Source organism: Eublepharis macularius, chromosome 7, assembly GCF_028583425.1.
Source record: "Eublepharis macularius isolate TG4126 chromosome 7, MPM_Emac_v1.0, whole genome shotgun sequence".
In the NCBI taxonomy this organism is placed as follows: Eukaryota; Metazoa; Chordata; class Lepidosauria; order Squamata; family Eublepharidae; genus Eublepharis; species Eublepharis macularius.
Window position 1 is genome coordinate 108,802,754 of NC_072796.1, and position 72,089 is coordinate 108,874,842.

A 72,089-nucleotide genomic window follows, 5' to 3' on the forward strand; every position below is an offset into this window, starting at 1 on the left:
AAAAAGCACTTGGGTTCTGAGGGGCCTTACACTCTCTACCCAGTCACTTCTGTCTGTTCGAATAAACCAGTAAGTTTTACCCTTGTCACTAGACTGCTGTCTGCTTCTGTTCTGACAACCAAAACACACAAGAAGAAATACCTAGATTCAGCAAATGTTCTCTTACCTCAAGGTTTGCCGGGATCTGTAGGCGTCCTGGAAGCTTAAAGTTTAGCATTTACAGAGCAGCAGGAAGGGAAATACAAGCGCCTGTATTTCCCTTCCCCTTCCTGCTGCTCTGTAAATGCTAAACTTTAAGCTGCCAAGACACCTACACTTCCCAACAAACCTTGAGGTAAGAGAACAAGTTTAGCATTTACAGTCTCGCCTAGAAGCAGTTCAGGACACCTGTTTGTGTTTAACAATATTCATAGTTGCTTTTCTCACTGATACTCAAGGTGGATTAGGCAGCAGTATGGTCAATTTCAAAGACATTTCAATAAACAAGGTAATAAGAGCTATAAACGTAAATTTGCAAAGATTTAAAGCCAGCAGAAATCCAATACACAGCTGAAGAAATGCTGAAACACAGAATAAACTGTTCTGAGACGAATACATTAAAACAATAGCAACAGCAATTGAGTCTGAAGTATAGAAATAGGACACATCCCCAGCTTCTCTTCCAATTCTCCTGAGAGAGAGCAAAAACAAAAATGGATCTGCCCGAGGATTTTAATCCCTCCGGCTTCCCGTAGGTAGAGGTTTTAGGCCTTCCTTTCAAAGGGTGAGACGGCTGCGCTCCTGCGGAGGGGGCGGGCCGGTGGCTTTCGTAGCCATGGCGACCGCGAGGCGCTTGCTGACCATGGCGTTGGCTTGGGCGGCCTTCGGCGCAAGGTTTTCGGACGCCCAGAGTTTCTCCCTTCCGTTGCGGAAGCCCCAGAGTTGTGAAGGGAGCCGATACTTCGATATCGCCAGCTTGGCTTGCGGCCAGTGTGGGCCCTCCCAGAGGAAAAGCAGGCAGGGTGAGGCGCTCTCGGCGGCGACTGCCCCTTCTGCAGAGCGGTGGCATCCGTGGCGTCGCGGTCGCCCGCTCAGTAGCTGTCCTGGGAAAGGGTTGGGACGGTTGTTCTTGAAGAGGCCCCAAGAGCCGGTGTCTTCTAGGGCTCTCGCCTGATTGAATAGGTCGTTCGTGACAAATGTTTTAATCAGTGATTGACTGTGTTTATATGATGCAGAAAAGAGGTCGAAAGAAAAACAGGATCGTTTGTAACTGCTGCATATAGTTAGGGGTGAAGTGCCTGGTAGTGCGTCCCCACCTCTTCTCCGTTACCCGCAATACGCGATGGTCTCTTTATTAATATATAAATGAGGGATTTTATATTACAAATGCCTCAGGTGCATATCTGTGTGCAGTGTTCTTTTAAAAGGATGCATCATCTAAAAACATTCTGCTTTTCCCTTGAACATTTTTCTGATATAAATGTAATAAGCGATTGACTGAAAACTGCTAGTCGGTCAATTGATTAAATTTCATTTGGGAATAAAGATATGAGAATTAGCATAGTTCTGTTTTGTTTTTATATGCCCCATGGCCCCCGCAGTATTAAAAGCCCTCATTCAGTTACATGTATGGATAGTCAAGACTTGTAGACAATGCCCCCAACTTGGCATGAATGCAAAATGTTTAAAGTTTTACCTATGCTGAATTCCCCTAAAAATAAGTTATCAAATATTATTTAGAAACATTATAGCTCATTCTTTTTCTCCTTTTCTTTTTTTTGACAATGGAAATGAGGGAGAGGAATAAAAGTATTTTATATATTTTCATTATATCTTGCATGCAGTCCAGATTTATTATTATATATTATACATACTCACTGTGAAGTAGTCCAATATACTTTGTATAAAGTTCTATGTACTTTCAACTGTTATTTCTGTCTTTTTAAAATAAAATTTATTAAAAAAAATTAAAAGACTTGTACGCAACTATCTTGTAAGAAGGTACATCACCTAAAAACAACTTGTGTGTATACACTCACATCTTTCCCGTTAGTATGATCATAATTTTGATCATTACTAATTTAAATTTTTTAGTCAATGGGAACAGAATAGGATGAATGCATCAGTCTCGATTCCTTTGTATTTTGTGATTGAGAAAAGATAGTAATCACTTCCAGTTCTTTAAAGGGCTTGAACTACTTGACCTCAATCAGTCACAGCTTAAAAGGACTTTTGATACTGCAAAATAGCATTTACATTTTCTGTCAACCCTTGAGGGAAGCAAAATTTAGCCAAATTTAATCATTGTTAATTTAAGTCTCATTTCAATTATAATTATTTATTACGTGCTTAGGCTCCATATTCCATAGATATTTAAGGGACGTGAAAGTATTTGCTGCATCACTTCATTTATATGTTGCATATTGCAGAACGGCAAAGATTAAATATGTTCATATTTTATATATGTTACACAAAGATAAGTGCTGCTAAATATATTCTTAAGTATATTTCTTATGGAGTTGTTCTGTTAGTTTTAATGGAGATTACTTTCATGTATGCTCAACTAAGACTATAGCATAGCTCAGTTTTTAATTATCTAGAAATAAGTTGTTTCTAAAGCAGTTCATTGACTTAATAAATTACTTGTAAGTTTACTATTTTACTTATAATTTGTAACAGCTGAGAGAACAACTTATTGTATATTTACAGGTACTTCGTGCTCCTGTCTACCAGGATTCAAGTTGGTTTCTGATAATGGTGGCACTTCCATTACCTGTGAAAAATGTCCAGAAAGTAAGGTAATATTGTGCCTGTAGAAAGCAAGCTTTTGTTATATGCTATGGAAAGCCTTTTTCATATATGGTAATTCCAGAGCAGTAGCCATGTTAATCTGTTCCAGAAAAACTAAACAGGAGTCTTGTGTTTCCTTAAAGATTAATAATATTAGTTAGAATTTTTTTCCAGTTTATATTTGTGTGGATTAGAGCTCACTTCTTAATGTGCAATATGTAGATCCTCCCTGTGCTGTCATTTTTATGTAAGAAATATGAAAAAAGCTAGTGAGCAGCTGGGTTCAAAGCACCATGAAGTGCTGGAAGATTTAAAATGTTTTAATATTTTGTTTAGAATGGAGTTACTCAAGATGGATGGAACTGCATTGCTTGTCCTAAAGGTGTAACTGCTGAAGGGAAATGTGAATGTGCTGTTAATGAAATTTTAGGTAAGAACAGTCTGCAGTTATTCTTTTTCATATCTAATTTTCCTAACAGATAAAGTCATATCAAAGATTTCATGCAACAAAAATAATACTAATCTTTTGGAATCCATGTTTTATCACAGCTTTACTGATACTACACAGGTTGCTCTGTTGAAGGAACAGAGATATTTTGCTGTTTTTGAAGAATCTTGTCTCTATAGTCATACTGTTTCAGCTAAAACATTTCATCTTGTTCAAAAAGTCAATAATGGAATAATTACAGGGATAAAAAATCTTGAGCTGCCTTGCCAAATCTGACTATTGGTCCCTATATTTACTAGGTAGCATAGTGTAGTGGTTAGAGTGTTGGACCAGGATCTGGGAAACCCAAGTTCAAATTCCCACTCTGCCAAGGAAGCTTTCTGCGTATTCTTGGGCCAGTCACACACTCTCAACCTAACCTACCTCACAGGGTTGTTGCAAGGATAGATTTGAGAAGAGCTGAACAACGTAAGCCACTTTGGGTTCCGCATTGTAGTATAAATAAATTAAATAATAAATGAATTCTGCATTTAGTAGAGACTCATCAAGATTTTAGGCACAGGTCTTACCCTGTCTGCTAATATCTTATTTAAGGAAATGGATGGGACTTTCTGCTTCCAAAGCATTGCTTTATCTCTAAGCTATAGCTCCTCACATGACAATTGTTCTGTGACATAATTTTGGTGCCCATTAATGACAGTGACGGTTTAGCACAGTGCTGAGGAAAGCTTATACTGTGGTTGATGTTACACTATCAAAATATGCTTTTAATTTTTTAAAAGTTTTGCAATTAATTTATAGGGTAACAGTTGGGTTTCAGAGAAACTTGTGAACATGCACAAAGGGTTTTCATGAATGTTTTAAGAATGCAGACGATTTTCAAAATTTTTAAGGAGTGGTGTTTGCTGCCTGTCAGAAGTTTTGAGAGAAAAGGCAAGCCTGGAAAGCTCCCGTGTACATATAGAATGACATGATAATTCTTTGGATCCAAACTAAGATTTCAGAACTGCCCTGCATGGATTTTAGGCAATGCAAAATAAATGTGTAGATCTTTTCTCCCCCCGCTAAAGTCCTAGCTTTTACATGGCCCTTCAAGTGATATTGCATGTGTATGTTACTAACATGTCTGTATTTTTTTTAACTTAGTGGAAAGAACCACTAATGGTGCACTGTTGAATGCTGCACTATGTGTTCATTGTGATGGAAAAGAGTCATCATTTGCTGCATCAGATGTGCAAGGAAACATGTAAGTATTTTTGCTGTTCTGAATTGGTACCTTTGTGTACAGTGTTGAGTTTGGAAACAAGATTGATAAATCTCTTATTTAGCACAGAGAATAAGAGGAAAGGGTCCAAAAGTAAATTCTAGAGGAATAGCTATATTTCTTTATTATAGCAAAACCAATTAAGAGTTCTATGGCACTTGAGAGGTTAACAAATAATGGCATAGTTTGCACATAACATCATGGCTGGCTTTTAACAGGAATGAGTCCAGAGTGTTACACGCAAACACATGTCCTGAACTGCTTCTAGGCCAGATTCAGAAAAGAAGCAGACAGCAGAGTCCAGTGACAAGGGTAAACTTACTGGTTTATTCGAATAGACGGAAGAGAGTGGGTAGAGAGTGTAAGGCCCCTCAGACCCCAAGTGCCCTTTTATCACCTTTGGTTCATTAGCAGAAATTATACATTCAATAAGTTACTGGTCAAGTTAGTTACATGTACATATGACCTAACGTCATTCCTTTGGTTTGGCATAATTAGGGGTTGTCCCCTTATTCAATTAACACTTGCAAAAGTTGTTTATCATTTCAAAGAACAAACAGTCCTTTTCTGGCACCTGTAGTGTCAATAAAGTAACTACCCTGCGGATGCGTGCCATTCCAAGGCCGGCAGTTTGCCTGTTCCCATCTCTTAACGCGACAAGAATCCATTGTTGTTTCCGTCTGTTACCATCAGCATAAACAAGTACCCCAATATGTAGCATGTGCTTGGCTATTCATCTTTCCCAAGAAGGCAATGAAGACAGTTTAGGTAGAGCTAGTACTCTGTTATCAAGGTTTGAACCTGTCTCTTGTGACTTGGCAGAGACCAGGCAGGATGGGCAAGTTGTTTTGTATCTCTAGAATGCACTTTTGGTTTTACAGCCAACCCAGGCTGAAATGCAAGGCTAGAGAGATGAATACAAAGGGCCTCTTTCTTGTGTCTGTTACAGAGAGTTAGGCCAATACACAGGTCTATTAAAGCTAAATTCTTCTACAGTTATGTTCCTTCTATTCTATGGCAATGCTATATCTAGTGTTTCGTATATGTCACTCAGTTGTTCTGAGAGCTTTCGCTTACTACTTTTGGGGGCAGGTTTGAGTATATCCTGAATTCTGTATTCTGAATAAATATGTGCCACAACCTGCCAACAGTGCACCAATCATACACATTCAGACACATTGCACAAATGAAAAGCAAACATGCACACTTTGGAGATGTGTGGGACCACTGATAGCAGAGGCTCAGATTATCTCCAAAATCTGGTTTGGAATCTCACTGATACCTTTATTGTATTTAAAAGCAGCACTGCTGTTGGGGGATCTTTAATGTGCCACAACATTGTGTTGTTTGTTCTGCAACACAGTAGCAGCTCTTCTTTCTGGAACTAATTTCCTCAAATAATGCATGGTCTTCTTTAGCACTGGACTACAAATTAATGTAAGAAGGTCAAAAGGGCATGCTAATAAATTATAATGGTGCCTTCAAGAATTCTGATGTTCTAAAATTAAATGGCCTGCTGTTGGAAATTGATCATTTATGTTTTTTTCAGAAAATCATAATTTGCTATTGCACATAAAACATAATTAGTTTGATTTTTCCCAAGATCCCTGTTTAGTAAGAAATATTTTTCCCATAGAGATTATTGTAAATAATAATATTCATTTATTTAAAACCTTGAACCGAAAACACACAACTTGGTTCATGTGTTTGTATTTTAAATAGTAATCAGATGACCGGTCTAAATACATTTCATGAGCAATCATCTTCCCATTGCTTATTCTGGGCTTTCCCATTGGTTTGATCACTACTAATGAAGAAAAAATAGAAGATTGTTTTGTGTAATTATATAGTTTTTAAAAAATGTGCACAACTAATTTTTCTTGTAGCATGATCCTGTTTCAGTGAAATATTTTCAAAGGAAAGGCTAGATGTGAGAATTATCAAAACCCCTAATAATTTTGCTACGATTTGTTTTTATCTTACTTTATAGAACCTAATGTTGCAATACTGGTTTTGGTAGCAGCATCATGTCTTCTGTATTTTGCCCTCACAAATACACAGGAAATCATCGCAACCATTAGACAGGGATTACCTTGTTCTTTACAGATCTGTCCTGCTGTGCTGCCTGAGAGATACAATTCCATTATAAACTTTTGGAAGGCTGCTTTAAAGTGTCTCATGTGTCCCTGAGATTCCTGTCTAGTTCGGCTAGTTTTTTTCTTAGACTTCTGTGCTGTTTTAAAAAAAAAAAACTTTTAAAGTATGCAACAGCAAGTGAATCAGTATCCTTTGTATGGCATTTATGATTAATGCCACACTGATTCATGCTGTTGCAGACTAGATTCGCCACATGCCAGTGTATTATTTATAATAATAATAATAACAACAACCGACATCACAATTCCTGGGGATGCCAAAGTCGAAGAAAAAGAACAAGAAAAAATGATTAAATATAGAGATCTGTCAATAGAAACCACTCGACTATGGATGAAGCATACAGCAGTAGTCCCCACTCCCCATTGTCATCAGGACACTTGGAACCATCTTGAAAAACTTTGCAATTCATATGAAAAGACTGCAGCTTTCTGACATAACACCTACAGAACTGCAAAAGACGCTGCTACTTGGAACAGCGTACATATTATGCCGATACCTGGTTGATACTTAGGTCTCTGGCGGAAACTTGTATCAGCTTAGCAAGACCAATCAATAATAACATATGACCTCTGCTTATTGTTGATTGTGTTTTGGGTAATTCAAATAATAATAACAACATTCGGTTTATATACCGCCCTTCAGGACAACTTAATGCCCATTCAGAGCGGTTTACAAACTATGTTATTATTATCCTCATGACAATCACCTTGTGAGGTGGGTGGGGCTGAGAGAGCTCCTAGAAGCTGTGAGTGACACAAGGTCACCCAGCTGGCTTCAAGTGGAGGAGTGGGGAATCAAACCCAGTTCAACAAATTAGAGTCCTGCACTCTTAACCTCTACACCAAACTGGCTCTCATTTATAACTCATTTAAATAGTAAGTTGGCATTAGCAGCCATTCCATCCTGTTCTAAAGGCTTGTTTGACTTTGGATCATTCCCATAATTAACCTTCTGCAGTGGTTTCCTTACATTCGTCATGTTTATCTTGTCATTTGTAGGTGCATCAGGTGTGAACCAACTTTTATCAGCATAAACAGATCCTGTAGTTGTTCTGAACCGAATATTTTAGTAAGTACAACAAAACACACATAAGAGAAATAGTATTTGAAAGCAGATGTTGCCTCAAATTATTTATATTTAATTTTGTCTTTTCAGACAGGAGGTTTATGTTTTAGTGCCAGTGGTAATCTTCCCCCAAAGGGAATTGCGACCGTACGTTTTGGAAAGCTAGTAAGTGTGTTTCTTCTCAAATTCTTGAGATGTCTTATCACAAGTGTTCTTCAGAAGATGCTGTCATGAGCTGCCCTTAGACATAAAGGACAAAAAGGCAGGCGGTTCAGTTGGCATTGCTCTTTAAAGAAGATCTCATGATCAATCATGAAGGTTCTCTCTGGCTTATTATAAAGGAAAGAGAGTTCTTTGGATTTAAGGACTGTGTAGAATTACAAATCACTACAGGTTGGGTTCATATAAAAACAAATACATTATGTTTCTTTGTTGTTATATTTGGATATGCATATGCTTTGTGGTAGCACAACATTAGAATAGCTTCAGTCAAGATTTTGTTTCTATTTACAGGGAATTACCTTGATATCGGCATGGTTCCTGAAAAACATGCAGGCATCAGCAACAGCTTGTTTGGTAAGTGTGAGTATGTGTGTGAGAGAGACTGATTTATGGTGACCCTATGAACAAATGCCTTCAAATTGTTGTATCATGGACAGCCTTGCTCAGGTCCTGCAAGCTGGCCATGGCTTTCCGTACATGGGTCATCATAGAATGTATAGTTCCTTTGTTTAAGATATTCTTTGTTGTTTTTTCATCTACAGACAGCTAACAATAAGTTAACAACGGGTTTTTAAACGATACATTAAGCAATATTGAAGAGCAATGAACTGAACAAAATTAAAATAAGCAATCTGAAGTAGACAGCGAACAAAAAAAAGTCTAGTAGGAGTGCTTTTAATAAGAATTGGTCCTAATTAACTGTATCACTTAAACTCAAAAACTTGATTTAGCCGAAAGCCTTAAAATGCAAAATTGTCTTAACCACCATCAGTAATCTTAGTCCTACATGATCAGCATTGGGAGAACGTTGAGCAGGGCCTCTTCTTCAGTACCTCCTAAGCCTATTGACTTCAGTAGACTTAGGAGGGTACTGTTCTGCTTTAATGGCACTGATAATGATCTAAGTAGGTTCATTTGGAGAAAATAGTCCTTCATTCCAGGCTTGTTGTTTTGTGCACATTGTAAAACCTGCCACTAATCTGAATGTAGCCATTGTGAGCTTCAGTGATATCAATGCCCCTTAACAGTTCCCTTATCTGTCCCACCTTTTATGTCCTGCTTGGGCTTGCAGAGTCTCAAAACTAGAGAGAAGGTTTGCAGCACCAGTTTCCTCCTCTTCTCCACTGGGTCCCTCCTATGCAGCCTGAAGGGAAAGAGAGAACCCCACTATCTCCTCATTGGCCAGCTTCTAAGCCCCTTATATGGCCAGTGTAGGAGGCTGCATATGCTCAGTCAGTTCCCCTGAAGTCTCATGAGAACTAACAGCCTCCTGAGACCTCAAGGGAATCATGGGCTGAACCTGCAGGCTCTTCCTCCTCCCCCCGCCCCCCCCCCGCCCCACATTGCCCTGGCTGGTCTAAACTGCTAGCAGTTGTTGGCAATGATTGAAGTGGGACCTTAAAAGGCCCAAACTCCATTACTGTTGATGCAGCACTCTTCCTTCTTGCTACTGTTATCCTGGCTGCCTTGGTGGCTGTTGGCTGTGGTTAAGTTGGGATCTTAAATGGCCCATACTGCGCTGATGTTGTTCCAGCCTTTTTACATGTTGCCACTGTCCCAGTGGTCTTTCCTGTTGCTGGCACCTCAGGCTCCCAAGTGGACATTGTATGATTCCTGGGTAGCTGCCCCTGGGATTCCAGGGGCAGCTCTGGCAATGGGGGTGGGCCTGCTTCCAGACAGTCATTTGATGGAGCATGTATGAAGTAAATGTGCTTGGCAACTTACTCAGCATCACACCACAAAGAAACTCGCTTGGAAAAAACTCTAGTTCATAATTAATGCAGTAGTTCAGAGTCCATATTCTTAAACCTTGATGCTGTAACAAACATACATATCAATGATCTTAGTAATTTTAATAGGTGGAGTAGACAGGAGTAAGAGGGTAGGTCATTGGATGTTTGGGCAATTGATTAAATCCACCACCCCACCCATTATCGGGACTCCAAAATTCTTATCTAGGCTGGATTGTGTCTCTATTGTGTCTCAAGTAACTTTGCTCTCTTATGACTTTGAATTTGAAAAAATTATATTTAACCTTAAAGATTTAGGAATTTTTTTCTTTTCCACTGTTACTTCTAAGTAGTCTATAACAAGTCAGAAGTCTAAAATGCAATATGTGGTCATTAATATACCATGCACATATTCATTAAGTGGATGACTATAGTGACGTAAGATGACAAAACAGATAAGAGTGCTGCAAATAGATTTCTAAAATTGCACATTTATTCCATTTTTAAATCATTTAACAATGTACTGATCAGTAATGATCTTTGTCTTGCCTCCCTGTAGCTGTACTCCAACCTGACAGCTTGCCAAGCACTTGGAAATATGTGTGTAATGAACATGAATTACTTGAGCTCTGCCAGCACCGACGCATGTGGCCTATTTCAGTATGTCTTTGCGAATACTGCTGGACTCGGCACTGTTCATTCAATATCCTTTTGGTATGCAACGCCCACTTTAAATGTTTTTGACTCTTATATATATTTCATACCATCAAATGATGTGTAGTGATTACAGTATCATGCTAGAATCTGGGAGACTTAAGTTTAAATCCTCACACTATTGGTAATTTACAGATTTACCTTGAGCAAGTTGCACACCCATCCTAACCTACTGTAACGAGTTGTTGTTAGGGTAAAATTAGGAAGTAAAACAATGTTCATAGCTCTGAGCGCTTTGGAGAAAGGACAGGATAAAAATTTATTAGATTCTGGTTAGACCTCACTTGGAGTACTGTGTTCAGTTTTGCCTCCACAGTTTAAGAAGGCATTGACAAGCTGGAACATGTCCAAAAGAGGGCAGCAAAGATGCTGAGGGGTCTGGAGACCAAGTCCTGTAAGGAAAGGTTGAAGGAGCTGGATATGTTTAGCCTGGAGAGGAGGTTACTGAGAGGTGATATGATAGCCCCCTTCAAGTATTTGAAGGGCTATCACAGAGGATGGAGCAGAGTTGTTTTCTCTTGCCCCAGAGGGACAGACCAGAAACAACAGGTTAAAATTAAAGCAAAGGAGTTTTCAGCTAAACATTAGGAAGAACTTTCTGACAGTTACAGCTGTTCCTCATTGGAATAGGCTTCCTTGGGAGGGGCTGTGCTCTCCTTCCTTGGAAGTGTTTAAGAAGAGACTAGATGGCCAGGTGATAGCAATGATGCTTCTGTGACTCAATATGAATGTATGTAGACTGGAAGAGGGAGGCCATGAAGGGATGAGCCAGTGCTGGGCTCTCGTGGCTCTTTCTAACATGCCCAGGGTAATGCAATTGCCATTTGGGTGTCAGGAAGGAATTTTCCTCCAGGCCTGATTGGCCAAGTATCCCAGAAATGTTTTGCCTCCTTCTGGGAATAGATCACAGGGTGTGGTGAAGGGAGAGATAGCTGTGAATTTTCTGTATTGTGTAGGGGTAGACTAGATGATCCTTGAGGTATCTTCCAGCTCCATGTTTCTATAACATAAGTAAACTGATAACAAAAATGTAGGCTGCAATAAACATTATCTTAACTGTTCACAGGAGACAGAACCTTCCATGGCTTTATTACGGTGACCAGCCAGGTTTAGCATCACAAATTCTTGAAACAGCTGCATTTCCTTCAAGTTTCACTTTTAAAGGAACAAATAAGGTAGGATCTGTAAGATACAAAGGAAACTTTCTTTGACTCCAAGATTATTAGCATGATTCAGCTATTAATGAAATTGCACTGGGGATAGCTCAAACATATTAATGCCTTTTTATTGTATTCTCTTGGGGACGTGTAACTTATTGTAGTAAAAAATATCACATTGTTTGAATATAATGAAAGTACTAAAATAGAAAACTGTCTTGGACTGTACTTGGAGGGCTTTGCATGTGTCAGAGATGTAATGACCAGCACTTTTATGTTTTCAAGTTTAGTTTCAATTAGTATTTTGAAATGTATTTGTTCCTGTGAGATGCTGTACTAGTACAGGACAGCTGCTGGGCCCTGTTTTGATATAGCATCCTTGGCTACTTTCTCAGCCAAACTGCTGTTTCACTTCTCTAACAGAAGGTGAACACTCTTGCTGAATTTCTGTAAAGCTTTTCACAACATCATAGTACCCTACCAGTAACTGTCATGGGAGAGGAAGGGCAGGACTTACAAACAGGCAGATTATATACAGGTGTTCACTTTTCATAAGCTACCAAATAGTTTCCAGATCTTGACCAAAAGAGTAGTAGGACTTTGATGTTTTCAGTAAACATGTTATCCCTGCAATCTCCAGTTAAAGGCTGTAAGTTACTAGATGTTGGAAAAGACTTTTCTCTGCCCGAGATCTTGGAGAACCGTTGCCAGTAAGTGAAAATGATACTGAGTTCTAGGAACTCATGATCTGACTCAGTATAAGGGCATCTTCTATTGTAGCAGTTACCTGGCAGTCATTTTCAGGGCCGCGTAGGGTCCTGATCAGTTTAACGGGATTCCTCGTCCATGTCATTGATAAATTTGATGTTAAAATGTGGTTATTGTTTCCAGCCACATTGTGGTAATAGCACATTTACCTTTGTACATCTTCATTATGTTATTTGTGTATTATACAGATAGTAAATAGAGGGATTTGTACTTTGTTCTTCGTGTTCTTTTAGTACGTTTTGTTTTACAAAACTGTAATGGAGCACTGATCCCAGTTCTTAAAAGCTCTTTAATCTTTTGTTGACAGAACATCAAATTGCAGTTTGTTGCCGCTTCATATGATGCAGGGGGGAATTTTCTTAAATGGCAGTATTTAGAAGGTGGTTTTTTACAGGTAAGCTTGTGTTTGTTTGTAATGCAACATGCAAGCAATAACATTGAATTTATGTATAGGCTGGTATGGTGAATGAAGAAAGGGATGAACTTGGTACCTTGGTGTTAATAGTAGGAATGTTGCCTTTTGTGTCCCAACAAACACTTTTTCAAAGAATATGTGCCTGAACTTCCAAGCACTTCATTTCTTTTGTCCCTTTCAGAGCTTCATGGTATTCTTCTCTATTTCTTACTAGTCTCAGAGTGTTTTCAAATAATTTCTTTCCCTCTTTAAAGCCCTGTAGCCTGTTACTAAACATAAATATTCCATATCTTTCAACAAGTCAAATCAATCCACTTGTTCCTCACAATCCCATTCCTACTGTTCTTAAATCATGTAGTGTCCAAATCTCTTGTTTTGGCTAGGGATATGCCTTGATTAAGTTCCTGAATTCTGTACTTTATATGGGAGGGGAGGTCGGTGTTGTCATCAGTGATGGCTTTATTCGTTTAAGAATGGAGATGTAGTTGGATGTTTGAAAGCAGGCCTATGGCAGCATATAAGTTATGCTGGCTTTTATTTTCGGTTGTCCTCCAGTAAGTAATCATTATCATCCTTACTTCTGGATTTCTGTTCATTTTTGGAAAGCGTGTGTGTTCAGTTTTTTTCCTACTTCTGTATGTAAGTGTTGTATTTTAGAAAATTTTATGCTGACTCTCCAGGAACCTGTCCAAAGCAACTTGCAAAATAATTAAAACAAAACATTAGACAATATTAATTAAAATTAAGCATTAAAATCCAGCCCAACATAAAAACTTTGATCCAGACAGCTTAAAATAACAGTTTCCAGATTAAAATTGTATTAAAATATCAACCCCTTAATTAAAAGTCTGGGTGAACAGAAAAGTTTTGTTCTGGTGCCCAAAAGAGAGCAACATAGGCATCAGAAAATCCACGAGGGAAAGAGCATTCTATAAATGGAGTACCACTGTTGAAAAGTCCTGGCTCTGGTTGCCACCTGCATCACCTTTGATGTGAGGGCACAGAGCAAGCTTATGAGGCAGATCTTCTTGTGAGCTGTACAATATGGGAAAGGGCAGCCCTTCAAGTATCCAGACTGCAAGCTTTACAGAACCAGCACTTAGAATTGTGCCCTGAAAAAATCGGCAGCCATTGCAGATCTTCCAGCACTGGGGTGATGTGATCCCTGTGTCCTGGCCTTGAGAGTAGCCCAGCTGCTGCATTTTGGATCTGACATTTCCAGATCATTTCAAAAGCAGCCTCATATAAAGCACATTACAGTAATCTAATCTGGGTGTAATCAGAACATAGTCACCATGGTCAAACCATGCTTTTTGAGGAATGGGCCATAGCTGGTGTATCATCCGAAGCTTACAAAAGGTATTTACATGCTACAGAGGGGACTTGGGCTTCCAACTGTAGGCCAAGATCCAGCATAACCCACAAGGTTGCTTCTTCTTTCTATAGCCTCACAGTTTGCAATACTTAAAGGGTCAGCAAAAGAGGGAGGAAAGCTCAGTCCAGTGCTTTGAATAGAAATCTACTTAAGCAGGTCTGCTCTGTTTTCTGTAGCATCTAGGACATTATTCAGACATCTCAAACAAATCTCTGTTCATGGTAGACATGAACAAGATTAACAGTCATGCTTGCTTTTTTCCCTTGTGTCTGCATAGGTGACCTCCATGAACAAACTGGAGTTTGTTTTCTCCCCTTGCAAATAGAGTTTTTCCAGAAACAAATACACCCACCCTTGGTGGTTAAGAATTCCAGTTTCTGGGGAAGAAACAAACTCCAAGTTTGTCCAGGTATGCGTTCAGATGAGATGACAAATTGCAGTTAGATTGAAGATTCTCAAAATCTTTAGTCATACTCTGCTCATGAGGGGAGGAGGAAAAGTACACATGAGCATACCTATTAAGATTTGTTCACAAACAAATGACGATTTTGTATGTGCCATCTGATTGCAGCCCAGGAAATTTTTGTAGACGTAGCACTTTCCCTGACACTGAAATAAATGGGCAGTCTTTGTTGGGCTGAGACTGAATTAGAGTCTTTGGCATAGATCAGCTTGTGATCATTTTGTTTTGATGATCTGATTCTCTGCTTTGTTCATGTACTTATATCAATCAGTTCCCTTTCAAAGGACTAGCTACTGCAATTTTTTATTCTGGTTTTTTTTATATGTCAGCACTTGTTTAAAATTATGCAAGTGTTTCTTATTCTGAAATCAGAAGACTGCACTGAAGAATTCCAAATGTGTCATTATCTTTCTTTAATGCAGCTTTGTCCTGACACGCTGGCAAAACTGAATGCTGCTTACACTTTTGGAACAACTTACCAACAAAAGGTGACCGTAACTTTATATATCGGTTAGATGAGACATGAAATAAGCAATATAATATGACTTGGATCATAGGAATCTGAACCAAGCTCAAACCTGAATGATAGATACATCCAAAACTCATTTCCGATAGTGTCAGAGAAAAGAGGACACAGCAGTATTTAAGCTAAGTACCAGCCTTGTTTGTATGAAATTATTTTCCATGCTCTGTTATTTTATTTAATATTTTACTTCATTTATACCTCTATGGCTTACATCATTCTCATCTCCTCCATTTTATATTTACAACAGCCCTTGGAGATAGGTTAGGCTGATGTATGACTAGCCCAAGGTCACCCAGCAAGCTTCTATGGCAGAGTGGGGATTCAAATCTGGGTCTCTCAAATCCTGGTCCATCACTCTAGCCACTACATCACACTGGCTCATGGCTGTGTACAGTGAGATAGCTAAGACTCTAATGGTGAGGGGACATGAAATCACAGAACAGTGCAACACTTGCTACAAGCTAGAAGGTCTGTTCTTTTCTGAACAAAAATACATACTTTAAAATTTATTTTTTTTAAATACCTGTTAACATGTGGGCTCTGAATCTACAAAATGCAAGAAACCAGTATTGCTGCATTTAAAAAATACCTCTACCAATACATAGGACAATTTCTTTGTTGAATGTTGACAGTAGCTGTTGTAGATCCACTTTAACTTTGTTAAACATTTCTCATATTTGGGATTATGATTTATTCAGGGGTTTGCACACAGATGTGAACTGCAGATCAAGAGCCGCATTATGAAGATTGTTTGAAAATTGCCCACCATAGAAGAGGACACATAGTTCAGACCGCTTTCCAAGTCTGATGTTATGCTCATTAGCATTATTTTTGAAGCAGCTTGTTTCTCCATTCTGTAATGTTGATTGCTTGAAAGTGATTCTACGCCTTTCTGTTTTTTGAAAGGGAAACATTTATTGATAATTTCACGGGGGGGGGGGATATAATCTCCAAGCATTTAAGTAATTTTATTGGACTATTCAAGTTACATTTTGTGTTCACATTTTACTTTTTTTGTACAGTGTACAATGTCTATTTCAAGAATTTTAAAGGATTATTCTGATCCAGTATTTTATGATGTATTCCTTGAATATATTGATGAAGAAGATGGACAGCAGTACCTTTGGGCAGTGCCGGTTTTAAACTTAAACCTTCAATATAATGAAATGTTTGTGAACCAAGGTGAGAATATTGTGCTGCATTCATATTTTCCATGAACTATTATCTCCATGCCTTCAGCTGGAAAAATATAATACATGTAAGCCTTCTTATTTTTCACTCCTAATGTTCTATATGAAAGGGTTTCTTTTAAAATTATAGTTTCACACTTTCTTTTTCAAAGGCAGTAATATGAATAGCTGGTTCTTAACACATCGAATGTTTTTGGTGGATACTTTAAGTGGGCGTGAAAATGACTTGGGAAATCAGCCAAAAGTAATCCGAATTGCTAGTGAAATAACTATAAGGTGAGTCTGCATGAAAGTAATTCCACGCAAATGTAAAAATCCAGCAGTCTTGAGTAAATTGCCCCAATTACCATAAAAGAAATGTTGGCTATCCTTAGGCAAGCCTAATTGCTAAGAGAATAAATGGCATGACATCAGATACCCAATTTACTTCTGGATTCTTACATTAGAGTTAAGCATGCTTAAGCTTGTCATCAATAATGGACTTAAAGACACTTATATTTGTATTGAGTTTTGGCCACAACTTGGTGTCTCGAGCATAAAATGGTCTCTCTACCTAAAATGAGCATTTGACACACATTTCTGTTATACAAAGAAGATCAGAAGCCAGTAGCATTGACATTGTCATGGTATCTCAGTATCTGGTGTGAGAGAACCATTGCGGTGAGATTTCCACATTGGCCCTTGGTAACAACCTGGAATTACCTTAATCTTACAGCTGTAAAGATGGTCACGCTGCTACAAGTGATCATCATCCTTATTCTTATCCAGCTGAATGCATTTGTGCGGACCTTGCACAAATTAGTAATTGGTAGCATGTGCAATTCTTGTTCTGATGCCATCCTCTCAAATGTGAAAAAATTGCATTAGCAAGTTTTTCATTGTTTGGACATGGAAATCATGAGAGTTGAAAGACATAATGCTCACCATCCTAGGAGGTTTGCACAATGCTTTTTTACTTTTTCCTGAACAGAGAATTTCCTGAAGGTAATTGCTAGTTTTTATATAGAGTAAAGTTCAAAGACACAGTGGCCAAAGTCTAGTGTACAGTTTGGTGTAGTGGTTAAGAGCGCGGGACTCTAATCTGGAGAGACAGGTTTAATTCCCCACTCCTCCGCTTGAAGCCAGCTGAGTGACCTTGGGTCAGTCACAGAGTTCTTACAACTCTCTCAGCCTCACCCACTTCACAGGATGCTTGTTTGGGGGATAATAATGAAATACTTGGTAAACCATTCTTAGTGGGCATTAAGTTGTCCTGAAGGGCAGTATATAAAACGAATGTTGTTGTCGTTACAGTTGTACTTGAGTGCCACTGCAGTCAGTGGCACATAAGTATACTTAATTCTCCCTAGAATTGTGGCTTTTGCAATTCAGAGGCTCTTGGACTTCAGTATGAAAAACAATGGATCTAATCCCTGCTCAAGGGTCTATTTATTTAGTGATGTTTAGGCAAGGCATGATTTCAGTCCTAATTTCTCAGCTATAAATTTGAATTTTTTGTTCTCTACTGCACTAGCTTGTTTTGAGGAAAGACTAGTTTGCTTTGAGTAAAAATTTGCAAGGTACTTTATACCAAAAATGCTGTATAAATGATAGCCACAACCCCAAAAAGTAATTAACGCTTAAATATTGACACCTCCATGTTCAGCTGAAATTTCTTAGGAAGTTTGGTCTGCTGCAGTCGTCATTTCTGAAGAGGTAAACTGCTTTTAAAAGTGAGCAATAGCTTGCCTTTTTGGCAGTGGGAGATAGTTTCAAAGAAATTCTCACTGTTTGAGTAGTGCATAAATACAAAATCCAAATTACTTTGACTTGAAGTAGATTAAAATATAATTTCATATTCAGCTTGTGAATGTTCTCTCTTTCTCACACACGATGTCAGAGACTGCCAGCTTAGATCTCAAATAACTTCACTGCATGAGTCCAAAGATGCATGAGTTAAAGCTTTTAATTACCTAAGAGTTCAGATCAGAAAGATTTTCTTGATAGGAATAACTTTTCCCTCCCCCTACTAGGTATATTAAACTTCAAGCACCAGCCACTCTACTCTTTAAAAAAAAACCCTTTTTGCTAGATTCCCTTCTATGTAGAGGAAGAAAGTAGAGTGTGAGATAGTAGAATTGTTATGATTAAAAATCCTTGGCCTTGCTGATAACTGCATTCCTTCTTAGCGTCTCACAGCTTCTCCAGCTGCATCTCCAGCACTCCCAAAGTATGTCAAAGATCCTAAAAGCACTTCCAAGATCAGGCCTGCAGCACACCAGTGAACCCCAAACCCCCTGAGTACGGCAGGGGCCATGACTCTGACACACAAGAATATTATAACCATTATTCAAATGAGTTTCACTTGTCAGAGGTTTGAGGTTATGTTTAGTGTCTAATTTTCTAATGCTTATTCCTAGCTAATATGTTGTATATATTTCTACAGTATTCATCTTGTACCTAACACACAGAGAGGAGCCATCTATCCCCCTCTCATTGCAGTTTCCTATAGTGATGTTCTCATCCAAAATCCCAGTACTCAGAATGTAGGGGTGAGTTCTTATCTAACTCTTACTTTGACTTAGCTTTCTTGGCCTTATTTAATAGAAACTCAGCCAGCTTGAGGTATACAATAGGTTGCATAATGTCAAATAAATGGAAAGTGAACAATTGCTTCATCAGTTTGTAATAAAATAATATGAAATAATGTGTTTAGAATTTTCTGGAAAAAATATATTTGACACTTAGGAGCAGTCAAAATATACTGAACTGAAATGAACCCTTTACTTGCTTAACTTTGGTCATCTAATGTCAGCCTAAGCAAAAAGGCTGCATATTCACTCCAGATGATTCTTGATCTTTATCAAACTTCCTGTTGTAGAATGTTTTGCAGCTGTAGTGGACCCTGCAGAAATTCCTTTTTGTGTTCACGTTATCTGCAAAATGATGCCTAAATTCTGCAGCAAAGAGGTATGCAGCCCCCCCCCAACATTCTCACAGTTGCGTGTGAGCTGGTTCACAAAAGGTTAGCTCAAGTTGTCTTAACAACAAAATGTCACATTATAACCAGGCGTGCAAAATTCTAGTCCCTAGTTTTCATAGTGTTTAAAATGGTGCTTTGCCCTCACAGTGCCAGGCTTCTATGGCAGCAAAGTCCAGTTTCTGCCTTGTGGGGAGGGAAGAATTTCCCTCTCTTTGAGGAGTGAATTGGAAATCCTACTTTTCCCCACCTGCTAGGAAATACCTCTTATAGTGGTCACTGGTTTTGTGCCTTAGTGATTGACATGTGCAAATTTCATTTACAGTAAAGGGAATGATCTTACAATGAGGTATCAAATAAGAATTTAAGGTTATGTTAACCAGGTAAGAATGTAACAGAAGTATGACGTATAACCAAAATAAATAGTTAAAATATTGGTTACAGAATTTAAGATATGATTTTCTAAAAGTTACAATTAAATAATAAGGTCAAGGAGAGTCTACATATCTCAAGAAGCTGCCCCTGGAGCATTTTAGCTTGCAAGTAGTAAACAATATCATCTTAGAATTATAAGCATCCAGGGTAGAGGCTCCTGTCAGACAGTCTGCCTCATACCATCATTCAAAGGGGTTTTGTTTGTTTGGTTCACCCACAGATTATAATAGAAGTAATTCTAACTATTCAAATGAAGTGCAGTCAGCCATCAGGCAAATAATTATATGACTTTCAAACTCTAAACCCTAATGTGGCAACTAACCTTGTCCCAGAGCCAGGGTTATGGAAGAACCCTGTAAATATACCACATTTCCTTTCGGTGATATTTTCACAGGTTTCCCCATTTTTTTAAAAAAGATGTCTAAGTGAGGCATCCCTTCTGTGCCTTCTGTTCCAAGTTGCAAAAACCTCAGTGGGTCTTTCTAGCATCCCTGTTGTCATCCCTGTCATTATTGTCTTCTGAAAGGTTCACCGCTGTTGACTAACGAACACAGTTTTTCCTCCTGGTCATACTCCAGTTTTTAGCCTCTTGTACAATCTAGTTCTTGTGCTAAAATTAAAAAAATGTGCTTAGCTTTAGATTAGCAGCCAGAAACGTGCATTTAATTTCATTGTTTCAGTGAACTGTAATTTAAAGTTTCATATAATGTTGCAGTAAAGTTGCTGTATTGAATGTATTAAAAGAAATACTTTACTATTCAGGTTTCCTTTTCAGTCAACTATGAAATGAACCAGTCGGAGGCTCACAGTCAGACTGTTGTAAGTTGTCTCTCCCCATTCTTAGTCTATTAAAATTTATTGCTGATTTCAGTTGGTGGGGCAGCATAACGCTTTATCCATCTTTTTCTTGTAGATAGCACTTGGTGTTCTAGGTGGGTTAGCAGTTTTATGGTCCCTTCTGAAGACTGCCGGCTGGAAGAGGCGTATAGGGAGCCCCATGATTGATCTGCAGGTATAAATTGGCGGGAGTTGTAGGGAATTATATAATATGTTCTTTAAAATATAGATACTGTGCCATTTTCTGTCATAATAGTAGTTTGGTTTTGTGCCACATATGCTTATAGTCTAACAGCCCAAACCTAACAGTGTTTCTTCACTGAGTTCAGTAGGATTCACTGTTGGGTAAGTATGCTCAGATTGCAGTATAAGAATATTTTCGTGTATATTTTGCAGTTAAGAGTTTTCATGGTCTGAGACCATGTTAATACAGTCTGAATGAAAGTTCCTGAAGCCACATAAAGGCATATAGAAATTATTATGTCTCTATGGGGAAAACCTACAACTAGCCTATCTTTTAAAAAAAATGTAAGCGTTCACACTACACAACTCGCTCAGTACACCAAACACCACTAGGTTAAGTTAACAAACTGGACTGAGCACCCCAACAACGCCCCCAGAAGAAGAACAACCAACAATTGAACACCTGACAAAACCAAATTTCAAGGCAACAGAAAACAGAATCCAGCAAAAAAACACCAACCAAAATTCTGTAAAGAAAGCCCAACAGCAGGGGAAAACAGCTTCCCCCACCCCCCAAAGAACAAGTGAATTTAATAAAATTAACCGGAGCTATAAAACTCCAAACAGGATAAAACAACCCCCCAGAAGAACAAGCAGCTTCATTGAGTGCCTTTGAGTTCTAAAATTATGTGCGCAAGAGAAACAGTTTTCTCTAACTGATATCTGTGGGGCAATCTGCTTCTTATTGTAGAGCTTCAGCTAGGACCTCTAATTGCTCCAACTGAGGGGAGTGTTCAGAGGAAATTGAGGGAAGCAGTCTCATTAATCTAGGGGAAAAGATGGATGTTTTTATTTCCAGATATGAGAAAGGCAGGTTAACCCTCTTCTTTGTGTGCTGTGATAGGGATGTGCGCTTCAAGTTTCCAATTTGGGTAAAAGTAATGTTCCTGTTGATCTCAGTTGGATTTTTTTTTTATTATCCTCTGATGTAGCTAATCAATTTACAATCTGATGTTGTAGACAGTTTTGAAATTCTTGCTGTTCTATGCTGGAGACCTTGCAAATGTTTTCTTCATCATCACAGTTGGAACAGGGATTTACTGGCTTATATTCTTCAAAGTAAGTAGAAGTTTTGTAGTATGAATACAGATACCTAACTGTGAATAAATGTGATATCAAAATGTTTATATGTTTTGTTTTTCCTTTTGGCTTTACTGATCAGACCATTGAGGCAAGTTAGACATGTATGCTATTTGTGTGCTTGCCCATATACTTTCTATTAATCTCGATTCTGAATGTGTTTGTTGTAGCAAATAGAGCTAGTTTAAAATGCTCCAAATCCTAATTTTACTCTGTCTTTAGTAACTTTCTCCCTTTTCTTTTTTGCAAATGCAGCCACTATTTTGTAGCCAGATATGGAATTTGGTGTGATACAATTACACTATCATGTAACTGCAGCCCATTTGATGTAATTGAGACTCTTTCCACCCCCTACAGGCACAGCAGTACATTTCTGTTCTTTTACCTCTGCCAGCTCAGGAAGATGATTTTGTTTCTTATGTTGGATGTGGTTTCACTCTGAAGGTAAGTAAGTTACCACTGTAGTTCTGTGGCTGTTGTACCATGATTGTTCTTGATTCTAAACTTTGTTCCAGTTTATCATTACTTGTTTGCAGAGCAAAAAGCATTCAAAATGCCACAGCTTTGCTGACTTCTGAAAAAAGCAAAAAAATTTAGAGTCTCCCCACTGGAACACCACTTCCTTATTAGCATTTGACTACAATAATATTCAAAACAGGAAAGTTTATTGAGTGAATAGTGGTAGAGGAACTCCAGAAATTCTTGGATGAGACATCTATCCTTGATCTTTCTTAGTATGGCTTTAGGCTTGAGTTTGAGACAGAGATGACTTTAGTGCATGTGGACAATCTCCATCTCCAGATGGACAAAGTGAAAGCATCTCAGAAGAAGTGCATAAGAAGAGCTCTGCTGGATCAAACCAGAGGCCCATCTAGTCCAGCAACTTGTTTCACACAGTGACCAACCAGTTAACCCTGGAGGATCAACTACAGGCATAAAGGCAATAGCCTTCCTCTGATGTTGCCTCCTTGCATTAGTATTCAGAGGTTTATTACCTCTGAATATGGAAGTTCCCTTTAGTCACCGCAACTAGTACCACTGATAAACCTGTCTTCCACGTATAGGGTTCCCAGTTCCCTATACCCTTCTGGTGGGGGGAGGGACTCAGTACTTACCAGGATGCATTTCTTTGTGCATGTGCACTCCTGGAGCCCGTACAATGACATAACTTCCAGAAGTGATGTCACATAAGCCGCAGGAGTGCTCCTGCACTCTGCATGGGACCAGTTCTTTGAGAGTCAGCCCCAAACAAAGCACAGAAGCATTCCCACAGTCAGCGTGATAACATCACTTCCAGAAGTGACATCATTACATCTGATGGGAGTGCGTGCACTGCATGTGTTCCCGGGGTGCCTGTTGGTGGCAGACGATCTCCGGGCAGCTGGAACCTCCTGCCAGTCATCAGTGACTGACCGGTAAGCAGGTAAAGTGCCAGGCAATTGCCCACCACTGGCAGGTACTTGGGATCCCCATGTATCTGTCTAATCCCCTTTAAAGCCATCTTTGCTAGTGGCCATCACTGCATCACCTGGCGATGAATTCTACACTTTAATCACTTACTGAGTAAAGAAGTATAGTCTTTTGTCTGTAATGAATCTTTTGTCCATAAGCTTCATTTCATGCCCCCAGTTCTAGTATTTTGGGAGAGGGAGAAGAGGTTCTCTCTATCTTCCTGCTGTTGTGGCCAAAGCATGTCATTGGCAGTTTGGGTCAGAGAGGAGAGACTTTTTATTTTTATTCATTGATTTGCTTTCCTTAACTGCTGATTAGCCTTACTTTTTTTCCATTACTGATTTCCTCAGATGGTGCAATTTTTGCACATGCTTGTTAGCCAACTTACAATAGATATCTTCTTTATTGATTGGGAGCGTCCTAAAGGAAAAGTTCTTAAAGCACTTGAAGGTATGTAAAAACATCCTTTTTGCATAGAATTAATGGTGCTAAATGATTGTATGCTTTTTCCAAAAAGTATGTTAACTTTATGATGTAGAGCCACTAAGAAGGTAATTCACAGTATTTTTCTTTCTGTTCACTCAGTTGACTGCACCACTAGTGAAATTTATTGGTGATAAACTACTATAGCCCACTCACAGTATTCTAGATGGGAGGCAGAAATGATGTTTCTTGAGTACTGTGGTAAAGGTACAGAATTACAGTCTCTGAATACATCACATAGAGAATTTTATTGCTTAATACATGCTGTATACTTTACAGTAGTATGCTTGAATATTTAGGGCACAAAGCAGCCAAAGATAATTAACACCAATTAATTTGAAAGGAAGACAGTATTTTTAAAGCCATATTGCTTATCTTTGAAGGAAGTCAATAGGCTTTACTTTGGCTAAATGGTACCCTTAGTGCGTGCTTGCTTTGGTCTTATATTATGAAACAAGTTTACCTAGTGAGGAGAAGATGTATCGCCATTTCTTATATTATGAGGAAAAATAAGTATACAACAAGTTTTTAACATAGATGTACATTTTCAGAGGTGCATGAAGTAGCCCTTAGGAACAAATAACATTCACGTTCAGGCTTTGCTTGTGTTGTTGATGCTAAAGTTTATGGCTTTTGCAGTCATATCTAACTTTGCAAATGAATGTCTTTGATGTGGATGAAAAAATCCACAAATGGGGAGCACCCTGCATCTGGGTATATGTTTATACAAATATGGGTAATCCACAGGTTGGAGAAAGCCCAACCCCCCCCCCCCCAAAATTGGGAACTAAAATCCTTAAAGTAATCTGCAAAGTTTGCACATGCACAGTTGTCCTGTAAGGATAGGAAACCACCAGGAGGACCTGATCATTAGTGAGGGAGGACATGCAGGTGGAGAAAGGAGAAGAAGAGGGAGAACTGGTCATTAGGCAGAAGGAAAGAAGCAGAAGGAATGGATCACCCTTCCCCCAGCAATTCCTCATAAGTACCTTTCTTTCAGATATCTGATAGCCAATTATGGCCCCCAGGAAGATCCAAAAGTCTGCAAGGGGGACCACAAAGCTAAAGTATAGATTGGAAGAGAAGAATTGGGGGTAAAACTGATCATCATTTTTATGTATTTATTGTTGTGGGGATAATAATAGCATACTTTGTAAACCGCTCTGAATGGACGCTAAATTGTCCTGAAGGGCGGTATATAAATCTAATGTTGTTGTTGTTACTACTACTACTACTACTACTACTACTACTACTACTACTACTACTACTACTACTACTTCATTTATGCCCTGCCTTTTCTCCCTAATGGGAACCCAAAGCAGTTTTACATCATTCTCCTCTCCTTCATTTTATCCTCACAACAACCCTGTAAGATAGGAGTTACAGACAGGTTAAGCTCTGCCTCTCCCAACAACAAACGGCCAATGAGAGCTAATGAAATACTTGAGAACAGTTAGAGAGGAAAAAGGATTTTAGGTGGGGAAAAATAATTGGAGATGTCAAGAGGCTAGAAGAAGCAGCAGAAAGATGAGAGGACAAGCCTGGTGGGACTTCCTTTTCCCTGTAATACTTCACTTGTATGACCTGTTCTTCTCCACAGGAGAAAATGGCATCAAGAGTACTGCCGCACCTGTCAGCATATGGCGAACCTATTTTATAGCAAATGAGTGGAATGAGATTCAAACCATCAGGAAAATAAATCCTCTCTTTCAAGTGCTAGCTGTTCTCTTCTTTCTGGAGGTGATTTTCAGATTTCATGGCAAGCGAGAGAGAGAGAGCATTTGTGTGCGCGCGCGTTTGATTGGAATTTTCATAAAATGTTTTTGCTGCCAACTGATATTTATGAAGCAGGAAGCAAAGCGGGCTGCTTAGTAAAGTACTTGACATTGCAGGCAGGCATTGCAATCAGTGTTTATTCATCTGAATTGTCTAACCTTTAGGTTCCAAGGCTAAAATTATCTTGTCCTGGCATTAATTTTTGCTAAGTCCTGATTAAAACCAGTTCATTGGGAAGTGGAGGATTGGAAAGGAAAGAAAATTATTGTGATGTTTATGAAAATGTTCCCACTTGATGCTTTAAAGCTCTTATTTGTCTTATTCAATATAGTCATGTACATCTGCATCATGATGGCAAGCCTTATTTTTTTCATTTGAATATTGACAAAGCACTCTGACTTCTTGGGTTTGGACTTTGAGGTATTCATAAAAACAGCTTAAGTTGGTAGTTCAAAGAATTTATAAAGCACTTGCTTAATAGCGGTCACTAATGAATTGTTATGAAATTAACCTTTCAGATTGTGGGGTTCTCAAACCTGGCATTAATGGATTCTTCTTCCAGTCTTAGTAGGAGCCCTGAAAGTTACGTTGCTCCTTGGAGCCGCATTCTAAGATATGGTGTGACTGCTGTCCTCTGGCTAGTCGTTGCCTTAATACAGGTAGTTTTACATCGTCCCTGTGTATTCTGCTGTTACAAAATGATACACATTCACCATTTGTTTTATCAGTTATCAATTATGTGGGAAGGTAGTATTTAGCTGACACAAAAACCCCATTTAAGTACAGTAAAAACTTTGTTATACACCACTTGATTATCCAGAATAATCAGTTAACTGGCAAGCTCCTCCCCCTCAGCCACCATACCCCTGTGACTTTAGGCATTCATGACCCCCCCCCACTCCTGCCTCTACAGCTGGCCAGCATGATTCCTGTGGCCATTACTGGGTGTCTTCCTCCTTCTCACCTGTTTTGAGCTGTCAGGAACCATCTCTGCCAGAGGACTCCCAAGCAACTGGCCTGCTGCTTGCCTGCTGTGTAAGAAGTCTCTGGGGCTCAAGGGAAGAGTCCCGCTAAGCATAGGGGCTGTCTCTAAGACATTCTCAGTGCAGTTGGATTTGGTTGCTGCAAATTCCTCTGAGTAGAAAAATTGTACAATTGCAGAGCCATAAATATCTCGCATATATGACTAACTTGCAACCCCTGTTTGCTATTCATGTTGAATAACAAAGCTTTTACTGTAATTATAAATCAACATACTAAATCCTGGCTGTCAGCTATTTCTCCAACTGTGCCCAGCTTTTTGTGAAGGAATCAGAGGGTTGGATCCCATGACTCCCTTCAGCTAAATTGGATGCTGTAACTCTCTTCAGTTAAATCTTTCTCCAGTAGAGAAAGACTTTCTCTAATTACTTTTTCTGATGGATAAAGTCTTCCTCTGTTGAAGGGAGGCTATCTGCAAGGAAGTTATAGGATCCTACTTAGCTGAAGGGAAGCATAGGATCCAACCAAGAGTGCATAATGGGAGTTGGGAGTCAATGCAGCTGTAATCACTTCTGGTTCATACTGGCTCTCCTAGATTAGAGACAGGAAAAATAAATTTTATGAACTCATGACTAATCATCTGATTTTATTGCAGATGGTATACTTTTCTGTCTTTTATGAAAGGTTTGTAGAAGATAAGATAAGGCAGTTCGTTGATTTGTGCTGTATGAGCAATGTAAGTATTATTATTTTAAAATTTCCACTTGGTAACTTGCTTTCTAAAATAGGTTCATGCTTTGTGGAAAGGCTACAAAAAGTATAGCTTGTTTTTATTTAATTATTAGTTACAGTAACCTAGTCTTTTGTAATATTCTTACTGTCATCAGTCCTTTACTACAGTCTCTTCAGTGTACAACTTCTTATTCTTATGAGGAACTTGGAAAAAATACCGAGTCCAGAGTTCAGTACACTCATTGGTTCACAAAGTATTACAAGAATGTTGTGGTTGAAGGGAATAATACAGCCTACTTTGCCTTAGACTCCAGAAGCCAAGCAGAACACAAACCAATGTTTTAATTAATTATATTTAAACATTTGCAGATAACCACATCTGACAGAGCCTGGAATCAAATTCTACCTGTAATTCAAACCTACTATCCTCCACCCAACAATCATGGGTGTATTCTCTCTCATACATGTACCTCTGCATCCCTTTCATCAATGCCTCTGAGATAAACATATGTCCTGGTTTCAATATGTACTATAGTTTGCTGTCTGCAACATGGTGGCGGTGGAGAGTGCCCTCAAGTCATAGCTGACGTATAGTGACCCCTGGCAGAGTTTTCATGGCAGGAGACTAACAGAGGTGATTTGCCATTGTCTGCCTCTGCAACCCTGCTCTTCCTATCCAATTACTAACCAAGGTCGACCCTGCTTAGCTTCTGAGATCTGACAAGATCAGTGTCATGTCCGCGCCCAGGCATTGCTGTGCCTGTTGGCCTGCCGCCAGTTGAGTGTCCTTGGACGTCATCTCCACCCCGCCCTATCTGAGCCGTTGCTGTGCTGGGTGCCCTAGCACTCCACATGGGCTGCCTATAAGTGGCCTTGCCCCACCCCAGTTGGGACGCAGCTGCTTGGGATGCCTTAGCGCTTGTCAAGGACTTCTGTGAGTCCTCTTGTAGGCTTGGTGCAGGCTTCTGGGCAACGGCCAGAGGGGGGTATACCTCACCCTCTCACCCTGTTGTCCACCTTGCCTGCTTACTACCTCCTCTCCAACTCCCTTCCATACTGAATATCCTCTTCCTCCTCTCACTCTCACACTTATACCGACTCTCTCTCCCTCCTTCCCTCTCTCTCTCTCTGCTCCTAACTCTCCACTCCTTGCTTGTGTGAGTGTTTCCCTTATATCCCTTCACCATTTCCTGGCTCCACCTCCTAGTCATGCTTCCAACCATCTAGCCATGCCCCTGGCTGCCCTGGTCAGCCACACCTGGGGTTGCCTCGCTGGCTGCCCTAGGTAGCCACACCTGCGTTTGCTTCACTGGCTGCCCTAGGTAGCCCCACCTGGGGTTGCTTTGCTCCCAGCCTCTCCTGGTCCTCTCTACCCTCCCTGGTCCTCTCTACCAGCAGGCTGCCTGCTGGTAAGGGTGTGGCCCGGTGCTGCTTTTCCTCTATTGCCAGTGGGGTTGCTGTCTGGCTGTCCCTGTCTCCTGTACCTTCTTCACCTGGTTGGGTCCCCTCCTAGTTACCCTCCCTTTCCTCATCTGGGCGCCTAGCCTCCCCCTGAAGGAGGGGGCTGGCCAGCCTCCACCTGCCCTGTTTGGCTTGCTGTGGCTTGGGTGCCTCTTTCCCTCCCCTGGTTGCCAGGATGGGCAGGGCCCTGGTGTCTGTCTAGGCAGCTGAGTAGCTGTCTCCTATCTGTCTCCCGTCTCCTCCTCCTGGTAAGTCCGGGGGCCGAGCCTCAGACCCCGGACAATCAGGCTCTCCTGGGCTACCCAGATCAGGACAACATGGTAATGGTGAAAAATAAGAAATAGGTGCAATATTTATTTTAGTGGTCCAGAACTGTATATTCTTTTGCAAATAGGCTTTAGATTCTCATTAATTATGTAGCATGTGCTGAAAATATATATTCATTTATTTAGTTTTGAATATGAGCTCAATATATTTTTATTTTCCTTACATTGCAGATTTCTGTCTTTCTGTTGTCACACAGATGTTTTGGATATTACATTCATGGTCGTTCTGTGCATGGTCATGCAGACACTAATATGGAAGAAATGAACATGAACCTAAAGAGGGAAGCGGTATGTAGAAGAACTAGAGAGAGAATCCAAAGATTTACCTTAGAGAATATATAAACTTGTGCATAGGAGATGCCCTCATGTCAATGGTTGTTATGAGAAAAGAATGAAAGGGTGGATGGAAACTTAAGATGTAAATGTTGGCCAGGTTTATTATTAGGAAGTTTGGTGTTAAGTTCAAAATTACAGCCTAGACTGGTATATTTTATTAGGAGTATCTATAAATGTTCTGTAATTCTGTCCACTAGGAGTGGGTTTACTTGTTTTGCCCAGGAGTGGATAACCAAACTAGTTGTCGCAGCATCCTTGTGGCTGCCACAAGGATGCCACTGCCATTTTAAAATCATTTAAAAATGCTGGGAGGCATTTTCTTCATGACATTGTCATTACTTTTAAAAGGTGGCAGCACCCTCATGGTAGCCACAGGGATGCCATCGCATCTAGTTTGGCCCTGAGAGAGCAAAAAATGGTGGTGCCCTATGCAGGTTTTTCCTCAGGAAGGCCTACACTGCTACACCTGGCCTTGCCCATCTGGTTGGCCATATTTGATTCCAGCCAGTTGGAGGGGCAGGGCAAGATGAGCATACATGGAGGGAAAACCGTTTTCCTCTGGTCCCTCCTGGACTTAAAACGAGGCAGCTGAAGGAGGGCTGGATGTTTGCCTTCTTCCCTACTCATATGTTCTCTTATACATATTTCTAAAAAGGATAACCAGAAAAAAATAGGCTTGCACAGCAGCAGATGCATTGTTTGTCACTATATATTTGTATATAAGGTATGCATTACTTCAGTATATTCTGTCTCTGTGCTTCCTTGGGATTGCTAGATATGGATGGGGGATTTTTTTTTTCTTGCAGCTAAGTATTTCTAAAGGTAGTCACAGCAGTGAAGGGTCACAATTCTGTCCTTCTTTGTTGAAGAATGAGAAGCCCCCCCCCCCTGCATTATGCTTCTACTTGATTTTGCAGCACGGTCTTTGTACCTTATCTAGTTTCTCTTTGTTATTTTAAAAAACCCACTAGAATAATTGTAGCTTTTTCTCTTAATTGCAAAATCCAAGGTTTATGCTGATCTATCATAATCCAGCTATGCCAGATCAAATTGGAGAATCCCAGATCAGACCCAGACCCAGAGAGTTGAATTCTGCTGGGTCAGATCTATTTGGCCACAGGCAGCTACAGCAGAGACAGAGCAACAGCAAATGAAAAGGGTGTGAAGCACAGGCAAGCTCTGCACCATGGCAGGATAGCAACATGAGGCTGGTGAGGACAGGAGGCAGCAGACACAGTGGATTCCCATCCCGCCCCTCCATCCCCATCTGAGCTTCAAAAGAGCCCTTCAAGCTGCCACCAGCCACTTTTTAAATTGCGCAGCTCTGGCAAGTCTCACCCTCCTGCTTCATTTTGGTTCTGTTTGGGTTTGTTGGTTCAGCTTGCTTTGGAGTGGAACTTGCATTTGAGACTAGCTTTTGGCCTAGGGTTGCCTTTGCTTAATGTTTCTCTTTGCCTAGAAAGCCTTAGAAATGTTTCCCCCATAGGAAACGATAGAGATTGGCTGGGGCAGCTTGTTCAGGGGCCTATAAAATTGGTCCAATCTTCCTAAAACATGGTGGACAGGAAGGATTAGGGTCCCTGGAAAGGGCCAGATAAATTCAGGATTCTCTAACTGGATTAGAGAACCTAATCCAGATTATTTCAGGGATATGGTGGGGTTCATTGTTTGGTGGGATTTTTTTGGTTTTGGGTGTTTGGTTTTTTTTTGTATTCCTGGACTTGGATCACCTGGATTTTTTTGTTTTGTTTTGTTTTTTGGTGCACACCCGTACCTGTAGGCACATCTATTCATATGAAGAGCAAAATCATCAGCCATACATGTTCAGTTATTCATAATACAGAATAACTTCAATAATAAACTGTTGGTTTTAAAAAAATATATTTGTATTTAGTGCAAAAAAAATTAAAAATTAAAAAGCAAACAGGAGAGAAAAAGGGGGGGAAACAGTGGTGGCTACAAAAACATTATTGGCAAATGTATACATAGGTATTTATAAAAGATTTCTAAATATCCATGCGCGGTTGCCTTCTGTATGCAATACGTTCAAATGCTGGTACATTTATAACGTCTTCAGTCCAGTGATTTACCAGAGGTGGGCTTTTGTCTTTCCAATTTTGAAGTATAAATCTTTTAGCAACTGTAAGGGTGCGAAAGGTCCATTTCCATTGACCATTGATTAGATTCCAAGAGTTTAACAGTGCATCAACATCCTCAAAAATAAACGAGTTTCCTAACTTCCTCCTAGAAGGGCCTAATGACTAAACATGAACAAAGCATATATGCTTAAGAGATGCATTTTGTGAATTACACCTAGCGTTAGACACTATTCTTAAACCTTAGTAAAAAGGCACTGTGGTGTCCAATATACCCTAAACATAATTTTTGCTGAATATGTCACAACTTAAGATCCATAGTAGCAACAGGTATATGGCTTCAGGCCTTATCTCATTGCTTTAGCAAAACGGAATGCTCCAGGTCATTATTCATGCATCTCTAAGTTTCTGTGTATCATATTTATTAACCAACCTCAAATATTTATATACAAATATTGTAGATTTCGCTTTCTGTATTGATTCAATAAGAATCTCCAAAAGTGGGAGAGATTCTAAAGCACTCAAAGCTGCCAGATCATATTTGGACACCAACAAATGTTGCAATTGGAAATACTGCCATTCAGCAGTAGTTGGCAAATCATATTTAAACCTTAGTTGGAAAAATGAAAGAACTCATCATTACCCATCAGTTGATCTAAAGTAAAAAATTCCCTTATCTGTCCAAGTCTTCCATAAGAAAGATTTCTTCCCAGTTTTTAAATCTGGATTGACCATAGTAGTTTAGCATGTGAGAACAGGTCAAATTGATATTGTCATGATACTATGTGCCATACTTCTCTAGCTGGAGAAATTGTTGGTGGAACAAAACCCATCTTAACCTAAGTAGACCCTAATGCAGTAGTTCCAAAAAAGAGGCCTCCAAAAGAGTCCAGGATCCTCCCCTCACTCTAAGTGAGGGGAGGAATCCCAATAGTTTGTACATGCTAACAAATATTGCCTGATGATAAGTACTAAGGTCTGGAAGACCAAATCCTCCTTCATTAATGAAAGTTGCATCCTCTTTAATGAAATCTTGGGTGGTGCTGAACCCCACATACATTTCCAAAACAAAGTACTAATTTTATGAATATATCTACGTATATAAAAAGGGATTGCACACAACATATATAATTCAAATTATAATATTCATTTTTGAGTCTATAATGACAGGTTTAGGGTTGCCCATCTATTCAAATCCAAGGATATATCCAAGATCAATTTATTAAAATTCAACAAAATCATGTCCTTAATATTCCTTGAAATCAGTATTTCAAGATAATTAATAACATCTGGGCACCATCAAAAATGTCCCTCCGTAATTACGCTCTGTGATACACTGTCTCCCAATGGCATCAGTTCTGATTTTGTCCAGTTAATTGATTAAGCAGACATATCACCAAAATTGTTAATCAAAAATTATTAATATTATTAAGTTCAGGAATGGAATACTAAGGTTCTGAAAGAAATAATAAAAGATCATCTTCATATAAAATAGTTTTAAATTATAAAGAATTATGTATAAAGCCATGTATATTATTACTTTGTCTAATAGTATATACCAGATGTTCCAAACATAAATCAGATATAAGAGAAGAGGATAACTTTGCCTAGTACCTCTTTCAAGAGGAAATGGTACAGAAAAATACCATTGGTCAGTACCCTAGATTTAGGGGATGAATACAGAATTCAGAGCCATTTCAAAATTCATAAGGGAAGCCAAATTTAATCAATGAAGAGAAAATAAATTTCCAATATATTTTGTCAAATGCCTTTTCAGGGTCAAGTGGAAGAATAGCAACTTGACCAGATCTCTTTCCATTTAATGCAATCAGATCAGCAACCATTCTAAGATTATCAAATCCTTGTCTAGTTTGTATAAATCCTACCTGGTCTACATGCACTAAGGTTCTAATAACCTTTTGAAGTCTGTTAGCAAGGATGGCAGTTAATATCTCAGTGCACATTCATTAAAGAAATAGGTTGAAAATTTGCACATTGAGTGTGGGCTTTGCCTGGCTTTGGAATGACAGTAATATAAGTATCCTGCGGTGATGCTGGTGATACCTGAGATTCAAAAATCTCATTGTACAATTGATATAATTTTGGAATTAAAAAATCTCAAAAGGTTTTACACCATTCAATAGGTAGCCCGTCCAGTCCTGGAGATTTATCAGTGCTCATATTCATTATCACAGCCTTAATTACATCCATACGCAAAGACTCAGCAAGTAGCTGTCACTGAGCCATATCTGAATATGGAAAACCAAGGTGAGAGAAAAATGTTTCCAAGTCTTCGTCTAATAGTCCTTTCCATTACTATACAATTTAGAATAAAACTTTTGAAACTGCAAATTTATTTCAGTTGAAGTAGTGTGCATTACATTCTCCTCATCCTCAGTTATAGGGATATAATTCTTGTTCTTTTGCTACCTTAAACAGTGGGCCAATAATCTGCCAGTTTACTCTCCCTTGTTCCCAGTACGTACCAGTATGACTGGTGCAAGCACGTCAAAGTGTGTTCTGTTTTCATTGATAATATATTATTCAACTCATATTTAACCTTTTGCAACTCTCAATAGAGATCTTGATTAGGAGATGCAGCAAACTGAATTAACAAAAATTTCAAGTTATTTTTCCCTTTCTCTAAGCTTTTTCTTGAGAGATGCAAATGCAATAATCCTTCCTCTGATAAAAGCTTTACAAGTTTCCCATTCAATAGCATGAGTAACCACAGTTCCTTGGTTAATATTAAAATACTCCACAAGCTCAGCTATTATCTGTGTTTTAAAAATTTCATCATTGAGCAAAGAGATGTTAAGATGCCATAAGCTCAGTGGTCTAACCCAATCAGGTAACCGGAGAACTAATGAAATAGGGGCGTGATCAGAAATAACAATTACATCTATATGACATGCTTTGATATGCAATATCAACACAGCTGAAAAAAGAAAATCTATTCAAAACAGTTATGAATAATGTACAGAAGAAATAAAAGTACAGTCTCTACCCTTTGGGTGTAACATGCACCAAGGAGCAATCAAACTTAGTTCAACCATATAGTCTTTAAGTGTAGATCTCACCAAGTAACATTCCTTATGTGAGGTTTGTACTTTGATCTAAAGCTGCATTTAGTATTTCACTAAAATTTCCCCCCACTAACAAATAATCATATCTAAGATCTACTAAGTTACTGAAACATTGATGAAATGTATCTGGAGAATCCATATTTTGACCATATACATTAATCATAATCATAACAGAATCAACTTTTTTCACTACCAAAATAACTGTTGAGTTGTTCTTTGCACGTGTTGTCAACACAGTTCTACTCTGTATCATTTTCTCAGGAAAATCTATGTAGTCAAAGAGGTTTAGTGCCAAATACAGATGCCCAGACATTTCAGATTTCTATTTCAAGCAAAATGAGGCAACAATATGACCGGATTCATGAAACATTAACAAGAGTATGTATATTATATTTAATATGTATATTTGTTGTCATCCATATTTAAAATAATTGCTTAGAGCCTATAGCGGTTTCTGCAGTTGTTTCTGTCATTCATGTGTATCTTTGTGCAGGATACATGCCTTTGGGTATCCAGTACAGGTGCTGAATATGTGACTTGTTCTCAGCATTTTCTAGAGTTTGATTCATATTTACAGTTATCCAACAGAAGCTTCTGCTGAGATTGTTTCTTTGTGTCTAGATTTTTTAATCTGAGTCTTCCAGAGATTTAATGCTTAATTTGGAACTCAGGATGAAACACATACCATTGAACATTCTGAATTAAATTATATTTGGATATAATAAAATAAACATTAAAGATGAAACTTACTACATTAGAGTATCTTCTTAGAAGCGTCTAGTGCTAGAGATTCTGGGATACCAAAGGTGTAAGATTTATCATCAAACATAGGTAGTATCACCTTAAGGGTGTAAAAATTGGAGCAATTCAGTCTCTCTATCGAGTGAAATTGCAAACCTTCTGTGTTCCTTGATCAGATGGACGATCAGATACTTCATGATTATTTCACTCACCCATTGTATCAGTAGATACCCTCAGTGTTTTAAATTAGTTTAAACTCTGTGTTGTCTTGTTTTCTTTTTCCCAGAAACATGGTCCCGTGAGGCTTTTGAATTCTTCTACAACTACATTTGAACAGAGCACTAAAGCATACCATGCTATGAATAAATTTCTTGGCTCTTTCATTGATCATGTATGTATATGGATATTTAACTGAGGGACAGGATAATTCATTTGACATGGGAGACTGTGATATCTTTTGATCTATATAAGGATTTAGATTGGCCGTTAGAGATCATGCTGTATTAGTATGCAGGAGCTGATTCACCAACTCTCTCATAATGTGCTTTCCAAGAAGCATTCTCTATATAAGTTGGTACATAGCAGTTGTCTTTGCTGTTTTTCCTAAGTAGTTCACTTATAGAATGCAAAGAATTTTTCATAAGCTTCTCCCCCTGCCTCCCTATTTTTATAGGTTCATAAGGAAATGGATTACATTGTAAAGGACAAATTGTTATTAGAACGAATTCTTGGAATGGAGTTTATGGAACCAATGGAAAAGAGCATCTTTTACAATGGTATTACCAACCTAGCTGTTAATTTTTTTAATACAAATAGATAAATCTTAAAGAACTCTGCTTGTATGACCCCATTTACTTCCACTTCAAATTCTCTGCCAAAAAGAATATTCTAGAATAAAATAAACATCAAGTTAAACCTTACTTCTGTATAGGCATGCCTCTGGGAGGAAAACAAACTGATGATATAGTAGTGATAGAAAATGTCTGAAATAGGAAGGCTCTTTTTAACATGACTGGGTAAGCAATGTCACACTGCACAAGTGAGCTAGCTTGTGGCTTCCTTAAAGCTATATAACATAATTTCTGTCATGTTACCATCAGAATTCTAAGGGTTGATTTCTTGAAGACGTACACACCGTTACCCAGACATTTTTCTCATCCTTATGTCAAGATTGAAATATCAAATCTGCAGGTTTTTTTCAGGCAGTTTTTTTTCACCTTGTCTTCAATCTCTAGCACTTTTTAAAACCTCCTTTGGCAGGTGATAACAAAATAACTTTGCAGCACATACGATTAGCCTTCAGCTTCAGTTCCACGGCTACTGCAGTTAAAGCTAAGTTACGGAGTTTTTCACCTTAACAGAAAGAACTGCAGGAGATTGTCAGTCAGAATTGGATTTGGTAGAAGGCACTTCAGTCTGCATTTCCATAAGCATTCGTTGCTTTTTAGAAGGCCCTCTTAAATTTGTGCAGTGTTCTAATAGAAATTCTAGAATGACTGATATATAGGTCACGTGGCTGAATGGCACAAGAGAAAAAAGTTAACAGTTGAAAGAAATTGTCACTCCTGTGATACTGAAATGTAAACGCATAGACCATGTTTTACCACACATTGGGTTGGATCCATCAACTTTTTCACTCAGTCTGACTTCCTTCTCCTCTTTATTCCAACTTCCATTAACATGTCTTCCTTCCATGCAAGTTCCATGATCCTTAGATAGCCTTTTTGGTGGTCAAAGAGGACCCTCGGTTCCTTTGTCTCACCAGTAGAAAAGCTGGTTATAATGTAGCAGGATTTGAAGCCAGTGGCACCTTAGAGACCAACAAGATTTTCAGGGTATAAGTTTTCACAACTCAGAGCTCCCTTCTTCAGACATAATAGTTATAATGTACTCGGTATTTTTGAAGCATCTGCTTTGGGGTAGATTTTAATTGAAAGGGTGTTTAAAAATACTGTAAAGATGGTATCTTTTCAAAAGCATAAGTAACAATTAGGATCCTGTAACTTATATTCAAACATCCATAAGGGAGCCTGAAAGTTCGGTTGGAATAAAATGTGAGTGACATTGCTCAATTTATGAGCAGTCTATCAACAATCTACTGCAGACTTCTAAATAAAAAGCATTTATGACTGTCTGAAAGTAACTAAAATAGCCTGTACAAAATCACCTTATGAAATCCAACTGTTACAGTAATGTAGCGACATTTCTTCTGCAACATCTTATTGCTTTTTTATTTGTTTTGTTGTTTTTAGACAATTTTTATCCCGTCAGAAAGATTTTTCTCATTTTAAAAAACTTATTAGTTATAGAGATTGTACAGTTTTCTCAGTAGATTATTTCTTGCAGATGAAGGGCATTCTTTCAGTGATATTCTTTACTATGGCAATGAAGCCACTCTTCTCATTTTTGATATGCTGTTTTTTGCAATTGTGGATCTGGCTACCCAGAGTTTTGTATTAGCAGCTGTTCTGACATATTTACAACAAGAGGTAAGTTTTCTTGCTGGATGGAGGGTGAGACTTCTTTTTATTTCATAGATGTTTTGCTCATAGCAATTTATATACTCATTTATCTAAACTATTAATACGAAGCTAACCATTTAAAAAACCACTTGGATTTCCTCATTAAAATAAATAATTCTTAAAAGATTAGTAAAAATGAGTACACAAACGTAACTAGGCCACTCTTCCAACCTGGCTTATGTCTTCCAAGGAAGGCTGGGTATACAATCTTCCACTGCCCATCCCAACTATTGAGCAACCTGATTATGTAACTTTATTTTGCCTCAGTAATGCAAAAATAGTGTTCTAAACTGGTAAATTAAGGGGAAATTATCCAGGACTTCCCACATTCCACTAAAAATTTCATTGTACAAACTACAAAGGCCTATGACTGCAATTGTTGTGTTGGCTCTGTTGCTTCAACAGTAGTCCATTTTGAACTTGCTAGTCTAGATCTCAGCCCTATAAATTGATTCTTTGAACTGTTATTCAGACACAGCAATTCATAGGATTTCATGGAGAAGACCCAGCTTCAGAGATCGAACACAACTGGTGTTAGCACTGGAATCAACTCAGATGTTGGGAAGTCCTTCCATAGTACTTAGAGGCAGCCTTAGAAAAAAGAGAACATTTGTTGCCACAGCACACTAAAGGTGGAAGCTGTTGCTGTTCGTATTCTGGTGATAGGGTCATGCTCAGGTCCACTTTTGTATTACTCTTACTATTCCTAGGCAGTACACGCTACAAGCTGAATACAGGATTTTCTGACAACAGCTTCCCTAAGCCCAGATTGTCTGTTTAGCAATCCTTAAAAACATTTTCTGTTAGGGTAGCGAGTATAATCTGAACTGTCCATGCAGAGTTTCTGTTCTTTCTCCTTGGGGACAAAATATCAGGAATATATTGCCCTTCACCTGCAGTTCTCTGTAAATCTTAAGGAAGGATATTGCTCCTCTGAATTACAGCCAGTATCAAGATTCTGCCAAAAAACACAAATGAGCACTGATGCAGTGAACTAAATTCTTCACACAATGTTCACAAAAATAATTTAGTGAATTTGAAAGTAATATACAAGAGTGAATACAACATGTGAAATTCTAAAACATCATAATCACTATAATATCATCACAATCAATCACACACAGCAAGGTGTTACAACACCGAGTAGCATGTGTATCCTCAGAAAAGGGAAGAATCCCAAGAGTTCTCTTATGAGCTGTCTTCAGTCAGTACACTGAGGATTCCCGCTGAAACCGCGGGGGCAGATGAAAAGTCCCTCCGGACAAAGTGGAAAGGAGCTGGAAGACTGGGAGGAGAATGGAATGTGCAGGTGGAGAACAGCAACCGGGAGCCCCCGAGGGGGACCTCCCCGCCCGACAAGCCTCCGGGTATCTCAAGCTTGTTTCATGAGCACTTCCTCACGGGGCGTGGTTTCTCCTACCACGATGGTATTTCTCCGACTCTCCCACAAACTCTTTCACGTGCTGAAACTCTGCGCACTTCCAGGGACCGCCTCAGAAGTGCGCAGAGTTTCAGCACGTGAAAGAGTTTGTGGGAGAGTCGGAGAAATACCATCGTGGTAGGAGAAACCACGCCCCGTGAGGAAGTGCTCATGAAACAAGCTTGAGATACCCGGAGGCTTGTCGGGCGGGGAGGTCCCCCTCGGGGGCTCCCGGTTGCTGTTCTCCACCTGCACATTCCATTCTCCTCCCAGTCTTCCAGCTCCTTTCCACTTTGTCCGGAGGGACTTTTCATCTGCCCCCGCGGTTTCAGCGGGAATCCTCAGTGTACTGACTGAAGACAGCTCATAAGAGAACTCTTGGGATTCTTCCCTTTTCTGAGGATACACATGCTACTCGGTGTTGTAACACCTTGCTGTGTGTGATTGATTGTGATGATATTGTAGTGATTATGATGTTTTAGAATTTCACATGTTGTATTCACTCTTGTATATTACTTTCAAATTCACTAAATTATTTTTGTGAACATTGTGTGAAGAATTTAGTTCACTGCATCAGTGCTCATTTGTGTTTTTTGGCAAGTTTGGGTGGGTGAACATCTTTGATAGCCTCTTTTGGTTTGAGTATCAAGATTCTGGGCAGGTTTTGTTCTGTTTGCAGCATTGTCCCCAAGGCTAACGTTTTTATTTCTTTTCCCATATAAATAAATGGCAGCCATTCTCTTCGGTGGAAGAAAGTAAACAGATGTGCTTGGTGCATTGTTGGGATAGGGATACATCTTGCTTCCTACCCCCCCAGAGATCCCAGTCATTAATAATGAAGCCTTCTTTTCCATTGCCCCAACCAAAGCTCTATCTTGTTCATACAACAGTGTTTTAGAATATTGGCTGAGTGTTGTAGAATGTTAGAAATTGTATTTTATATGCAGATGACTTATGAAAGTCTGTTTTGTGTGTTTAGATTTTTAGGTTTATTCGGAATACAGTTGGACAGAAGAATTTAGCATCGAAAACTTTGGTGGATGAAAGATTTCTTATATAAACAAATATGAAAAGATTCTATCCACAAATTAATCATGGCATAAAAAGTCATCCAAAAGACTGTTATTTTGCAACACTATATAAATATTAATGTACAGTTTCTCCTGTTTCATATTGTTATTTAGAAAACCAGTATTTTTGTATGGACCAGATACTTTTGTACTTTTAGTGGGTGATGATCTATACACCTTGAATAAGTGGTACACTAAGGCAAAGAAAGATGTCATTGTTACAAAACTAAGTTTATGCATTGATTTCAGAGAAGTTTCATGTGTATTTTTGTTACCTGCAGCAGTGTGTCTGGATTGTTATGTTAAATTAAATATGTTTGTATTTCTTTTTAAATGTACTGTGGCCTATGGATGAAGAAAGATTAATAGGAACAGATTGGATTAGGAAGAAAAGGATGTAGAAACTGACTAGTTATAACCACTCAAACTGTTTCCTTTCCTAGAAAAACCCAAACAGAAAAGCTTGACAGTATTCTCAGGCTTTTATGAGTCTCCAAGAAGAAAATCCATATAATTGGAGCAGCCCTTATAGCCATCTTTCTCATGGTTTGTATTCTGTGGAACAGCTTAAAGTTTGTATGTATGTACATGGCTTGTATGTACTGATGGAACAGATCAAAGGACTCTTTAAAACTGGGAAAATACACAGTTCAGATATAAACTAGTACAGTCCCCCTACTTGATATAAATAAACAAATTGCTTATTTCCTACGCTGCCTCATGTACTATCAACAAAAGGATTCTGGAATTTGGGCTCTTTAGCCAGCAGTTTTGCTGATCTGTTAGGTAAAGGAGTACGGAATTTAGCCTTCCACGGGGTGAAAATGCTGACAGGAGTGTTCAGAGGTACTGATCTAAATAAACAAAGCAGCTACAGCTGTGAGACAAATGTAATAGGGGCAGCAGTTCTACAACCTGGCTTGGCCTGCTAAAATAAGTTCATGAGTGATGCTACCTGTAATTAGGCAATCAAATTTTCACAAATTGTTTCAGTAAGTTTGAATTTTTTGAGCGAAGAAATGTTTCTCTCTGTCATGCAGTATGTGAGTTTTGTAAGAAAAACGAAATAATTCACACAAAGTATATATTTTTGGAATTCACTACCACCATATGTAGTAATGACCATGAGTTTAAAACACTTTGAAAAAGGGATTTGTTGTATTCATGTAAGTTTGTTGAAAGCTGTGGCAGAAAAATGAAATCTCCATATATGGAAGTAAGCTTAATACTATATAAATTGATCTAATCCAGAAATTTAATCTTGTGTTTCAGTACACGTTGTGACTCACTGCAGTCTGTCTGGTCCAGTTTACTTTTCAGGAATTATATGGACATGCTAAAAAATTCACAAGATCAGTTCTAGTTTGCTAAAATCCACTGAAAAGGCCAGCTTGAGTTGATTTTCAGGTGATCATTTTTACGTAGTAATTCTTAGCTGTATATGCAACTCTTTTCTTGCAGAATTTTTCCTAAGAAAGGTATCTAGTTCATTTTGCTGTTTTGAAAACTGTTCTCCCAGCTTCAACACAAAATGGCAAGAATGCAGTTTGTGCTTGAGTAGGCATTATAACATGTATGAAAGTTCACAAAGTGATGTGGTGTAATAGGAAGAGCAGTACTGGCATGCAAACTATTAGAGAAAAGTCCGTCTTAAGGATTAGCACTTCTTATTTGCCCAGTGTTGATTCACTAGGGTTTATATCTCACTTAACTGTTTAGGACCAGTCTTCCCATCAGGATGAATCACTACACTTGGTGCTGTAATACCGTGCAAAAGAAAAATCTGATATTATTTGCAGTCTTCCACTTTTTAAAACATTCTGCCTCCATTTTTTAAAAAAACCCTTAGGTTACCAGTATGTAGGTCAGTATGTGAGGCTTTTGCACCCTGTGCAAATTCCTTGCTTTGATTTTTAACTTCTGTGCAAGATCCCTGACTGTAATAATTCTTGAAGCTATTGTGGCAACTAAGTCTAAAATGTGTCCTGACAGAAGATTTGGGATTCCTGGTTCAAAATTTGGCTGACTATTTTTGTTTTATGGGACTCATGGATAGCTCTCATACCACAACAGTCCACAAGTTATACAGGGAGTTGTGTAGATTTATTTATAGTTGATTTGCACATGCAAATACCTTTGCAGGTAGCCACTTGGGGAGCAAGGGCATGGTAAAAAATTTCAGAAATTATGTCAGGTATGGGTGTGCACCTCAGCACATATTCAGGTTTCCCGCTTCAGGTTTATTGAAGTGGGAAAAAATTCCGGAAAACCTGAAGCAGCAAGCCGGTTTGGGTATTTAAACCACTTCAGGATTATTAGGAAAAATTTGGCCATTGTTTCCTATGGGAAACGCCGCTCCCAGCTATCTGGGGGCCCAGGGGGAGCGCATTTTCTTTCCTAATAATACCAAAGTTTCTAGGGACCTTCTCCTAACTTTCCTCTCACGACCACCCAAGTTTCAGAAAGATTGGACTACGGGAGGCCATGCTATGGCACCCCAAAGAAGGTGCCCCATCCATCTCCAATTTCCGTTATCCCCTATGGGGAAAACTAGGAGGCTGGAGGTGGCATTTTGCAAGAAAAATGCACCAAATTAGCAAGGCACTTACTCCTACCTGTCCTGTCAAGAAGCCCCAAATATCAGGGAGATTGGACTTGGGGGGGCATTTTATGTCCCCCCCAAAGAAGGTGACTGCAGCCATCTCATTTGTTTCTATTGTGGGAAAACCAGACTCCCACAGCAGAAACACAAGGATTATGGCATGGCCACAGGCACACTTCCACTTACCATCTACATCCCAGACAGCCCAACAGAACCAAACTGAAGCCCCACCCCCAAAAGCCCAGCACCCCCAGAGCAGCTGGCCAGCCGCTCCCCATTGTTTTCCATGATAACTTTTAAATGTCGTTCCCAGGGGCACTTATGCACAGGCAAGTATGCCACAGCCAAGGCACGCTTGAATGCAAGAAAACCCAGCTGAACCAAACACACATACCCCCCAAAACCCCAGCACCCCCAGAGCAAGCTGGCCAGCCACTCTCCATTGTTCCCTATGAGGACCAACCTTCACATCAGAGAATCACACTAAAAATCAATTTAAATATATTTTAAATTTATTTAACTGTTCCCAGTAGAACAGCAAAATAACAAGTAAATCTAAGCCAAAGCACACACACACACCCCAAAACACCCTCTAAAACAAGCCAAAAGAGCACCCACACACTGCAAAACAATTCAGCAACCAAGCAGCAAAAATTAAACAGAAAATTAAAAGTACAAACCGCTAACAATTTTCCCTTCCCTCAACCCACCAATACAACCCCCTCCCTCAAAGAGAAAAAAACTCTGTGAGTCTAGTGACTCTCAAACCAGGTGCAGTCAGTCAAGTCCAGGAGGAAAATCATCAGCACAGGTCCAGTAGTCAGGTCCAGGTCCAACAGTCAGGTGGGCCAGTCAGGTCCTGCAGGAGAATCACTAGTCCAGTCCAGAGCTAGAAGGAAGCCACAAGGCTACATAGCAAAGGTGGCTTAAGCAGGGACAAACCTCCAATTGAAATCCCTGCAGCAGCATTTTGAAATTCAAAAAAAACTCCCCTCCCAGAGCATCCCCCAGTTGGCCAGGGAAGGTACTGCTGCAGGGATATTATTGGCCACTGTCTCTGAGCCCCCCTCCCTTCCCTGAGCCCCCTCCCTCCAGCCCCCTCATCTCCCTTCCCATCAGCCAAAAAAGCCCTCCTGAAGTCCCATCTCCCTGAAACTTGGGTGGGTTTTGAGAGGACAGGACAGGAGTAAGTCACCTGCAAATTTGATGCAGTTTGCTTGCAAAATGCCACCCTCGGTCACCTAGAAAACCCCACTAGCCACGGAAGCACTGTTTTCTCTTGCCATTCCTTAGACTGCTTCCGCACTACCCGAAGTGTTCCAAAGTGCTTCGGTAAGCTTTGCTTCAGCATTCCTGAATCACTTCAGCAATGCTAAGTCCCAAAACATCCTGAATTGGGACTGATATGAATTTAAAACCTGTATCTCGAACCCGAAGTGCACATTCCTAATGTCAGGAGCTGCCTCATGCAAACAGCTTCCACACAAATACATTGCAAGTAACTTGCTGTACTCTGCTGTTTCCATGTGTTAAGGAAAATATATAAGCTTTATTTTTATGCCCTGTATACTGATTCAATTATTCTTTTCCAAAAGAATTTAACAAAACTTATTTCATGCCTAAATACTCATCCAAAAATATTTTACTTATGAGTAATTGAGGAAATGAATTTTTCCACTGCAGTAGAGTTCCTGTATCTACAGTGTGAGTCACCAAGATGATTAAGTTCTGAATGCAGTGAATTCTAGCTCTGGGAACAATGGGGGCTGTCAGACAGATACTGTTATAGAGCATATGCTGAAAGTTTCATATAACTTAATTTATGAAGTACACAGAAAATACTGGCTTCTTTCATTATTCAAAAACAGTGTAAAATAGTTTCCAGGATTTAAAAAAGTGCTGTAAAGTCTGTGTTAAAACTAAGCACTGCTGCAGCATCCCCTGAAAACAAATCCTTTATTTTTGATTTTTTCCTACCTTGTCTTTTAAAAAATCAAACCAAAGTATGTTATATAAAAAGTTGCGTCATAACATTAGAAAAACCATAAAAAGTAAGATCACCACATTAAGTTCCCTCTCTTTCTAGCTTCCCACATTCTCACCTTGACCCAACCCCCTTTGCAACTTTCATGAGGGGTGCGGGGAAGCTGTCTGGCAACTAAGATTGCAGATAGAAAAAGAGAGGAAGGGTGGAGAATAGGCAGGAGCTGTTCAGCACATAGGAAAGTGAGAGGAGGAAAGTAAGTGGCCCATGTAAACAGGCTCTGTCTTTGCGCTGTTCCATTGCAGCTTGGCTGCTTGCCCCCAGCCCTCTGCAGTACTTCACTGCCCTCTTCCTGCTGTGGGAGATAATTGCACTGAGCCACTTGCCACCCACCTCTTTACCGACACCTGCTATTTTCTCACATCTCCTCAACTGGGTGCCCCCCCCAGCTCTTTCTCAATCCCTTGGGCCAATCCTGGATTGGGTACCATACAAAATAAATTTGAACTTGTGGATCACCATACCAAAAGATTGGGAACCACTGATTTCGGGCTTTGGCGGTCGAAATCAGAACATCCACATATATACACAGAAACTAAATAGAGCAATTGTTTAAAAGCGGATCTGCTCTTTTGCACTCTGCAGTCATCTAGAGGCAAGCTGCCAAATTATTCACAAGCTAACTCTTCCAAGCTGTCTTCAAGGACAGGCCCATATAAATCATGTAGTTGTTTCTTCCAATAGTCACTGGGGTTACAGAATCATAGCTGACAGTGACTAAAATCCCTGTTCTCTGAAAAAGTTCATAACTGATGAGTTGCAGAGAGTTGTGATAGGGCACTTTTAGTGACTTGTAATCCTGAACAGCCAAGCCAGTTCTAATAAAAGTCCCAAAATGCGTTACCTGGCTAATCATAGAAGCAGCATGATCATCAATGATCATTTTTTCTCTATCATTTGGGTAGAAATCAGCCACCGCTCACACTTATCTGTCCTTCAACCTTCCCTTCAGTGGTTTGAATCACTGGGAGAGCTACCTATGTGCGTTCATAAGGAGTTACTCCCCTTTCTCCTGCCTGCTAACTCTCACCCTGTCAGGTGATTGGCCTATGTGTAGATAAATGGTTAAGTGCTTGGTAAGACTTTGATCACAGTCTGAGATACTTAAAAAGGAAAATGATCTTTATTCAATTAACATCTCTATTAACTAGCAGCACAAAAGCACAAGATTAGATACCAGAACAATAGCATACATGTTGCAAAATAACTAGGAGAAGAATCAAAACATGCTAAGTGCTACAAGTTATTGGTTTTACCTTGACATTTCTTTCAGAGAATTGGGCACAATCAAGACCAGAATTTTGAAAGGGAGGGTTCTTGGCTTGCATGCCTTGCACAGAGCATTGTAAACCTTTTAACTCTGCCCACCCACCCCAAAGCTGGGAGGGACACTGCTTGGTCTATCCTGTAATAGGCTGAGACCTCATCAGTTCCCTCCATTATTCTTTTACCCAGCCATAACAAGTTTCTTGGTCTTTATGGCCCCCAACTCATGATATTAAAAGTGATCTGTCTTACCTCTTCCTGGCAGGTGGGCAAATGGTAATTGCTCTCTCACGTGTTTGTCCCCATAAATGTGGGAGCACCTCTCTGCATGTAACAGGATTTTAAGTCTTGATTCCTATAAGAATGTGTTTTCTCTGGGGTCACGCGCCTTTCAAGGGGTTATTGATGACATCTTGCACCTCCTCATCTCATCAACCACTACCACTTTGGAGTCAGCCTAGGGATGAAATCCAGTGCACACTTGTTTGTAAGGGCCACTTAATTTAGAGGGATGTCTTTCCAAATTAAACATGCATAGGATTGAACTGCAAGTCTGTTAGTCCTCATCCAGCTAACCATGGTTGCCAGATGCTGATTTGGCTTGAGACCCTTGAGCTAGATTTAATGAAAATGAAAAACAACTCCAACTTCAAATAAACATCTTAAGGAAGGGTACTAAATGATGGTACATCACATGGGTAGTAAGACGCGGATTATTTATTCATTTATGTCATTTATAGTCCACCTTTCTCACTGAAACTCAAGGTGGATTACACAGTGTGAGATTAGTACAATCAGTATCAAGTACATTTCAATACAGTATCAGTGTAGAGTAGCAAAAATACCAAAACAGAAAATAATCAATTCTAGGACTGAGATTAGACAACATGGAGCACAGGTGCTACATAGGAGTACATATTTAAAGCAACAGATAATATGTAAGGCAATATAGTGATGAAGTCTACAGTCCTTAACTCATTAGCAAAGCATCAGAGACCCCATCCCTACAATACAGCCGTTTGAGTAAAAAACCTTTAGCATCGTTTACGAAAAGCCAGGAGAGTGGGGGCTCTTCTGACTTCCTCAGGCAGGTCATTCCACAGGATAGGGGCCACTACAGAGAAAGCTCGAATTCAGGCTGCCATTGACTTCACCTGTATGCAGCCTGGCACCTGCAGGAGACCCTGTTCAGATGAGCGAAGCTGCCGTGGAGGAACATGGGGGGGGGGGGGAGGCAGTCCCGTAGGTATGCCAGAACAAAGCCATGAAGAACTTTGTATATAATAACCAATACCTTGAACTGATCATGGTAACTGATGGGTAGCCAATGGAGCAACTGTGCTCCTGCTCACTCCTGATAACAGTTGAGCTGCAGCATTGTGCACTAATTGGAGCCTCCTAGTTGACTTAGATGGGAGGCCTATGTATAGTACATTACAATAGTCAAGCCTTGATGTTACCACAGCATAGATCCAGCTGGCCAGGTCGGCCATGCCGAGATGAGCCATCTTCCAGGCTATAGTGAGGTTGTAGAAAGCACTTTTTTCGCCCCTGCCTTAACTTGTTTTTCTAGTAATAACGCTGGATCTGGTATAACCCCTAGGCTCCTAACTGAGTCTCAAGGGTTAGACGAACTCCATCGAAAGTGGGGAGTACAATGTCCTTCAAGATCTCTGGCTTCCCAACAAGCATCACTTCAATCTAGTCTGGGTTCAATTTCAATTTGTTGTTTTTCAACTATTTCACCACGGCTGTCAGGCAGCAATCTAAGATTTCTACTGTATCCTGTGGGGACCTGGATAGCGAGATACCAAGTTGGGTGTCATCTGCATATTGATGACATCCAACTCCACAGCTGCGAATGAATTCTCCTAAAGACTTTATGTAGAAGTTGAATAATATGGAAGATAAGATTGCGCCCTGCAGAACCATGCAAGATAGTTCCCATTCTGGAGATAGCTGATCTCCAATGGCAACCCTTTGAGTCCGCTCCAAGAGAAATGATTTAAACCAGACCAGGGCACATCCTCTGATGCCCATTTCTGTTTCTAAACGCCTCAACACCATGCCATTGTCTACTGTATCAAAGGCTACAGATAAATCCAATAGAAGCAATAAGGAGGCATGGCCTTTGTTTCTATTCAGATGGAGATCATCCAGTAATGTTACTAGTGCTGTCTCTGTCCCACGCCCTGGTCTGAATCCTGACTGGAAAAGGTCCAGAGTAGAGATGGGCACGGAACAGAAAAAAACCTGAACCACGTGGTTCGTAACACAGAACACGAACTTAACGAACTCACCCAATTTCCGTACCGGTTTGGGGGGGGGCAACACCATAGCCAGCCACCAAGCTCTCTTCCCTCTCCCTCTCTAGAGAAACTGAAATCAGGAATCACATGGCTTCCCCTATTTATGGGAAAAGCCAAGAGATTGAACAACACAGGAGCACTCTGGTTGGCAGAAAAACCTGCCTAACATGGATTTAGAAGGAAGAGATTGGTGTTACCATAGCTGCTGAAGGCCCATCTCCTCAGTTGCCTTGGAGATTCTAACCCTCTCCCCCCTTTTCCTGGCTGGATAGGCCAGAGTGGGAGCTCTCTAGTTGGCAGGGACAGCTGCCAATCAAGCCTGGAGGCCTCACATTGGGGGCAAGCTAAAGACTGCCACCATTGCCTAGGCGAGGGAGTATTTGGCGGCAAAAGTGTCTGAACCAGCAATGGGAATAGTAAGAAAAGTTTGTTTGGTTCAGAAAAACACGGTCCCACGGAACGCGTGGTTCTTTGACTACAAACTGGCCATTCCGTACGGAATTTTGTTCCGTAGTTCGTTTTGTGCCTATCTCTAGTCCAGAGCACTAGAGTTATCCAAGAAGATCTGGAGTTGGTCAGCTACTGCTCTCTCAATCACTTTGCTCAGAAAGGGCAGATTAGAGACTGGGTAATAATTGGCCACATTAGTTTTGTCTAGGGATGGTTTTTAAGTAGTGGACGGATAACCACCTGTTTGAGTTGCTGGGGAAAGCTGCTCTAAGTTAGCGATTGATTTACAATAGACCTCAGTGGTTCACTTATGTGGTCCTTACTTGATGTTAACAGCCAGGATGGGCAAGGATCGAGCACACAAGTAATGGCTTTCACAGACATCAAGATCCTGGAAAATGGGAACTCTTCCAGGCTGTTGGGGAAACTATCACCAACACAGCAAAGTTGACTTTGGACAAATTCCTTCCAAGTACCTATAAGGAGCAAAAATCTAAAGCCAGCACTAAGCCTCTTTAAGAGAAATATTTTTAGAATGCACACAGTGAATTCAGTGGTGGCAAGGTGTTCTCTAACAAGTTAGTGGGAATGTAACCTTTGCTTGCAGAAAAGTCCATTTTGCCTGACTTTTATATGGATTTGGTTGTACCTTGGCATCAGAGGAAGAATAATCAGGTGTAATTCAAGACATGGCTCCTGTTTACAATGGGCGGGCAAGGAGTGCATATCAAATGCAAATGGTTCTCCTGGAAATCCAGTCTCATCCTCCTGCAACTGGAAAAGGAGACTAGTCTTATTGAACTGGTGGCTGGAAAGACAAAGCCTAAGAAGCCATTTGGGCCTTGCAGGATGGAGTTGGCCAGCAAGCCTGTTCCTTGTGCTGTTTTACTCAGAAGCCCCACTATGCTTAGTGGAAGTGACTGAGATTGCAACCTTAAACTCGAGGTGGAGGAGTGCAATTGCTCATTGCTGCTGCACCCTTCATGAACTGCCTGTGTGCTTGCTTCTCTGTCTTCCGCAGTTTAAATCACCATAAATGCTCCAGTGCTCTCTTCCCTAGTAGAAACTCATCCAGAACTTTCTGCTGCTCTGTTCAGGGGGAAAGGAGCAAACCATGCTGAAATGCAAGTTATCAACATGTTGGTATTCAGGAACCGGTCACGTTGACCCATTTTTCCTCTTATCGTCTTACCATTCCTTTCATCAGATTTTTTTGCCCTTGAGCCAAGAATGCCCAAGAAAATTAAGTAATCATTCCTTAAATCTGTTATCTCAAATGCTGCCTGTAATATCCTGCTGAACCAATTGCTTTGTTGACTAGACATGAAAATGTAAATAAGATAATGGAGTTAGGCAGTTATTTACATAGGCAAGGAATTTGGGGTTTTAAATTGGGGGTTTCTCTGTGCTGACACAAGTAGGAAACTAGTCAAATGTCTTGAAAAAAATTAGTTATGACAGGAGTCTCTGTGTCTTCCAGAACAGTGCAATGTACAGAAACTATTTTAACCATTAATACCAACAAAATGGTATTAACAATATAACTTCTCTGTTGTGAATCTCAACTATTGAATGCCCTCTTTTTCTGGAAAATTTAGGCTTGTGGGAACCAAGAGGAATTGAGATTTTTAACACATTTTTTCCTTCCAACAATAATAGGAGTAGGATTTTGGAGGAGGCAGCAGATGTTCAGTTTTATTCACTGAAGCGCACATATTTTTCATTATTTATTGTCTGCCTTTCTCAGTGAGGCTCAAGGCAGATTTCTTCCAGGGACACATGCATACAAATACAACATGAGGCTTGTAGCCTTGTTTTCACCCTGGCACAGTTTGTGAGTTTCAGATTGCCAACTTTTTTCTGGAATAGCTCCTGTGCCTTTACCTGTTCTGTCATAAGCACCGTGCAGATGCAGTATTTCACATAATAATAACAACATAATAACATTTGATTTATATACCGCTCTTCAGGACAACTTAATGCCCACTCAGAGGGATTTACAAAGTATGTCATTATCCCCACAACATAACACCCTGTCAGGTGGGTGGGGCTGAGAGAGCTCCAGAGAGCCGTGACTAGCCCAAGGTCACCCAGCTGGCTTCAAGTAGAGGAGTGGGGAATCAAACTTGGTTCTCCAGATTAGAGTCCAACGCTTCTAACCACTACACCAAACTAGCTCCCCTATATCTCTCTATAGCTATATATATATTGCTGCCTCCCTGGCTCCCTCAAAAGGTTTTAACTGCCACCAAAGGCAATTGCCTAGACCTCAGTTTTAACTGGTAATATAGGAACACTTGTTATAGATGGTAGTTCGACAGCATGGTTGTGAAGGGGAAAAAGGATCCTTTTTTCTTAACTAAAAGGAGAATTTATTTATAAGAACAAGTGTGATGGCTGCAAAGTTTTGATAAGCGTATTCATTTCAGAATAGTTCTTAAGCTTAGTGGTTTCATAAATAATTATATCCTAAAGGAATATCCACAGACTCAGTCACACACACAGTAATTTTGCACACACATCTTCACTAACAAAATTAATCATCCATACAGACCAAGATTCACTCAGGCCTTTCCACACAGCTTGCCTGACCTAGATAGAATAACCTCTCAGATATACACAAACCTACCCAGACATGCACAGTTTTCCTGATTTAGCCAGAATCCTTTCCCAGAGACACCCAAAGACTGACTGAACCAGAATCTCCTGGCTGGTTAACTTTCCTTCAGAAACATGCAGAGATAGACTTTCAGGTGCCACACCATTTGCCTGACTTTACTAGAATGAATACTTTTTCTCAGCACACTGATAAACAACGGGAGTTCACTCCTCTGCCCAGGGTACAGCGAAGGTCCAATCACAGCAGACTCCACTCACCCATCAAGCTCCCCGCCTTCCTTCCTCAGGGACCTGCATTTAAACCCACAGTAACAAATATTTTAAAAACTCAGATTAACAAGCAGAAATAAAATCCAAACTGTTTAGATACAAAACATTACAATGCTTTACTGTATTTTGTATGATTTTTAAAAAACGTTTTTGGAATTGCAAGCACCTTTGAGCCACGAGGGAAAGATAGGGTATAAATATTTTAATATTTTAATTAATAAATAAAACAGTTTAAAGGTTGCTACTTTTATATAATGCATTTGATTTTTTTTTAAAGACGGTACTTGTTGTTGGGTGTTGTAGGTCAAGGGGAATTGTTCAATCTGTGCTAGCCAATTTGAAATTTAATACATAAAATGTCTTTTTCCAGTCTCATCTATCCCATCCTGGCTGGCACCCAACAAGTGTCAGGTTTTCTAAATAACTTGTTCCCATGACCTTTGCAAGCTCAGCTTATACAACAGGGTAGCTCTTCATATAAGGGCTTCAGGCTGCCTTGTGGCTGCTGAAATAAAAAGTGAATGAAAGCAAAGGGAAGGGGGGCGGGCAAAACATTGCTTATATCAACTTCCAGTCAATTTGAAGAAAGCTATAGCAAGTTGAAATTGTGCCATATAGATAGGCCTGACGTCTGAAGAATTACAAACCAGATTTATACCTCCAGAGCACACAGCTGGCATAGATAAAAGTCTGCTGAGCTCTCAGCATCCCTCAAGAGCAAGCTTTAAAATACCACTCTGATTATATAACACAAATCTAAGAACATGAAAGAGCTGGAATAAAATGAACATACTCCAGAAAACTCCCATTAACCTCTAATGAGCTAGTAAATCATAAGGAACACAAAAATGAGATGTAATCATGATTTGCATTGAGTTTTGTTTTGGCAGGCAATCTAATTCATCTGCAGCATTGAATCAAGGAATGCTACTGCTGTCTCAGGACATCTTTTATGACTGCCAGTCTGGAGTGGTGTCTTGACTTGGGCCAAGGGCAGCTGGATTTTATACTGTTCTCAGCCATGGAACTCTCTAAAGCCACCGTGGCATTGTTAGGATCTGGGAGACTCCAGTTCAAATTCCACTTGGCCATATAAGCTAACTAACAGTATGATCCTATGCAGAGTTACTCTAGGCCAATTGATTTCAGCAGGCTTAGACTAGAGTAACTGCATAGGATTGCACTGTAAGTGACCATGGGTCAGTCAGCCTAACCTACCTCAAAGGTAGGATTACCAATCTCCAGGGGGGCCTAGAGTTTTCCCAGAATTACAACTTGTCTCCAAATTACAGAGATCAGTTCTCTTGGAAGAAATGGCAGCTTCAGAGATTGGACACTGGCATCACATCTCTGCTGAGTTCCCTCCCCAAACTCCACCCTCCCAAGTCTTCAGAAACTTTCCAAGTCAGAGTTGGCAACTGTATATCATAGGAAAGGTATGAGGATAAATTAGAAGGGAGAACAATGTTGTATACCACTTTGGATCCCCATCAGAGAGAGAAGCCAAAATATAACCGCATGACCAGCTGTCACACAGAATTTTTGCCAGTAGGGCTCAGACAGGCAAGATAAGGATCACACCTCTTGTGACTTTGTAGGATGTGGAGGTATCCTTTTCAGATCTGGAAATGCTCAAGCCAGTGAAGGATAGACTGGAGACTTCCTTCTTATTGCTGGTGGTTTCTTCTCAGGCTGTGATACAATTATATGTGAAGTCCATAGCAGCTAATATAGCAGTATCTGAAAGGCACAGGCCCCCAATGTGGTATCTGTGAACGCCATGGTGCCTGCTGACACCTTTCCTGGCGTCTACCAACGGTTTTTAGAAAGTGAGTGGGTCAGGTGGGGCTTTAGCCCACCAAGATTTCTGATTGGCCTCAAAGGTTTTTTAAAATATTGTGGTTGCCACCATAGCACAAGGATTTTCACCATGACTGGATGTAAGTTGTGGCAGCCATTGGCAACAACCATTTTGTGGCTACACCCACCTTGCTGTGTTAGAACTCTAAAGGTGCCCACAAGCTCAAAAAGGTTGAGAAACCTTGTTCTAGAGGTTTTGCAAAGAGCTTTTTGCCTAAGAAGAATGTGCCATCCAGACATGGCTGAAAGTCTTTGTAGATTACCTTGTCACTAGGTTGCTTATACAGCCTCCATTTGTCTCGGGAGCCACTTTGACCTCTGCTTCATTATGCTATTTGAAACTAGATTCCCTGCAACTTGTGTTTTATGGACAGAAGAGCCACAACTTTCATCTTGTCATCAGATGACTCCCTGTATGCCATCCTGAACTCCCTAGAAGGCGGCCCTGGTACAAATGTGGCAGAAAGATGTCAGGCCATAGTAGCTACAAAAAAGAGTCTACACTGACTCAGCCTGTGGTAAGGCAATTGTGGGAAGCTGCTGATGTACGGAGGATTCAGTTTCTGGCATGCCTCTGCAAACCCACACTTAAGAAAGAGAAGTAGTGGTATGTCAAAGTCAAATCTTGTGCACGCAGGTAGACTAGTGATAGGTGTCCACAGTTGCCTCCCTGTGCACTGATGCAGCTGGCAAACTTTACAGCAGGGGTCCCCAGAGAGGTGGCCATCAGCATAATTGTGCCCACCGACACTTTTTCTGGTGCCACCTAGTGTTTTTAGAAACTGAGTGGGGCCTGGTGGGATTTTTGCAACACATGGCTTCTGATTGGCCATTGGAATATCGATGGGCTGTGCAGATTTTTAAAAACATTGCTTCGGTGGAAACTGCTTCCACAGCACAGGCTTCTTCACTGTATGACCGACAGTAAGTTGTAGCAGCCTTTTGTGGATGGCTCCATCTCCTGCAGCAGCCATTTTATGGCAGCCATATTGTTGCTGCACCCATCACACTGTGTCAGAATTACAGATGTGCCTACAGACTCAAAAAAGTTGGGGACCCCTGCCTTACAGGATTCTTCCTGCAATGAAACTTGGCCCTATGTCAGCAAGCCTCCCTCAGTCATGAAAACAATAGTTGAAAGTTTTCTACTTTTCTCTCCAGTGGGCCCCAAAGTGGCTTAAAACATTCTCCCCCTTCTTGATTTTATTTGATCCTCAAAACAACCCTATGAGATAGGTTAGGCTGAGAATGTGTGACTGCCCAAGGTCACCCAGCAAGCTTCCACAGAAGACTGGGGATTTGAACCTGAATCTCCCAGATCCCAGTCAGCCACTAACCACTGCACCACGCTGCCTAGAGCTTCAACAGATCCCAAATCATACCACAGAAGTGATAGCCACAGGCTCTGAAGCACTGATATGGTTGCAGCTTAGTGATCTGCTTCCAGTTTGGGCTGCTCTGGTTGCTTTATACTTACCCATTCTGCTTATCTAGAAACAGGGTTGGCAACACAATCAGAAAAACAGCACAGCCACATTCTAATTTCATTCTTACTGTATTACTTTTCTTTGTATTCCTGAGGTCCTTAGAACAGCATTCTTAGCTGTGAATTTCTTTCACCATCATCACCACAGTTCTGAAACCGGGGCAGTCGCTTCTGAATTTGGCGTAAAATTCAGTAATTGTTTTTCTGCTCACTGAACTTGTCGGCAAGGTTTGTGATTTAGATGCATTTTCTATAAAAGGCCAACCCATTCTGCGTAATCTAAACTTATCCTTTATGACCATAATTCAATATTCCAATCTACTCTTGACTAAAAGTTGGAAATAGGATGCCATAAATATTTGTCTTCTCTGCTGTTTTGATTTTGAGTCTTATTGCATATTTTCAGGATATTTGATTATATAAAAGATGCACTTCAGAGTAATCTCATTAAATCTAATAGTCACAAACTGAAGACTTCTGTGATTCTTTTCCTATTAGCTATAACTGGAGGAGCTCAAAAAGATGCTGTACATAAAATCTGGAGGGGAACTGTGCCCCTTGCCAGACCAATGTAAAAAGATAATAATAATAATAACAACAACGACAACATTCGATTTATATACTGCCCTTCAGGACAACTTAATGCCCACTCAGAGCGGTTTACAAAGTATGTTATTATCCCCACAACAAACACCCTGTGAGGTGGGTGGGGCTGAGAGAGCTCCAGAGAACTGTGACTAGCCCAAGGTCACCCAGCTGGCTTCAAGTGCAGGAGTGGGGAATCAAACCCGGCTCTCCAGATTAGAGTCCCACACTCCTAACCACTACACCAAACTATCTCAGCAGCATAATCAAGGAGCAGTTATAATCTCTTATTACAGTAGTAGTGAAGTACCTGAGTTACAACTTCAGCAGCTGTGCTCAGAATAGCACAGCTCCTTAAGCATGTCTGTCTGTCAGTGTGTACACACACACACACACACACAAACAATCACAAACAATTTCATTTGAAATTTGGTGTAAGAAAACTATTCTTTCCAGATGTGGGCTTTCTGATGTCAAAAATAAACATACCCAAGCAAGGGACCCACAAGGACTTGTAGAAAGGATTCCTCCCCACTATTTCTTCTTTCCCTTCCCTGAAAGCCCCTGTAGACTCTCCCCTTTTCCTGCTTCAGTCTCTCCATCCCACCAACCAGCCAACCTACCTTTATCGGCTCTTCTATCTTCTTTCCCTGCTTCCCACCCCCTGCACCCTCTCCAGAGTAAAACTCTGGCCTAGTCATACAGTGCCAGCATAGCCTGGTCTATTTGCATGGCGGGGAATCCACAAAAACTTGCAAGGGACACCTCACTTTCCTCTATATCCCCTCCTCTTCACAACCTCCATGCCCTCAACTTTCCCTGCTTCATTCTCTCTCACTCACCAACCAACCCATATTTAATATATTTATTTACTTCATTTATACCCTGCCTTTCTCCCCAGTGGAGTCCCAAATGTGCTTACATAATTCTACTTCCCTCTATTTTATCCTAACAACAATACTGTGAGGTAGGTTAGGCTGAGACTATGTAACTGGCTCAGGCTTATGCCAGAGAGAAGATTCAAACCAGATTCTCCCAGATTCTAGTTCAACACTTTAGCCAGTGCACCACTTTATCTCCTCTCCCCCCACCCTTCTTAAAGCTACAAGTACCCCTTTTATCATTCAGGTTTTTTAAAAGAACTTTTTTATATTTCAGATTTTTTTTCACAAACCTGGGGCATTTCTCAGGTTGGAAGAAAAATCAATCTTGTCTGGCAATAGACCTAATTTCCAGATTTAATTATCTACAGATTTGGGGAGGGCGGGCGGAGGCAACACTGAGTATTAGATATATTGATGGTTGATGGGCAATCTCTGCAGAATTTTTTTAACATAAATATTTCTACAGTAAGTGATGGGAGCGAAAAGGCTAGTGGCTGTCACTGCTGTAGAATAAATTCAGCAGCAGCAGAAATCCTACTTCTTGATATGGTACATTGAAAATAGCCATGTAAGTAGGCCAAGTAAGCCACAGTCAACACAATTCTTCCACTGATACCAGACTGAATACACTTGCAGGTTTGTAACTGACATTCTGCACTCCTAAAGAGAGCATTATTGGAAGCCAACTGACCATGAACATTGCCAACATGGACAGAGAGAGGTAAACTTTATTCCAATTAGATGCATGAAAATTCTCACTTATGTCAGAAAACGGTGGCTCAAGGAGATAGCATTTAACCATCTGCTATGATGACCGCACAAGCAATATTTTTTAAATTTTATTTTGCACACATGCCCATTTCATAAAGTGCTTGAGGAAACATGAGAATAGTTATTAGTGACTTCCCCAGCCTTCTGAATGATTCTGGACTTACACATGGCACCCATCTGATGGCTCCTAAAGCAAGTAGAGCATTAGCAAGATTTCTGCAAGATTTCTTCTTGGCTAACTAGCTAATTGTGTTTCCCAGACTTGCCAGAGGAAAGTGATCTCAAAGGTTAAAAGCAGTTTGTGCTCTATAATCACTGACTCTAATTTCCAAATCAGTGCTCAGTTTTAAGAGAACATGGAAACTGATCACTTGGACTGATAAGTAATCAAAGGGAAAGCAAAGCGGCTAGAATCTGCAGAAAGGTTCTTTGGCAATGGAAAGACCCAGTGATATGATATTCTCACCCATGGAACAAAAAGAACCAGAATGTTATACTAAAGTGGTAACTTAGAACACTGAATGTACCCCATGCATCTGCCAGATACTTATTTACTTTCTTTATACCCCACTTTTCTCTCCCATGGGAACCTAAAGCAGCTTACATCACTCTCCCCTCTTGCATTTTATCCTCTCAACAATGTTGTGAGGTAGATTATTTATTATTTACATTATCTATAGTCCACCTTTCTTAATGAGGCTCAAGGTGGATTACCCCATGAGTCAATAGTCAATTTCAAATACATTTCAATAAACAATGTAATATTGTATATAAATGCAAATTTGTAAAGATTTAAAACCAGCAGAAATCCAATACAGCACTGAAGAAATACTGTAAGAGTATAAGCAATTATAAGCCTGACATATTAAACATAGAAATTCCCAGTAGGAAAATACTTACAGCAACAGATTGTGCAAAGTAGTAATGTCTATCATCTCTATACCTTTACTAATACATCTCTTTGAGATCCCTTCCTTACAGTACAGCCCTCCTGAGTAAAAAGCCTTCGTGAATAATTCAGTTTTGCATAGTTTGCAGAAATCAAGAGGAGAGGGACCTTTCCTGACCTCTTCAGGTAGGCCATTACTGAGAGCATGTGACTGGCCCAAGGTCTCCCAGCAAGCTTCCATGGCAGATGCAGTTCTAAAGCTCCCAGTCTCAGGGTCTCCCTTGCACCCATCTTGCAAACTGAAAGTGCTGCATATGAGCAAAGAAAGTGGGAAAAGGTGTCAAGATCATTCCTGCAGTCTTACTCCTTTTATCCGCCCTTTGTCCTCTCTCTTGTTATAGCAAGCACAGCTCCGGTTTTGTCGCACATGTCTTCCAACCCCTAAGTGGTGGCTGGAGATCTCCCCAAATTACAAGTGATCTCCAGGCAAGAAAGATCAGTTCCCCTGGAGGAATTGGCAGATTTGGAGAACAGATTCTATAGAATCCTATCCCCACTGAGGTGTCCCCCACCCCCGCTGTATGTAAGGCAAGAGATCAAAGGACAGAAGAAGTTCCCACTCCATTATCTCTCACTTTCTCAGCTCTTTTACAGATGTACAAAAAAACCTCCCAGTTACAACTTGCCAACTAGCTGTCAGGCAATATAAACAAGAAATGTAAATAAAAATAAACATGTGAAGCTGCTTTACATTGAATTGCACCAGTCGTCCACCAAGGTTAGTACTGTCTGCTCTGACTGGCAGAGGCTGTTCAGGGTCTCAGGTGAAGTCTTTCACATCACCTACACCTGATTCTCTTTTAGCTGGAGGGGGTTGGATTAAACCCGGCCAGGACCTTCTTTATGCCAATCAGATGTTCTCCCACTGAACCATAACCCCTCCCCATCTAAATACCCAGTGTCAAGGCCCACAGAACAAACAAACCAATAGAGGCTAACAATCTTCAACTGATCACAAGTTCTAAGGGAGTTGCAGCCCTTTGCAAGTATTCATGGAATTTGGATTAGACTCTCTGAGGCCAACAGATGGTTTTAAAACAAGTCCCTATTCTGATTTTTAAACACTTCAGCAATTTGGAATGCATTCCTAAACAGTTACGTGCTTTTAAGACTACTGAATTCAATGGATTTAGAAGCGTGTCTTATTAGGATCGCACTGTTGGATTGTACCATCGCATCTCTTCCAGCTATACCATACAGCCTGGCTAAAAATTAAGGTCCAGGTCTCTATTCTGTTTTTTCAAACACTACCATTTGCACACACTTCCCCATTGCCTGCAATAAAGTCCATTGATGGCCCAATCCTGTTGTGACTTGTGAGCAATTTGAAAGGAAAAATCAGGGAGCAGTTTCTGATTTCTATGCAGGCTGCAGGGAAAAAAAACACTGCAGTGCTCTAAAAGAGGCCTCTAACCTGCCTCTAGCAACAATATCATGTATAAATGGGGAGGGGTGGCTCCGTTGTGAGAAAGCCAGCATGGTGTAGTGGTTAGAATATTGGTCTAGGACCTGGGAGACCCATGTTCAAATCCCCACTTTGCCATGGAAGATCACTTGGGCCAGTAACACACTCAGCCTAACCTACCTCACAGGGTTGTTATATGGATAAAATGGAGGAGAGGAAAATGATATAAGCCGCTTTGGTCCTCATTGGGGAGAAAGGTAAAGTATAAATGAAATGAAAAATAATGAAGGTATTGTTAACAGGATTTCACACACACACACACACCCAATTTTCTCTCTAACAATTTGATGAATATATAAGGAATTTTCCTTTTCTTTTTAGAGAAGCAGAAAGTAATATATTTTATTAACTTTAAGAGATTCACAAAAAAAGTACTAACTATCAAGACACGATAATTGTGTAGCCTTCAATAACCCTGTGAAGAAAAACCTCCTTCAGGTCATTGTACAAACAGACAGTAGCAAAGGGCTGTCATTAAAGGGAGCAAAACAGAAAACTAGCCTCCCCCCATAAAACCTCCATACAGTAAAGCAACAGGATCTATTAGCTTGGTTCGTAAGCCTTGATTTCCTCCCCCCCCCCTTTACGTTTTTCCCAATCATGTATTGTTTTATTTTTTTAAAAAAAACACCACAAGGTAGATCCGATCTGTGATTATCACACATATGTTATGATATCTAAATGAGAGCAGACGTCTTGTGAGTTATCTCAAACCGGGATTTTGCTACCTTTGTGAGGGGTATGTGGTTTAGTTTTCTCTTTTGTGATGTTTTTTCTGCATCCATGGAAGTAAAAATGTCCAGCTTTTACAGAAGGGCTAATCCTGATTCTTGGTCTGTTGCAAAAAGCTGTTTGTCTTTAAGTTGAACATGTATTTTTGAGTGGTTGATCCACCTGTATTCAATTTTTGCTTCACCAAGTGCTTCAGTGGTCGATGTAAGTTCACTTTTTCTGTTTAATACTTCTTTAGGTAAGTCAGTGAAGACTAGAATCTAGTTGTTATGATGAAGCATTGTTTTCTAGCCGCTTCCAGAATTCTTTTCCTTGCTCTGCAATTTGGAAAAGTGGCAATGATGTCTCTTGGAAATTTTCTGGCTGAGTTTAGAGGACCGACTCTGCAGGCTTTTAAGATTACTGAAGCATTACTACTGAAAGACAATTTTAATTGATTACTGTAGCCAGTTAGTGGACTAACACTATGCAGCAGTTATCCAGTTTAAGAGTTATCAGTTCTTTGACCGTTCGTGTGTATAATCCACACAGGCAATTAACAATACACACAGGGCATATAATGAGACAATCCTAAGAACTGCTTGTCTTGCGACCAGGAGGAGTGAATAGAGAAAATGTGTTCTTCTGTTTAAATATATGTGCAAAACGATCCAGGAGTAAGCCTCATATTCTACTCTACTTTTATAATTAGAGAATGGCTTAAGAACATATAAGGCTTTCTACTGAAGCTAAGGCTCTCTAGCTCTAAGCCACATCTGATCCTTATCAATCACTGCAGCTTCATTGCAAGAAAAGCAGGACGTTAACAACCGCAAGCCTTTGACAGTATCAGATCGGAGCGGAACCACCCCAGGCTAAGGGCAAATACTACTGCTGTATTCGGCTACAGCGCCGAGCACAACGGTCGCGGCCCCGCCTTTTTAAAGGCTCGGTCGTAGCAGCGGGAATAGCGCACCAATTGACCTTGCTGGAGGCAAAGAAACAGGCACGAAGAACCAAAAAGAAGGGCGCACATGTGTACATCCTCCGCCTCTCCGACGTCTCCTGGCCCCTCCCTCAGCAAAGGCGCCTGATAGGCCAGAGGGGAGGAAAAGAGGGCCGGCGCAGGGCGTTTCTCCTCAGAGAGTGGCGGCGCCCGCCTCCTCTAAATCAAACGCGGCAGCTGAGTCGAAAGACTCTCCATATCTGACTGAGAGATCCTTCCGCTGGTGAGTATTTAAACAAAAATGAGCATACTAAGGCGGGGATGGTTACGGGCTGCTGAGGGAAGAAGGTAAATCACGTGTTTCCTTTCGTCGGCCAATAGGCGAATTGGGCCCTGCCGCCTGAGAGGCCGGGTGAGCTGCGGCGCGTCACAAAAGTCGCGCAGGGCCGAGGAAAGCCGTCACTTTCGCTGAGGCGTTCGGCGCTGCGGCCTCTGTGAGGACCGAGTCGGCGCCCGCGCGCGCGCTCCAAGTTGGGGTGTGTTTGGAGACGTGGGGAGGGGGGGAGGCGGCGGCGGTAGCGGCAGCGGCAGCGCCGGCGTCTGTGGCGGCCGCTTCAGCTGCTGAGGGGAGGCGAGAAGGCGAGAGCCGCTTCCCCGGCTCCTGTGGCCCGCTGTCCGAGCGGTGGCCCGCCCCCCGAAGCTGACCAGGTCAGTGTCTGAGGGAGGACGAGAGAAGAATGGGGTGGGGTGGGAACCTCACCCAGAAGGGCTGCGTGTGTGACTGGCTGCTTGTGGGTGTGGAGAGAGGAAGAGGGAGCCGTTATGTGTGACAGCTCCTGCCGTGTGGGCCTGAGGCCAAGCAAGTGGGTGGAGATGCCGCCGCTATTCTGGTAGTCGCCGCCCGTCTGAAGGAAAACGGAATTGGAAAGGAAGCAGGATCACGTTAATGGGAAGAGCTGGGGTTGCCAGCCTCCAAGTGGAACCTGGCGATCTCCCTGAATTACAACTTATCCAGACCACGGAGAGCAATCTTCCTGTAGAAAATGGATGCTTTGAAGGTTGGCTATATGGCATTATACCCCGCTCATGGCCTTGCCCTCCCCAGGCCCCGACCTGGGGAATTTTCTAGGAATTTTCCAGCCCAGAATGGCAACCCTAGTGAGAGCATTCTGTGGTCACGTTTGCGGTTTTTTAATTCCTCTTTCAGAAAGGTTGCCAACCTCCTGGTGGTGTCTGGATATCTCCTGGAGTTACAACTGATCTCCAGGCCATAGACATCAGTTCCCCTGCAGAAAATGGCAGCCTTGGGGTCAATGGCATTATACCCTGATGCGGTCCCTCTCTAAACCCTACCCTCTCCCAGCTCCACCCTTTCCAAATCTCCAGGAATTTCCTAACCTGGAGTTGGTAACCCTTTCCCCAAATCTGAGCATGAAGGGAGTGGGCAACTATCCATACATTGCTCCATTAACCCTCAGGGCAGTGTGGTATGCAGGCCTTGCTGTGACAAGTTCTGGGGAGCTGGTAGCTTGGCATATATGGGCATACAGTGAGCAAAGAGCTTTCTGGACCTCCGGTGAGTTAGCCAAGCTGCACACAAGCACCAGAGGAAGATGTATGTGCACATTGGAGCCCCTGAAAGCCCAATAGAAGCCACTTGAGAGTCTTGGGATAAATAGAAGCTAAGCTTGTATTGGTTTGGGGCCTGTATGTAACACATGAGATCTCATAAGTCCTTTTCCCTTTTGGGAGAGCCATATCTGCAAACGTGCCAGTGAACCAACTCCAGGCCAGTGGCATGTAATCGGAATTACAGCCTGGGGGGGGGAAGGGGGAAGGAAGATGGTTCCTTGTGAAACATATACCCCATGCCTAAAGTAGGAGGCTAGCCTTCTGTATTGGACAGGTGGTGAAGCCATGGTGGTCTTGCAGTTGACTGTGTCTGCCACTTGAATTAGTAATGGGCCTGCTTGGAGGTGTCGATGGGGGTGCCAGTCTCACAATAAACGGGTGGTGTGATCATGTGGACACTGAGCATCTCCCATATCCCAAATAGCCAGTATGCAAGAGAAACCATGTGCATGTCTACGAACCCTTAACAAATTGAGGGTTGTGGAAAACAAGATTTTATTCCTGTAGAGGTCACTTCTAGAGGGAGATGTTGATGCTAAACAGTTCTGGATCTAAGAGGCATGATGTCTGTTTTTCTGCTAAATGATGTGCACATGTGTGTTTTTTGAAAGGCCTGATTGTAGCTTTTGGGTGGTGTTAATGTATGTATGTCTGATTTTTAAAGCAAGAGTCTGATGTGTGTCAGTTGCTTATTTATGTCTAATGGCCAGCAGAGCTGGAAAAATTCAGATACCTGATTTTTTAAAAATGAACTGCGAATTTTACGTTGCCCAATGCAAGACTGGTACTTATAATCTAATGGTGGTTGTGAACAATTAAAGCCGATATACTTAGCAACAGAAAATATTTCTCCAGCCCTGTTTAAAAGAATGAGTGTAACTGTAGCTGTGGCTGAAAGTAAATGAATCTTGCATGAATTGGGTGCTATGTTGTGCAGCAAAGGGGATGGAGATCAGGATGTCAGGGGCTGCAGTAGGATTAGACAGAGCTGCTCAAGGATGGCTGTGCTGCAGTCGCTGCTTCTTAATGCTTGTCACTACAAACAAACTGCTTGTCTTTCTGTCTTCCTCCTCCTTTAATAAATTCTCTGCCTTGCTTTTCCTGGGCTACTGCTTTGTGGATCTTGGCGGCTTCTTGTTGTGACAGGAGAATGTGTGTGTGTCCTGGCCCCAGGCGGATTGGTATGTATCTTTTGTGCTCCTATTTTCTGAATAATAGGAGGGAGGAAGGGATAACAGTAGTATGTATTAAGTAAAATGCTGTTGCAGGGAAGGATACTGTGGAGGTGACATTTCAACTTGTTTGAATCATGTTCCATCCAAGTTTCCTTTGATAGAATAGTTTGTATTCATCATTAGTGGGATGGTCTGGAATTTTAACATGAACAAGAATGTGTTTCAAGGAGTAAAGAAGCAAGCCTTCTTTTTCAGTCTCTGGGTCTACCAGATTTATTCAAGTTGTTGACATATACAATTGCACCAATGAGTTGCAATCTTGGATAGCACCATTATAGATTTTGCAAAGACTGAATTCTTACAAGGCAAAATCAGTAAAATATTGAATGTATATAATAAGTTCTTATGTATAACAGAATTCTGAAGAAAAGGTTTTCAGAAAATTATGCTGGAAGGTTACAACATGTAACTTAAAATGGAATCAAACAAATACTGGTTCAGCCCATTCAGTCTGCTAATACTTTTTTTAAAATGTAAAATGCCTTTATCCTAATTTTTCGTAGCAAATCCATGTAGCTTATAGTAAATAGCACATAACAGTTCAGGCAAAACTTTCCTGCTATGAACTAATTCTCCTTTTTTTTTGTAAAGTTTACTGATGCCCAGGGGATCTTCATTTTTTCTGTTGCTATCTTCATTTGTTGTTATTTGAGTGTCTCAAGTAAGGATCTACAAATTTTGGCTTGGTTTGCCAATATCTCTGATCAGAGCACCTGCATCCCTAATTGAAATAAGCTTTAGAAAAGAAGCAAGGGCTTGCCATACGTTGCTTTGGAGATGCCCTAGAAGCTAGCACGACTAGAGTGGATCCCACCACTCAACTGGCCAAAATGTATACAGTTACTCATTAAAATATTTATATGTCCTCTTTCCTTTGGGCTTATGTTTGAAGACTTCTTCTAAGTTAAGGTGCCTTCCTCCAACTTAAGTGACTCTTTTGGTGACAAAGAACCACTTAGAGGAAGCTTGTGTTCAGTACTTTAAAAAAAAAAAGAGGTGCTGGTATTCATTATATTTTCCCTTCACAGCTCGTCCTGAATGCTCAAGAGGTGCTGATACTCTGTACCAGTGTGTGCCCCCTAGGGGCGGGGGAAGCTCTGCTTGTATCAGCTCAACTACAAGGGTCCCCAACCTTTTCAAGATGGGTGGCACCTTTGGAGTTCTAACACAGGGTGGCAGGCACAACTGGAAAATGGCTGCCACAGGAAGTGGATGCAACCGCAAAATATCAGGGAGTTTAGCAGGCAGAAGCTCTGTTTAATAGAATTCCTTTTAAAATGGAACGTATTTTTAAAACCTGTTTTCTTGTATATACATATACAGTGAAAATCATTGTGCTGTGGTGGCAGCTGTTGCTAAAGCAACTTTTAAAAACTCTGCACAGCCAATGATACTTCCAGTCACCCTCCTTGGCGAAAGTCTCACGAGGCCCCTCCCACTTCCAAAAATCACTTGGTGGGCGCCAGGAAAGGTGTCAGTGGGCGCCATGATGAAGACCCCTGATGTAAACAATCTATGAAATCATAGTTGGTAGATAAAGTATATTTGTCTCTCTGCGTGATAATTCAGATTATTTCTGCTTTCCCTCTTCAAGCTGTTTGACAAAGTCAAAAATAACTTGCAATATTGATTGTGTGTAAGTTTGTGTAGCACATGAGCTGATAGTAGCTGAGCAAAACTATTAAACTGGAGGGATCACAGTTCTACTAAAACCTTGTTAGCAGAACTATTAGCAACAAAGCCGGTTGAAAACAAATTGAAAGCAAAACTTGATCTTGGCACCTCCTGAAAGGAGTAGATTGTTAGGGGAGTGACTGTAACACTTTCTATTTTCCTATGTATGGAGGGGAAAGGGGTAGATATTTTTATATGTGTGGCTCATAAGAATGACTAGCTAGATCAAGGGTTGTCAACCTGAAATCTCCTTCAGAGTAATCCGGAGTTACTCCCCTTCTTTACTTCCCCCAACGTGTTACCAAGTTGTGTTCTTAGAAACAAAACCAGAAATGAAGCTCTCAGCAGGGCAAAGAGTATCCTATGAAATAAAAGCTTTTTTATTTTAAAAAAATCCTAGAACAGATCTTTTTGTGGTCTTTTGCTCAGTCTTCTAGGGGTTGCTCAATTTACTGGTGGCTCAGAGACACCTGAGCTTAAATACTAATAAAAATACTGATTAGTTGTTTCCCAGGAAAAGTCAAGTTCAACAAAAAAATACTGATTCTGGGATGTTTCTAGGGAATGTGGAGGCAAAGAGAAAGCAAGAACTAAAGATCCTCAGCAGGGACTAAGGAGTAGTTGGCTCAAGACATTCTGATGCCTGAAGAAGGAAGTCACAGTTTTCTCTCAGAAAAAAAAGAAACAAAATCATTTGGAACAAAGCAAATACAGCAAGTACAAAAGATTAGCTTTGAAAAGACGTTAGACCCGTACTTTGGGAATTAGAGGAAGGTTATTATGCCTTGCTTGTGGGCTGTGTAGGGGTACCTGGTTGGCTGCTGTGCAGAAATGTGATGCTGGAATACACTGGCCTCTGGTCTTGTCAGCAGGCTGATGTTAAGTTCTTAGAATGGAAATGGGGAAAGGCCATAAGTGAGACTTGTGAAGCTGAAAGTTTTGACTCTGTCCTAGGTATTGCCATATGAAGATCCAGACTAGCAGTGGTAGGAGAGTTCCATCTGAAATCTTGGGAAATTGTTGGTGGGAATATAAGAAACAGCACCATAATCTCAGATCATTAAGCTATTTAGCTGAAAATTTCTAACTTTATGTACCATTTGTCTTAAGATGAGCAGATGTGAATTCAACAGGTACTGCTGCTGTTCTTGTAATATATTGTTAAGTCATTTTCTACTGATTGCCATAAGTCATAATGTTTGTGCTGTATTGAGATGTAGTCTAGAAATGGGGGTAGTATTGTATGAAGCTCATAGCTGTAGTAGTTGAGCTAGTTAATTTCAGAGTAAATGTACGAAGCATGACATAAAGCTGTATGGATGCCCATTCTACTTTGCCTCCTGTCTCTACAACACTTTAGTCAGGATTATAAATCTGGTGGAGTGGAACAAATTAAAGTGCTATTATGGCTATAATCTTGCAAAGTAGTTACTTAGTAATATATCCCATTGAAATTGGTGGGTCTCTCTCTTCTGAAAAATTGGCCTGTGAAAATCTTGATTTAAACTTTATAAGGCTTTGATGAAAATGGCTTAGAAAATAATTAAAATATCTTAAAAGGAATAGCCAAATTTGCTGAGGATAAAATACTACTTTTAGTACCGTTTTAGGAATGGAGACCAGCTGTCTCCAAACTAAAGTCTGTTATAATGAGTCCAAATATATGGCTATGAACATCACTTGTCTGTGATACCTGAGCTCAAACCTTTAGTTTGAGTTTAAAACTCTTAGTAAAATGGTTAGAATAGCTGTTTATATAGGTTGTGCTGTTTATACTTCTCTAGGAGAACATTATGAAGTTCTGGGTATTCCTCCTGAAGAAATTCTGCGTGAAGCAGCAAAAATACTCCCAATAGATACTATTTATATTTAGAGGCATAAAAATCATTATCGGTTACTCCCAAATAGCATCTTTCATTCCTCACTTGTAATATTGTTGCCCCATTTAAGTCCTTTACTGCTTTTTGTGATCTATCTTATCTACCCAATGTGTAAAAATGAAACCCATAAATCTGCTGAGCCCAATGGCACAGGGGAATGTAAAGTGGACTTTTGCATCTGTACAATCCAAGATATATTATAAGTGTAAGGGTTCCTCAAATTATGCTTGACCATGGGAAATCTCTATATATTTGCTTATAGCAAGTTCAGCAGTGCTGAACTGAGACAGTTTCCTTGTGGAAATGCCCTTACTTTTCACACCAAGGTGTTTCTTTCCTCCATGTCTTAGAGAACTAAAAAGTGTACCCCCACAGCATTTTTAATCCAATGACTTGCAAAATGTGAATCTAGTTTTCCAAAAATTAGCGTTGCAAGCGTCCCAGCTACATTGGTAGGCAGATATTCACATTCTCTGAAGGAATGTGAATATCTTATATTCTTCATAATGTGAATGTGAATATCTTAATTCTTCATAACTTAGTTATGGGGGGACAGATAAAGAACTATATATAAATCTAATAATTGAAGCTGTAGCACATACTTAATCTTCAAGGAGGGCACCATATATAATTAGTTTTCTTGTCATTTACAGTTGAGACATGGTGCAGGCTACATTGTGATCTAGATCAAAGTAGATATATACAAAATCCATACTAAGTTAATGTTGTTTGTGCTTTTCCTTCCAGCGATTCCAGTCAGAAGCCCCCGGTTGCCTTTGTTCTCTGATGCCATGCCAGCACCAACTCAGCTATTGCTCCCATTAATTCGCAACTGTGAGATCGGCAGGATATACAATACTGCATGTTACTGTCACCACAAACATCTATGTTGCTTATCCCCACATTTAACGTACAGTCACTTGAGATATGCCCCGCAGAAGAAGCTTGCAACGCTCTGTAGGCCAAAGGAGAACTTCACTCAGTTTATTCATGCAAGAAACTATGTCTCCACGCCACAGAGATTTTACCTCACCCCTCCACAGGTCAACAGCATTCTGAAGGCAAATGAATATAGCTTTAAAGTTCCAGAATTTGATGGCAAAAACTTAAGTTCTGTCCTTGGCTTTGATAGTAACCAGCTTCCAGCTAATGCTCCAATAGAAGACCGAAGAAGCGCAGCCACTTGCTTACAAACGAGAGGGATGCTTCTTGGTGTGTTTGATGGTCATGCAGGATGTGCTTGTGCACAGGCTGTCAGTGAAAGACTTTTTTATTACATAGCTGTTTCTCTGTTACCCCATGAAACTTTACTTGAAATAGAAAATGCTGTAGAGAGTGGCAGGGCCCTGTTGCCTATTTTACAGTGGCACAAGCACCCCAATGATTATTTCAGTAAAGAAGCCTCCAAATTGTATTTTAACAGTCTACGAACTTATTGGCAGGAACTCATTGACCTCAACACTGGGGAAACAACTGATGTAAAAGAGGCTTTAATTAATGCCTTTAAGAGACTTGACAATGATATTTCTTTGGAAGCTCAAGTAGGAGACCCAAATTCTTTTCTCAATTATCTGGTTCTGCGTGTAGCCTTTTCTGGTGCAACTGCCTGTGTGGCTCATGTAGATGGGGTTGATTTGCATGTAGCTAATACTGGCGACAGCAGAGCCATGCTTGGTGTCCAAGAAGAAGATGGATCATGGTCTGCTGTTGCATTGTCCTATGATCATAATGCACAGAATGAAGGTGAGGTGGAGCGAATCAAAATGGAGCATCCAAAGTCAGAAGAAAAGAGTGCTGTAAAACAAGATAGGTTACTAGGTTTGCTGATGCCTTTCAGAGCTTTTGGAGATGTCAAATTTAAATGGAGCATTGACCTTCAGAAGAGAGTGATAGAGTCAGGCCCAGATCAACTCAATGACAATGAGTATACAAAGTTCATTCCACCAAATTACCATACTCCTCCTTACCTCACAGCTGAGCCAGAGGTTATATATCATAAATTAAGGCCTCAGGACAAATTCTTGATACTGGCAACTGATGGCTTGTGGGAAACCATGCACAGGCAAGATGTGGTCAGAATTGTAGGTGAATATCTAACAGGTGTTCATCATCAACAGCCAATAGCTGTCGGAGGTTACAAGGTAACTCTGGGACAGATGCACGGCCTTTTAACAGAAAGGAGAGCTCGTGTTTCTTCAGCCTTTGAAGATCAAAATGCAGCAACTCATTTGATACGCCATGCTGTTGGGAATAATGAATTTGGCACTGTCGATCATGAACGGCTGTCCAAGATGCTTAGTCTTCCAGAAGAGTTGGCACGGATGTACAGGGATGATATCACAATTATTGTTGTACAGTTCAATTCCCATGTTATAGGTGCATGTCAGAATGAGGAGTTCTAAATTCTAAACTGAGGTGTTGAACCAAAGTTTTCAAAGAACAGCATGGCCAGTACTGCGTGTTCAGCATAGTAAAACTTATTCAGTTAATGTCTGGTCATTGGTTTTGTAGCTGGAGCAAGTATGTTAATAACTGTTTGCAATAGGGGACATTGGTCAAACGTTTATTGAATTAATATAAATTATCAGGATAACAGAACAAATTGGGACGACTTTGCACTAATCTTGCTTGAGCACTGGCTTGTTACGTGGGGTTACTGTTCTTGGTGTCAGGAAAGGCTTCATACGCATCTGTGCAATTTTGTGTAGGGCAAAAAAATCCTTATGTTTTTCACATGTAAATATATGTATAGGTAGCAATTTCAGTAGTTATATGGAACACTGTATGGCTACTTCGTTGTAAAACAATTCAAGTAGGGCTGATGATTTTTATATTTACACAATAACTGTGGTGTCTTTTCAGGAAAGGAAGGAAACTTTTTAACAAGCTGATAAATATCTTTAGTTATTATTCTCCCTTTGGGTGGTGAAATCACAATTGAAAAGCATATCTACAATACCAGTGCTAAATGTAGAAGTCTTTAAGTCCTAAGTATCCTCAGCCTGTCCAAAGTATTGGAAATGCAATAATATTTTGCTTTGAATGACTTGCCTGCTCCTTATATTGGCAAGGCTTCATTCTTTTGCACAGTTCAAGGGCAGCAAATGTTCACTGAAAGATCAGTTAACAAGGGGACGGAAGTATTAAAAATCTTTGGCTTGCATTATGAAGCTGTGATTTTTTTCTTAATCTTCAGATGGTCTTGCAAAATACCACACTGTTAGCAAGTACCAAATCCATTTCTTGTCATAAGTCGTTGTTCCTCTTTTGAACCTAGGCAGTCTACTGTAGTTTTGTAAAGTAGTGCAGTCTCATGCTTTGTAGTTTGATCTTGTGTTCTGGATGTTTTAACTATCACAAAGTGAAAAACTATCCATAAATCTTGGTTCCCATGGAGACTGTTGAAACTGTAATCATTTGTACAGCATGCCAACTTTACCTATTTATATGTTTTTAACCCTCCTGGTAATACTATATCATCAATGGTAACACTTTCAGAATTCCATGACTAGTGTGTATATTTGCTTACATGCAAAACTCATCTCTCTTCCATACAATGCTCATTTGAAAGTGTCAGGCAAATTAAAACTGTTTTCTCAGTAGCCACAGTTCTTGAGCATATGTGTAAAATTGAAGATTTTCCCAATGTACATCAAAGCTGTTGCCTTCCCCTCATACTCAGGCTGGTATTTATATATTTTTTTAACACTGATAGTAAAGCCAGAGTTTATCTTATCTAGGAAAAAAGTACTTGCAGTTGGACATAGAAGAAGTCTACTTCTCTACATAAATGCTTGAACGTTCCTGTGGGCCTTTTCCATCATATAATGATCAGTTCTTGAGCCGCTATGTTCTAAAGCGTGTTGTCTCGGCAATGTGGATGCTTTTTAACAAAGTGAAGGAAGTCTTGTTTGCAAACACAACTGTCTAATGCACTTGTTTTAGCACTAGCACTCCGTTTGTTTTTTTAAGTGCTGAAATTCAAACTTGTATATAAAGTAATAAATGTGGAAATGAAGGTAACAAAGATTCACATGCTTCCTGACTTAAGGTAGTATTGGTACTTTATACACTTAAGTACATCTTAATAAAGGTAACTTCAGAATACCAAAGTCTTTGAAGGCTTAGTGGTGGTCTTTCCATTCTCTGACC

General features: G+C 40.3%; 2 protein-coding genes across 5 annotated transcripts in view; both read left to right on the top strand.

The window, feature by feature from the left end:
- Positions 1–814: 814 nt before the first annotated feature.
- On the top strand, positions 815–41,010 carry TMEM67 (transmembrane protein 67). Its single transcript, XM_054985716.1, has 28 exons — positions 815–1,001; positions 2,689–2,777; positions 3,106–3,199; positions 4,364–4,463; positions 7,637–7,706; positions 7,794–7,868; positions 8,217–8,279; positions 10,215–10,369; positions 11,436–11,544; positions 12,602–12,688; positions 14,970–15,035; positions 16,096–16,255; positions 16,416–16,539; positions 18,689–18,794; positions 20,420–20,476; positions 20,571–20,669; positions 21,698–21,796; positions 22,175–22,261; positions 23,620–23,719; positions 25,353–25,492; positions 26,047–26,187; positions 27,165–27,245; positions 29,200–29,316; positions 34,808–34,924; positions 35,574–35,678; positions 35,961–36,063; positions 37,634–37,776; positions 40,209–41,010. Exons 1-28 carry the CDS (start codon positions 815–817, stop codon positions 40,287–40,289), a joined length of 2,955 nt encoding a protein of 984 aa, XP_054841691.1. The 3' UTR covers positions 40,290–41,010.
- A 20,731-nt stretch (positions 41,011–61,741) lies between these two features.
- Positions 61,742–72,089, top strand: part of PDP1 (pyruvate dehydrogenase phosphatase catalytic subunit 1) — a 10,801-nt gene continuing 453 nt past the window's right edge. The window contains exons 1-2 of one of the 4 annotated variants that reach the window (XM_054985970.1): positions 61,742–61,799; positions 68,685–72,089. The exon at positions 68,685–72,089 is cut by the window's right edge and continues 453 nt beyond it. In XM_054985970.1, the coding sequence (XP_054841945.1) occupies positions 68,729–70,339 (1,611 nt within the window). In that variant the 5' untranslated portion in view covers positions 61,742–61,799; positions 68,685–68,728 and the 3' untranslated portion in view covers positions 70,340–72,089. Of the gene's footprint in view, positions 61,800–61,846; positions 61,865–62,006; positions 62,053–62,110; positions 62,225–68,684 lie in introns of those variants that run through there. The other 3 variants (XM_054985971.1, XM_054985972.1, XM_054985969.1) reach the window with 3 other exon arrangements.

Coding starts and splice junctions, on each gene's coding strand:
- TMEM67 (XM_054985716.1), top strand. CDS start 815: ATGGCGACCGCGAGGCGCTTGCTGACCATGGCGTTGGCTTGGGCGGCC. Junction 18,795..20,419: donor CCAGTACTCAGAATGTAGGG/GTGAGTTCTTAT, acceptor TTTACTATTCAG/GTTTCCTTTTCAGTCAACTA. Junction 35,679..35,960: donor TTGGCTCTTTCATTGATCAT/GTATGTATATGG, acceptor CTATTTTTATAG/GTTCATAAGGAAATGGATTA.